This window comes from Melospiza melodia, chromosome 8, assembly GCF_035770615.1.
Source record: "Melospiza melodia melodia isolate bMelMel2 chromosome 8, bMelMel2.pri, whole genome shotgun sequence".
Classification (NCBI taxonomy): domain Eukaryota; kingdom Metazoa; phylum Chordata; class Aves; order Passeriformes; family Passerellidae; genus Melospiza; species Melospiza melodia.
The window spans coordinates 37,137,288-37,207,582 of record NC_086201.1 but is presented as its reverse complement, the minus strand read 5'-3'; the positions used below and the strand labels follow the sequence as shown (position 1 = coordinate 37,207,582).

At 50.2% G+C, this 70,295-nt stretch overlaps 1 protein-coding gene across 7 annotated transcripts; it reads left to right on the top strand.

Moving 5' to 3' along the window:
- The first annotated feature begins 31,169 nt into the window (after positions 1-31,169).
- SPP2 (secreted phosphoprotein 2) lies at positions 31,170-43,724 on the top strand. 7 transcript variants are annotated; one of them, XM_063162727.1, is made up of 8 exons: positions 31,170-31,325; positions 31,420-31,544; positions 32,771-32,893; positions 33,944-34,054; positions 36,127-36,181; positions 37,391-37,501; positions 40,168-40,203; positions 43,453-43,724. In XM_063162727.1, exons 1-6 carry the CDS (start codon positions 31,217-31,219, stop codon positions 37,489-37,491), a joined length of 624 nt encoding a protein of 207 aa, XP_063018797.1. In that variant the 5' UTR covers positions 31,170-31,216; the 3' UTR covers positions 37,492-37,501; positions 40,168-40,203; positions 43,453-43,724. The 7 variants fall into 7 exon arrangements, with proteins under 7 accessions (XP_063018797.1, XP_063018799.1, XP_063018795.1 ...); XM_063162729.1 differs by having other exon boundaries at positions 43,450-43,724; XM_063162725.1 differs by lacking the exon at positions 43,453-43,724 and adding an exon at positions 40,939-41,048.
- The last annotated feature ends 26,571 nt before the right edge of the window (positions 43,725-70,295 follow it).

The window sequence follows — 70,295 nt, the reverse complement described above, 5'->3', positions numbered from 1 at the left end:
GTTGGTACTTCAAAGACCCAAAGGGACTCAGATGGGCATTTGGAATAGCTGCTGTAGAGACAGAGGGCATCCAGCAATTGAACACCTTGCCTGGGTTGTCTGAGAATCCATGTGCAGTAGGATGCCTGACGGGAGAAGAGCAACGAGTGCCAATTGCCACTTCCATAGTGCATCGACGACAGTATAGAACCACTCGAGATGCTGTGATCCCCATCCATAAGATGATCCGAGAGCTGGAGAGCCAAGGGGTGGTCAGCAAGACCCACTCACCCTTCAACAGCCCCATTTGGCCTATGCGAAAATCTGAAGGAGAATGGAGATTGACTGTGGACTACCGTGCATTGAATGAAGCGACTCCACCACTGAGTGCTGCCGTGCCAGACATATTAGAGCTCCAGTATGAGCTTGAGTCCAAGGCAGCAAAGTGGCACGCCACTATAGACATTGCCAATGCATTTTTCTCCATTCCTCTGGCAGCAGAATGCAGGCCTCAGTTTGCTTTCACATGGAGGGGAGTGCAGTGTACCTGGAACCCACTGCCCAGGGGTGGAAGCACAGCCCCACCATCTGCCATGGACTGATCCAGACTGCACTAGAAAGGGGAGAGGCTCCAGAACATCTGCAGTATATTGATGGCATCATTGTGTGGGGGAACACAGCTGCGGAAGTGTTCGAGAAAGGGAAGGAAATCATCCAGATCCTTCTGGGAGCTGGTTTCACCATTAAAAAGAGCAAAGTAAAGGGACCAGCTCGTGAGATTCAATTCCTGGGAGTGAAGTGGCAAGATGGACGGCGTCAGATTCCTACAGATGTCATCAACAAGATCACAGCAATGTCTCCACCCACCAATAAGAAAGAGACACAAGCTTTCCTGGGTGCAATAGGTTTTTGGAGGATGCATATTCCTGAGTACAGTCAGATCGTGAGCCCGCTCTACCTGGTCACCCGCAAGAAGGACAATTTCCAGTGGGGCCCTAAGCAGCAACAAGCCTTTGTCCAGATCAAGCAGGAGATTGCTCATGCAGTAGCCCTTGGCCCGGTCAGGACGGACCAGAGGTAAAGAACATGCTCTACTCTGCAGCCGGGAACCATGGCTTGTCCTGGAGCCTTTGGCAGAAGGTGCCTGAGGAGACTCGGGGCCGACCACTGGGATTTTGGAGTTGAAGCTACAGAGAGTCTGAAGCCAACTATACTCCAACAGAGAAAGAAATCCTTGCTGCCTATGGAGGAGTCCAGGCTGCCTCAGAGGTAATAGGCACTGAAGCACAACTCCTCCTGGCACCCCGACTACCGGTGCTGGGGTGGATGTTCAAAGGCAAGGTTCCTTCCACTCACCATGCCACCAGTGCTACATGGAGCAAGTGGATTGCTCTCATCGCTCAGCGCGCCCGTATAGGTAAACTGAATCGCCCTGGGATTTTGGAGGTCATTACAAATTGGCCCGAAGGTGAGAATTTTGGTGTCACAGATGAAGAGGAACAAGAACCAGTGACACGTGCTGAAGAGGCTCCTCCCTATAACCAACTGCCCCCAGAGGAAACACGCTACGCTCTTTTCACTGACGGTTCCTGTCCCATCGTAGGGATGAACTGAAGTGGAAAGCAGCCGTATGGAGCCCCACACGACAGGTTGCACAAGCTACCGAAGGAGAAGGTGGATCAAGTCAACTTGCTGAACTCAAAGCTGTTCAGCTGGCCCTGGACATTGCTGAGAGAGAGAAGTGGCCAAAGCTCTACCTCTACACTGATTGATGGATGGTAGCCAGTGCTCTGTGGGGATGGCTGGAGAGGTGGAAAAAGGCTAACTGGCAATGTAGAGTAAAACCAATTTGGGCTGCTGATGAGTGGAAAGACATTGCTACCAGGGTAGGCAGGCTACCTGTGAAAGTCCGCCATGTAGATGCCCATGTACCCAAGAGTAGGGCCAGTGAGGAGCACCAAAACAATGAGCAGGTAGACCAGGCTGCAAAGATAGGGGTGTCCAAAATAGACCTAGATTGGGAACATAAGGGAGAGTTATTCCTAGCTCGATGGGCCCATGATGCCTCAGGCCACCAGGGCAGAGATGCCACCTATAAGTGGGCACGAGATCGAGGGGTGGATCTAACCATGGACAGTATTTCTCAGGTTATCCATGACTGTGAGACGTGTGCTGCCATCAAGCAGGCCAAGCGAGTGAAGCCCCTCTGGTACAGTGGGCGGTGATCCAAGTACAAGTATGGGGAGGCCTGGCAGATTGACTACATCACACTGCCCCAGACACGCCAGGGCAAACGCTACGTGCTGACCATGGTGGAAGGCACCACTGGATGGGTGGAAACCTACCCTGTGTCTCATGCTACAGCCCGGAACACCATCCTGGGCCTTGAAAAGCAAGTTCTGTGGAGACATGGCACCCCTGAGAGGATCGAGTCAGACAACGGGACTCATTTCAAGAACAGCCTTATCAACACCTGGAGCATGGCATTGAGTGGGTGTACCATATCCCCTACCATGCACAAGCTGCAGGGGAAGTGGAGAGGTACAATGGACTACTAAAAACTCAGTTGAGAGCTTTGGGTGGGGGATCTTTCAAAAATTGGGAGCAGCATTTAGCAAAGGCCACCTGGTTTGTTAACATCCGAGGTTCCACCAACCGAGCAGGTCCTGCCCAGTCTGAGTCCCTGAATGTAATAGAAGGAGACAAAGTCCCAGTGGTACATATCGGAGGTTTGTTAGGGAAGACTGTGTGGATCAATTCTGCCTCGAGTACAGACAAACCCATTCGTGGCATTGTCTTTGCTCAGGGACCAGGTTGCACGTGGTGGATAATGCAAAGAGATGGAACAACACGATGTGTACCTCAGGGAGATCTGATTGTGAGGTAAGAATGATGTGCAATATCACTGTTCATTGGATGTTACTGCCATTGTCTGTACATTGAACCATACAGACATGAGACAGAAGGAAACGTGTAAGTGTTGAAGGTCTGGGCAAGTGATAGATGGAGCTTTAAGTGAGTAAAGTGAAAGGGGGGAATCCTGCGGCTCTGTAATATAGGGCCTGGATTCAGTGGTCCAGTGTGCGGATGTGATGAAGGCATGATGGGTATTGCTGGTAAATTTTGGGGGAACAGACGGAAATTTTGTATGAATAATGCATGATGTGTTGTAGTATGTTGATGATATGGGGATAAGGGGTGGAATGTCCTGGGGTGACGTTATGATGCTTGTATCCCCATTCATGTGTTCTGTGTCTTTAAGAGTGTCTCTGACGAGTGGAAGTTTTGTTTGGGTTTCTCTTATCAGGGACACAGAGACGGGCAGTACATAGGGCTGTTTTCGCTTTTTCCTTTAGCTTTTGGCTTTTCTGCTTTGCTTGCTGTCTCTCTGCTCTCGCTTTTGCTTTTGCTTCTGCTTATTAGCTAGTTTAGCTAAACAGTCCAAATTTCTTCCTGGACTGTTTCTCCTCTCGTGTTTCTGTGACCATCTCGAACCTGCTCCAGACTGGGACCTGGGAACACCGAGGGTTTGCACCGTTTGGCTGCAGCAGCTGCCCCAGCACCGGAGGGACTGAGAACAGAGCAACCACCCCCGAAAGAGACTTTCTGATTTTGTCATCTTTCTCAGAGCGGTGTCATCCGGTATTGTTCATTTTGTGTGCTGGGGGGTGCTGTGCCTGTGAAATAAACAGGTTCTTTCCCCTTCTCTCCAAGGAATTTTTTCCCGAACCGGTTGTGGGGAGGGGCCGTGTGGGTTTTCTTTCGGGAGGGGCCCTCCTTTGGAGGTTCTCTACCAAATTTGCCCTAAACCAGGACAAAACCTTCAGACAAATTGGTGAAAATTTCTAAAACAACCGTGATATGCACCCCCGAATTGAGAAGGGCCTTTGAAGAGCTGAAGTGCAAACTCATGAGGGCCCCTGCTGTGGGGCTGCCTGACAAGAGCAAGCCGTTATGGTTATTCCCAGTGTGAGAGAGAGAATAACTTTAGAGGTTCTGGCACAACACCTGGGTCCTAACAAAAGGGCAGTGGCCTGATTTCTGAACAACTCGATACTGTGAGAAAGGGCTGGCTTTCCTGCCTCAGGGCAGTAGCAGCAGTGATCATGAACACTGAAGAAGCAAGGAAGTTTATATAGGACAAAAGATGAGTGTCTCAGTGTCACACACAGTGTCGGCTGTTTCAGATCAGAAAGGAAAACATTGGCTGTCTTCCTCGAGGTTCCTGAACTACCAAGCAGTCTTGGCCAAATCCGATGATACTGGAATCAAGTGACCAATATTGTTAACCCTGCCTCTTTTCTGCAAGGAAAGTCCAAAGCTGAACCTGCAGTACACAACTGCCCAGAGACCACGGAAGCTGTGCGCTCCAGCCGCCAAACTCCAGAGGAACAGCCGCTCCCAGATGCCATGAACTGGTTCAGCCATGAACTGCTGCTGTGATGGCAGCAGTTTTGGGAGACAGGGAGTGCGAATGGCGGGCTACACTGTGAGCACAGTCTCAGAGGTAATCGAGTCAAAGCCATTTCCAGCAGGAAGCTCAGCACAAGAGGCTGAGCTGATAGCCCTCCCTCTGGCATTAGAAGTGGCAAAAGGAAGGGAAGTTAATGTTTGCACTGATTCCAAACATGCCTATGGAATTGTTCATGCCCACGGAGCCATATGGAGAGAAAGAGAACTCCTGACTGCACAAGAGAAGATGGCCAAATATTCAGCTGAAATCCTCAGGCTCCCCGAGGCGGTGGAGCTCCCATTGCACGTGGCAACTGTGCATTGCTGAGGGCACTCTAAAGGTAACACCCTCCTGGAAGCAGGTGACAGATTTGCAGATTATGAAGCTCAAATCGCTGCTCAAAGAAATGAACCACTTGTTGCAGCTCTAATACCTACTGCAGTATCAACTAAGCAGCCATAAGATACCAACCTTCTCATTGTAAATGGATTAATGAAAGTAAAGGAAAACGTTCAGAAAATGGTTGGGGACAATTAGAAACAGGTCAACTCATAATACCAGGAAAGTAAATGAGACAGTATGTGAAATCTGAACATGATAAGACTGGCTGGGGAGCAGAAACCAATACCTAAAGGTAAGTATTGCAGGCCCAGACATGCAGAACACTATTAAAGAAGGATCATCACAATGTGTGACTTGTTTGAAGAATAATGCAAATCCAACAGTCAGGCTAGAACAAGGGGTTTTGAGCAGAGGAGCTTTTCCTGGAGACTTGTGGCAAATAGACTTTGCTGGAGTCCCAAGAAAGGGAGGTTTCCAATATTTGCTGGTACTTCCTGATACTTTCTCTGGGTGGCCAGAAGCGTTCCCTTGTAGGACAAAGAAAGCTAGTGAATTAATAAAAGTATTGTCGAATGAAGTCATACCTAGGTTTGGTGCACCTAGAGAAATATCCTCTGACAGAGGATCTCATTCCTGTGCCATCTCAAATGGTGCAAGCTGTCAGCAATGCATTAGGAATCCAATGGCAGCTTCACATGCCCTACAGAACACAAGCTAGCAGTCAAGTAGAAAGGCTGAATCATATGATCAAAGAATGGATAGCTAAAATTTGGCAAGAAGTGCATTTATTTTGGTATCAAGCTCTACCTGTTGCCTTTATCAGACTCAATAAAACATACCTCCAAAGTAAAAGCCCATTTGAAATGCTTCATGGCAGACCTTAAGGATTAAATGTCACTCATGATGAAAATTTGGCTCAAGATGGTAGTCAATATATCTATGACTATTTACTGGCTACAAGCAAAGAATTCCACCAGAAGTTTAGTACGGTGTTTGAGAATCAATTTAAGCAGCCAGATCATGAATTGCATGCAATTGATCCGGGTGGCTGGGTGTGTGTTAAGAATTTTACAGGTGATCCTCTGCAGGAAAAGTGGGATGGACTGTTCCAAGTGCTCCTGACTACCTTTATCCATCTGAGTAAAGGAAAGACCTGCCTGGAATCACTACACCCCTTCAATCTTCTTGATTCAAGAAATCACCAACTAAACCCTGGACGAACAAACCTGTTGGGGATCATGGACTAAAACGGAAATTCACTCCTAAGCCATGTAATTCACATTGTATTTCACTGTCTTTTTCATTGGTTACACTGTCAGTGCCTGTGTTGTTAACACCTGTGTAACACTAATAGGAAGCATAGCTCATTTTACAGGACTCAGGGACTGCAGGCTTTGCGGAGAGGTGCAACAATGGAAGCTTCCCTTACCAGGGCTACCATCCAGCAATTGGTCAGATTTGAACCCCCACAGCTTCCACAATGCCAGTGCTCAGTGTAGACAGGCAGGATCTTCTTGGGAAAGCCCCTTTTCCAGTTACAGCCTCTCAACGAGCCAGTCACAGATACACAGGGCTGAACAAGTCTGGAACAAATCTCAGCAGCTTTAGCAGTAACACAGCTGGGTGAGTCACAGGCACTCAGCCAGTGAGTGATCATGGAAAAACTGTCTCTTTGATAGACATACGGGAAACAAGTCAGTGACAATTAACACCAACTGCCTTCTTCCTGATGCATCTGGGTGCCTTTGTGGGAATGGAATAGCTTTAAAACAAGTAGCAGGTAACTGGACTGGCCAATGTACATGGGATGCCTTATCCCTTGGTTACAGGTATTAATCAAACTCATAAAATCACAGGTATTATTGAAGGACTGTGGAAGAACAGGCTCACTAAGAGAACACCCAGTAACCCAGTGGTGTGATACAGCAACAGTATTCAAAGTTTTGTGAGGGCTTAGCTCCCACGTTTAGGAATTGCACAACTAGAAAACGCAATTTCAAACATCTCAGCCAAAACAGAACTAATTGATTGCCAATTCAACAGCAGATGCCTTAGGAAGACTACAAACAGAGAGACTCACTAAAAGAAGTAGACTTTCAAAACCTCAGGGTGTTAGAAATGGTAACAGCCAAATGGGAGGAGTTTGTATTCTAATTAATGCCAGTTGTTGCACTGATACAGATCAATCAGGGCAAATAGCAATGGATATCCATGCCATTTGGCAACAGGCAAAAGTACTCCCTGCTGTAACCCAAGGCATTGCATCTTGGAGCAAACATTTGAGGGAAACTCTGATATCTTGGCTACCTAATCTGAGCTGGCCTGCACAACTTTTTGTAGGAATTTTAGGAACTGGAATACCATTCTTAGGAACCTACATGATGAGCCAATGTTGTATATTGTATTGTAAACAAACTGCCACAACCTATCACAAATGGAAGTAACAAAAAATGAGATACAGGATCGAAACAGGTAAATGTTTTGAGACTACAACAAGACTATAGTTGCCAAAGAATTTGCAAAGGATAAAAGAAATGGGGGGCTTGATGCCTAGGCAAGGAGAGAATGCTTGAGCAGCACAAAAAGCTGTAGCTGTGCAGAAGGAAGTAGCTACTTTGTAACAGGGTATGTGAATGAAGCACCTTTTGGAAATCAGCAAATTTAGCAGAACAAGCTACCTGCAAAAGCTGACCACTGGCTATTTGAGCAGACAATCCTATAGAGCATGCACAAGAAGCAGGCGTGGAGAGCTCCAGCCCGAGGAAGGCTTATGAGCCTTCATCCACAACGACCACCAGAGGCTGATGACCAGCTTGTGCAGAAACCGTGCATGTGCTACAAGGGCTTGCATCATGGTGGGATTAGAAAATATGTCGCAATGTGAAGTGAGGAAAGTATAATGTGCACATGAACTAAAACACGTATAAAAGCCTGAACTGTTCAAAGAATGGATGAGTGAGTTTGTGGTGCAGCAATGCCCCTCACTCCCGGCACTGAATAAGCAAATACCAGCTGCATAGGCCTTATACCATGGAGGGCTGTTTTCTTGCCTAGTTTTTGGGCATCAGCGCCATAATCAGAGACACAGAACAGCTTCTCCTGCCACAGTTATGCCTATCCACTGCACATCCCCAGGTGTCTGCCTTGATGTTCACTGGGGAACCTCCCTCTTTGTGGCCATCCATCGCCACACTCAGCAGGGCCACAGTTTTGTTTGGAAATGAGCTGCCACAGGAAGACAGGCAGCGACCGGAGCCTAGAATATCAGAGGCTGTGAAGATTCTATTTTTGCCAGAATGAAGGAAAGAGAGTGAGAAAAGCACAACGTTCCACTGAAATTTGATTGTCCTGAGAAACTCAGAGGCTGATGGTGTTGTGATGCTACTGCCAATGCCTTCCATGAGAAAAATTCCTTTCAGGAAGGAGCAGATCAACTGACAGAGACCAAGTATTTCCAGCAGTTGCTCCAGGTGCTCCGGCCATCAGCCCCTGCAGGAAGGAGCACAGCCCCCAAGGCACGTGGGCTTTGGCTCCCTGTGGCACAGAAGCCCCCCGGGGGCACAGGTCTCTGGGGCAGGAGACGGGCACCAGCGCTGCCAGGGCTCGGGGGGTGGCAGCTCTGCTTGGGCAGGGACTCTGCCCCAGCTGCTGATGGCAGCGCTGCCCGGGCCCCAGGGCTCAGAGCAGCATTGGTGCCCGGGCCCACACGTTCCTTGTGCGAGCCACACCCGCGGGTTTAGGATGGCCACGGGCCGGGACGAGTCCCAAGGAGGCCGTGCCAGCGTCCCTGGAAGGGCCCGTGCCCTTCCCAGCGCGGCTGCGTCGGCAGCCCTGGGGGCTCCTTCTGCTGCCCTGAGCCCGCAGAGCAGGGCAGCGTTTGCTGATGCTCTGAGCCCTTCCTAAAGATCCTGTGGGGCTGCCTTGGACACCTGGGGCCAGGCATTCCTTCCAGCCTGGGCCACTTTGGCTGGGCTGGGGGCGGCCCCAGGGCAGGCGGCAGCGTGTGCAAGGGCCCTTGGTGACACGGTGCCGCACGGTCACTGTGACATGGAACGGGTGTCCAAGGGCCCTTTGTGACACGTGGTGACAAAGGAGCTGGCGGTGACAGGAGCAGGCCACAGTGCTCGGAGCAGGCGACGGGACAGGACGGGACAGAGCGGTGCCGTGAGGAGCCCCCGCACAGCGCGCTCGTTCGTGTCCTACCCGGAGCTTTTCCGAGGCGTTACTTCCACAGGTGACCTCGTGGAAAGACTGCGGGCCTTGCTGACCCGCGGCCTTCCCGAGGCTTCTCTTTTCCAGGTGTCCACAAGGCCAGGCTTGGTGACTCAGAACTTGTCTGAGGCATCTCCCATCCTTCTGGCCTGTGCACTCAAGGAGTGATCCTGGGACTTAGTGGCCAAAACCATTTACGAGGTGTCTCCTGTCCTTGCGGCAGGAGCCCTTGAGACCAAAGTGCAGGACTTGCTGTCCTGCAGTCTTCCTGAGGCTTCTCTGTCTCAGATGCCTTCCAGGCACAACTAAAGAACTTTCTGACTCAGAACTTTCACAAGGCATATCTCTCAAAGGGGCCCTCAAGGACAGACTCTAGCATGGCAGGCAGATTTCTCAGCCTGTTTAATGTCTCCCAGAGGAGAAAAGGCCCTGGAGCTGCCCCAGGAAAACAGCCTGAAGAGCCCAAGCAGCCACTGCAGGAGGGTGAGTAGCAGAGCCGGGCCACAGAGCTGATGGTGGCAGCCAAGTGGGCCCCATGCCATGCCATGCCATGCCATGCCATGCCATGCCATGCCATGCCATGCCATGCCATGCCATGCCCTGGGGACATGCCCAAGGACAGGACGGAAGAGGGGCCGGGTAGACACCCCGCAGTGGCCCTGCTCCATCCCCTGGGCCATCCCGGGGCTCTCCCTGCCTGGGCAGCGCAGGGCTGGGCTGTGTTCTCTGGCCTCTCCCGCAGCCCCTCAGCTCTGGCTGCGCTCCTTCTTTGCCAGATGCAGCCCTGGAGCGCAGACAAGAGCAGCAATCCAGCCGTGGCCGCTTGCGCAAAACCCTGAAGGTACCTGCAGCCATCCCCACCTGCTGTCCCTGCTCAGCCCAGCACCACGCTTGGAGCATCCCTGCCTTCCCTGTCCTTTATTCTCCTGCAGAGGTTCCGGAAATTCCTGCGCATTCCACGTAGGAAGAGCAGCACTGCAGCAGCTGAGGGCACAGCCCAGGCTGACTCGGGGCTGACCGAGCTCCAGGCAGAGCCTGATGTCAGCCCAGATTTGGCTGAGCGCTCACAGGACTCTGACACCTCAGTGACTGAATTCTGGGAGAAGACTGTTCTCACATCAATGACCGAGGATGTGGCCATCACAAACACCGACCATGGAGAGACTCAGTGCATCACAAATACTGACACCAAACCAGGTTCACCTGAGTACTCAGAAGACCCTGATGCTGCAATGAATTCCAGTGATCACAGGGCAAAGGATGACATGGCAGTGACTGAGGATGTCATCACAGCCACCAACACTGGAGAAACTCGGGGAATCACAAATACTGACACAATGCTTGTTCCCACTAAGGATTTTTTCAAAGAGAGTTCTGTTCCTTCTCAGCAGCAGGTAAGCAGCCTGGGGCCAGGCCCGGAGGCCTGCCAGGATCGTGTGTCCCCTCAAGCCACGGTCACTGGGCCCCCTCAGCCTTTGAGGCCAGCACAGTGTGGCAGGAAGGGAAGCACTTCTTGGGGGGAGCTGGAGAAGTTGCTCCCCCGGACAGCGCTCCAAGTCTTCCCCATGCCTCCTCCAGGTGCCAGCCATTGTAAGGAGCATTCACCAGAGGCTGGTGTCCCATGTCACTGTGGATGCCAGGCTGCAAAGTGACATTGTGAGGCTGGCTGAAGAGCACCCTGCTGACGTGGTGCTGACCCTCCTGCGCTGTGCCCCAATGTGTGACAGGTACGGGGCCCACGTGCCTGCACAGCTCAGGGCCCACCAGCCTTTGGGGCCCATGGCCCTGCACAGCCTGTGCTATGGGCTCTGCCAGACAGGCACAGAGGTCCAGGACCCTGGGGACCCTCTGTTCCCCAAGCCTGCTGCCAATGCTCCCTCCCTGCCCCTCAGGGCACCGGGGCTCTGTCACCTGGGCCCCCACAGCTGCACAGGGCAGGGTACTGGGACTGAGATGCCCCTGACACAGAGCTCTGATCCCACAGAGCTGCTGCAATGATGTGGAGAACCATAGGATCATCGGGACCAGCCGTGGAGAAAGTGCTGCCAACACTGCTCTGTGTGATGGAGGACTGGCCTCTGCACAGCACGTGCACCTCTGATGGGGATGACAGGGACGTTTTTGCCCTGGCTGTGAGTTTCTGGAACTGGCCTCTGCTTACCACCCAGTCGTCTCTCCAGCAGCTCTCCATCCACTCTGTGCCTCAGTCACTGAGCTGAACCCTGGGCTAGGGGCAGGCTCAGGGGGCACCAGGCCCGCTGCTCCTCCTGCATCTGCCCTTGGGCCCTGCCCCACGCACACCTTGGCACTGAGCGCTGTCTTGGGCTGCTTCTTTTGCAGGCAACTCTGGTGATCTGGGTGATTGTCCGGGTGCCTGAGTGCCACGAGGCCATGATGCTGTATTCTTCCCGCTTGTTTGTGGCTCTGCTCTTCCATGTTGTCATCACCACACAGCAGATGCCACCGCTGGCAGTTGATAACTTCTGGAGAGCATGCCGGCAGGAGCACTTCGTTCCCAGCAAGCCCAACAGGTCCCAGTCCTCCTGTCCTTCCCAAGCCCTTGTGGCCAGGGCCAGTGCTCCCAGTGTGACCTGGGCTTTGCTCTGCACACAGGTTTGCAGTGCAGGCCATGAAGGCTCTGCTCTGCCGACTGTGGTATGACAATGAGGTGATGGCTATGGAGCGCAAGCATGGCTGGGACACGATGCTGTGTGCTGACACCCAGCACTTTGCCGTGGCTCTGCTGGCCAGGTGAGACCCCCTTCTCCCCACTGCCCCTGGCATTTGTGCCCTGTGCCCCCCTCAGTCCCTGTGGTCATGGGCCAGAGAGCCTCGTCCCTGAGGGACAGCCAAGGAGACTGGAAAATGCTGGGAGAGGAGGGTGCCCAGAAGGGGCCATCTCCCAGAGCACCCACATCCCCTCCAGGGATGCTGGGGAAAGACCAGAGCTCTCTGAGTCAGTCCTGGGAGAGGTTTAGCCTCTCCACCTCGGGGTCTTGGTGCTTTTTTCCCACTGCCAGGGAGATGCGCCGTCGCTTGGTCCCTTTGTGTTCTCGCATTTCACTTCACTTGCTCCGGGTGCTCATCAGGGAAAACCCACTCTGGGATCTGCCCTTCCTGGCGTTTCTCGTGGAGGTGAGCCTCAAGGCCAGCGCTGCCTGGCTGAGCTGCCTCCCAGCTCTCTGCCCTCTCACAGCCACAGCTGCCAGGACAGAGCCCGTGTCCTGTGCTGCTGCCTGGGCCCAGCCCTGTGCGGCTCCGGGCTCCTGCTGGCCGGCTCCCTGTCACTGCCCTGTGCCTTGCAGGTCCTCGAGTGCCTGGACTTGAGGGAATGTGGTGGCACCGTCCTGAAGGTCTTGGCAAGGTACCTGCAGAGCAAGTGCAGGGAGAGGCATTGCCTGGCGCTCAGAGGGCTCGTGGTGGTCAGCAAGGATGCCTTGATGGTGAGAAGGGGGCAGCGGCTGAAGCTGCGCGGGGGAAAGCAGTCCCTTGGGCTGGCAGGGCTTTGGGAGCTGAGGCAGCTGCTCCCAGCTCTCCTGCCTCACCTGCCCCAGTGCTTTGGGGCAGGCCTTTGGCCTGTGGGCCCTGCAGCAGCAGGGTGGCCTTGCAGTGCCAAGGCGGTGTTGGCGGTGCAGCCGTCCATGGCTTCCCAGCACAGCCTTGTGTTCCACACAGGCCAGGAGAATGTGCATCCTGTCTCCAAGCCTTCTGGATCTGCTAGATGATGCAGATGGAGAGGTCATCAGCATGTCCCTCTCTGTGTTCACAAATGTGCTCCTGCACAAAGACATCCTGGTATCCAGCACCACTGCCCCAAAGCTGGCTGAGGCACTCCTGCTGCTCTTTAACCATGTAAGGTTCTGCATCCTGAGCCACAGGCATCAGGTCCTTCCCCAACACTTTGCGCCCTGTGGATTTTTAGGCCTTTGCCCAGGTGGGCCTGGAGTAGTTGATGTAGGTCTTTTTCTTTCCTCTAGGACAACAGCCATGTGCAGGTGCTCTCCATTCAACTCTTCAGCAAGGTGATGGAATTGGTAGTGGATGAGGGAAAAAAGCTCCTGAAGGCATTTGTGAACGAGAGCTTGTACCCACTTTCATTCAACTGTCATGATGTGAACTGGCATGTGGCAGAGGTGAGGTTTTGTGTGATGTTGGTGGATCTCTGGGAAGGAGCTCAGCTGCCTACTGCCCTGGCACCTTGCGGGCTGACACATCCTCCAGGCCTTGGCACTGGGGTATGGGTCTTGTGCCCTGGGCTGTGAGGCCATCTCTGGGTCTCTACTGCTCTCCAGGCCTCTCGGGAAACACTGCTTCGTGTAGCTGAGTTCCTGAAAAGGAAAGATCTCGAACAGCTGCTGAAGAAGCAGCCGCCATTGAAGGTCGATGAGGGCCTGGTAAGGAGAGCCGAGAATCCCCAGCCTCAGGCCGGAGAAGGCCCCTGAGGGCAGTGCTCAGTGTGCGGGCCGGGCAGCTGTGCCCCTGCCTGCTGCTGAAGCCAGAGGCCCCGCAGGCTCTGCTTCAGGCTTCCTTGGGCCCGAGCCGAGTGCCCATGGAGCCCCGGCCTGGTGGGGCTGCGGGCCGGCACCGCAGCTCCCCAGGCAGCAGCCGGCCCTCTGCCCCCTGCCCTCGGGAGCCCTTGGCCAGCGGCTGCTGGCCGTGCCTCAGGGCTGTGCGGGCAGGGGAGGCCGGGGCTGAGCGCAGGCAGCGCCCGGTCCAGGGGCTGAGCCCGCGCCAACCCTTCCCTCCTGCCGCTCTCTGCAGCTGGCACAGGACAGGAGACGAGCGGCCGAGCACCTGCGCCAGGCCCTGCCCTACCTGCGGAGCCCACAGGAGCCCCTGCGAGAGGCGGCCGTCAGGTTCATGGGTGAGCCACGAGCCCGGGCTGCCCTTCCTCTCCCCGGCGCGGCCCGCCACAGCTCGGCCCCAGCCCCGCCTGCTGCCCCGTCAGCGCCAGCCGGGCCCGGCGCCGTGGAGCCCCGCCTGGCCTGGGCATTGCTGCTGCCGCCCTCTGGCAGCCGTGCCCTGGGGCGGCAGCGTGCGGCAAGGGCCGGGCTGAGCCCTGCCGGGCCAGCAGCCCGTGCGGCCACAGCGCCGGCAGCGCCGCTGGCAGGGAGCTGTGCCGCTGGGGCCGTGACAGGCTCTGCGTTCACAGGCATCGCCGGGTTTCCATGATGAAGAGGCAGCAGGAAGAACTTCAGGATCGCAGTCAGGGTGAGTGAGGGCAGCGGCTGACCAGGCGAGCTGCAATGCCTGAACAGGTAGCTCCAATCCCTGTCCCGGCTGCAGTGGGCTTTGCACCCTGTGTTGACAAGAGGTGGTGTGGGCAGAGGACACAGAGATTTCAGGGACACGGGCGGAATTCCTGGCCCACAGCTTGCTGCTGATCCTGTTGGAAACACCTCTCTCTTGGCCATGGCAAGAGTTGGGTGGGGTGGCCCTGGCAGGACGGTCTGCTCAGATCACTGCAGATCCAAGCTCTGACCATGGCTCTCTTGCTCTCTCTTCCAGGCCTTGAATCCCCAAAGAACAATGCCAGCCAACCTGCTCTAACATTGAAAGTCATGCTAAATTAGCCCTAAGACCTGAAGAAATAGTGTCCTTTTCTGGATCCGATGAACCAGTGTCCCAAGAACAGCACCAGGAGACACTGAAGAGGACACCATCTCCCATTGCCACTGGAGCTCTAGACATAGTTGATGACTGGCACTGAGCCTGTGCGAAGCTCACATGGCTTCAGCCCTCTCCCTGCCTGTAGATAGCTCCCTCCCTCCAGCCCTCAGACTCTGCCTGTCTGCTTTTTTCCTGCCATTCTACCTCCCTTTTTACAGCTCCATCTCACCAGCCCTCAGAGCATGCCCCTTCCTGTGTTTTCCTTCCACTCTTCCTTTTGACAGTTCCATATCTCAAGCCCTTAGACCCTACCTGTTGGAGGAGATGAAATAGGAAAGCCTTATAAATATGATTGCCTAGCAAAATATTTTGAGAATATAGAAACTATAAGCGAGATTGAAATGAAAGCAAGCTTTTAAGATCCCTTACTTAGTAAACAACGAGAAAACAATAGTGTAGCCACTGAAAGTAATCCCCTTTTGATGAAACAACACCCTCTACTTGCAGACAAATCCAAGGGCCAGAGCAGACCCTACTAGCTTAGGAGAAGGAGTCCAAAGAGTAGTTTCTAAAGTTTTAAATGTAACACAGTATGGTAATATAGTAATTCTTATAGGCTGTATGTAAATGCTATCAGATCTGTATATTGTACTAGATTAGTTAGTGAGAATTAGAATATTCAACACAGGAGAAGATTTATTGTATTGTAACAAGAACCTCACTCTCTTGCCCCTTTTGCTCTCTTACCCTTTTATGCTCTTTCCCTCTCATCCTCTCTACCCCTCTCTTTCTTGGGCCTGCTGGGAGCTGTGGCTGGCAGCTCCCAACAGAGCCCTACTCCCACGCGCTTTGCAGTAACCACTAGTTCCACAACCTAGCTTCAGAGATATCTCCGTCCATCCCAACCCTCCTATCCCCCAACATTCCTACACCTACCCATTCCCTTTTTCCTTCCCATATCACTCCTTTGCTTTGCATTTCATTAATAAACAGTTTGGCTTCTTCACTTTGCCTGCATCTCTGTGGAGCTGAAGCAAATCCGGGGCCCTGGGACACACATGCCCCTGCTGCCATTCTCTCCCTTGCTGTGTTTTGTGCACAGACACAGAGGAACGAGGGCAGGTCAGGCTGGAAAAGTCCCTGTGCGGAAGGTGCAGTTCCACAGCACCGTGCAGTTCCAGATCTTGCTGAGCACACTGAAGGCCAGCAGTGGGACAAGGAGCCTGTGTGTGTCAGGGACCAAAGTCATGTCTAAGGCCATGCCATATTTGGTCCCCTGTTGTGCACATCAACAAGAGAATGAAGAGCAGAGAATGAAGGAAACCTTATGGTTTAACTGGTGGAAATTTGACCCTTAAGGGAAACAATGGATTGGTCAATCGATGGGAAGTGAACCTGTGAAAGAAGAACAATACACAATGGAGCTGTGGTTGGCATGGAGGCGGTATCACAAGTCATTGCAGCCTCGTCTCACGCGCTGGCCAAGCGTGAGATGACGTTGTAACGGGAAAAACTCCACTCCAGAGGAGGAGATGTCAGGCCTGGTTCTGGGCTGGAGGGACAGAAAGGACAAAATGCCTGTCCTTTTGATGCAGGGAATGCCCTGAATGTGGGAGGCCTCCTGCCCTTCCCACTAGAGCACCGTGCTGAGATAGCCTGAGAGCAGCCCAGTGCTCCGTGCTCCTCTCTGCTGGCACGTGAGCGTTTCTCTGCTTTCGGGATGGCCCTGGCTGTGTCAGGGCTGCTACGTGGGCACGAGACAGCCGATCCTGTCCCACTGGGTCCCAGCAGTGCCTCGCAGCAGCCCTGCAGCCACGTCAGGATGCTGGCCAAGAGAGGCCCTGGAAGCTGAGGCAGCTGATTTTAAGCTTTTGCAGATACACCCAGCGGATGGCCAGCGGTGTTCCCTCAGGATACAGCAGTCCTGAGGGGCCTCCCCAGAGCTGCCTGATGCCGCCCACTCCATGTGGCACCAGCTGCTTTCCTGTGGAATGTTCTACCTCCCCCAGGAGTGAAGAGGGAGCTGGAGAAAGAGCTTGCCAGGCTGCTCTGGATCCTTTCCCAGCAGCCCTGGTTGAGTGGAGCAGTCCGAGCTGAGCGCAGATGTGCCAATGGAACAGCCGTGCACGGGAAGGCTCGCTGGGAGGGATGATCCAGGAACCATAGGCCGGGCAGCCTGGCTTTGCTGCCAGGGAAGGCCTTGGAGCAGACCCTCCTGGCTGCCATGCCACGGCACGTGCAGGGAACCAGGGGCTCTGCTGGAGGCTGGGAAAGCTCTGCGGAGGGACGGGCACAGATGGGGCTCCTGGTGGGGTGTTGGGGGCTTCTGTGGGGGTGTTTGGGGGGTGGGTGTTGGGGGGCATGTTGGGGAAGGAGTTGTCTGGAAGGTGAGAGTGTGGGCTGGAATTTGAGTCCGTTTGAAGGCAGCATCTGTGCTTTCGCACAGCTTTGGTTATGGAGGGCGGAAAGAATATCTGTGACTTTTCCTCTTTGTAGTCCTGATTCTCCTGCACAGAACAAGAGGAGAGAGCTGTACTTTATTGGTCTCCTAGATATCTGCAGCAGGGGGAGGATAAGCCCTTTTGCCCTCTACTCACTTCTTTGGGCCACTTTTGTAACAGTGAGTGGACTTGCATTCCTTGAGAGCTTTTATTCCTTAAGAGAATAAGGATAGCATCATCCATTCATTGAAAACTGTTAGAAAATCAAAGAATGGACTTCTTTTTGCTTCTGTGTAGCATTATGTTTTGTAAAGTAACTCTCAGTTGATGACGTTAGAGCAAATGAGTTGCTGTGAGATGAGAAGCAAATTTCTAACTCTCATGTTCTCAGCCCATCCCAATTACTTTGGGAAGTTTGTAATTTTTGGAACTACTTGAGTTGAGCAATGGGAGGTAAAGCTTTCCTGAAGTGATGATTCTTTATTGCCAGATTCATCTCTGCCTTCTCGGAAAAGATGTTTTTGTGGTGCAGGCAATTACTTCAATGAGAAAATCATTCCAGCATGGGGTAAGAGCTCATGACAGACAGCAAGGGCTGCCAGCAGTTGCTCCCGGTGCTCCGGCCATCAGCCCCTGCAGGAAGGAGCACAGCCCCTAATGCATGTGGGCTTTGGCTCCCTGTGGCACAGAAGCCCCCCGGGGGCACAGGTCTCTGGGGCAGGAGACGGGCACCAGTGCTGCCAGGGCTCGGGGGGTGGCAGCTCTGCTTGGGCAGGGACTCTGCCCCAGCTGCTGATGGCAGCGCTGCCCGGGCCCCAGGGCTCAGAGCAGCATTGGTGCCCGGGCCCACACGTTCCTTGTGCGAGTCACACCCGCGGGTTTAGGATGGCCACGGGCCGGGACGTGTCCCAAGGAGGCCGTGCCAGCGTCCCAGGAAGGGCCCGTGCCCTTCCCAGCGCGGCTGCGTCGGCAGCCCTGGGGGCTCCTTCTGCTGCCCTGAGCCCGCAGAGCAGGGCAGCGTTTGCTGATGCTCTGAGCCCTTCCTAAAGATCCTGTGAGGCTGCCTTGGACACCTGGGGCCAGGCATTCCTTCCAGCCTGGGCCACTTTGGCTGGGCTGGGGGCGGCCCCAGGGCAGGCGGCAGTGTGTGCAAGGGCCCTTGGTGACACGGTGCACCACGGTCACTGTGACATGGAACGGGTGTCCAAGGGCCCTTTGTGACACGTGGTGACACAGGAGCTGGCGGTGACAGGAGCAGGCCACAGTGCTCGGAGCAGGCGACGGGACAGGACGGGACAGAGCGGTGCCGTGAGGAGCCCCCGCACAGCGCGCTCGTTCGTGTCCTACCTGGAGCTTTTCCAAGGCATTGTTCCTGCAGCTGAGCTCGCAGCCAGACCACAGGACTTTCTTACCCATGGCCTTCCCGAGGCTTCTCTTTTGCAGCTGCCCTTGAGGGCTGACCACAATCCTTGACACGAGTCTCCTGTCCTTGTGGCAGGAGCCCTTGAGAGCGAGTGCAGGACTTGCTGCACTTCCTGAGACTTCTTTCTTGAAAGTGCCATCGAGGCATAACTGCAGGACTTGGTGACTTGTAGATTTTCCAAGGCATCTCTCCTTCAAATAGCCAAAAATCCAGTAAGAGACATGGAGCAGCGACCCCCAATAGTTCCAAACTTGGCCTGGGTGGAGGCGGAGGAAGAAGGCCCTGGAGCTGCCCCAGCACTGGAGACCGAGGAGGTGGTGCCATTCCAGCCACCACAGGAGGGTGAGTGGCAGAGCTGGGCCGCAGGAATGGTGCCTGCAGACAGCTTGGCCCAATCCCATGCCATGCTATCCCATGTCATCCCATCCCATTCCCTGGGGACATACCTACGGACAGGACAGAAGAGGGGCCGGGCAGACACCCCGCAGTGGCCCTGCTCCATCCCCTGGGCCATCCCGGGGCTCTCCCTGCCTGGGCAGCGCAGGGCTGGGCTGTGTTCTCCGGCCTCTCCCGCAGCCCCTCAGCTCTGGCTGCGCTCGCTCTTTGCCAGATGCAGCCCTGGAGCGCACACAAGAGCAGCAATCCAGCCGTGGCCGCTTCCACAGCACAGCCCAGGTACCTGCAGCCACCCCCACCGGGGCTGGGCCTGCTGTCCCTGCCCAGCCCAGCACCGTGTGCGCAGCATTCCATGCAACATCCCTAGATTCCTGCCCTTCTCCTACAGTTCCTCTGGAAATTCATGAAAAGAATTCGGCAGGAAGAGACCCTGGCCATGGGCACTGGGCTCAGACCATACTCGCCCATCTTCCAAACCAAGACCAGCGCTGCCCTCCTGTCTATGCTTATAGAAGAAGGTTTTTACAGTCCAAAGCAAGTAAGCATCCTATGGGAAATGTTTGATCCTCCCAGGAATTGCTTGGTGTCCTAAGCCACGCATGCTGGTTCCTGTGAGCCTTTGAGGCCATGGCAGTGCAGTGGGAAGGGAAGCCCTTCTCTGGGGAAGCTGGGAACATTGCTCCCTCTGGCAGCTTTCCAAGTCTCCCTGTGCCTTCTCCAGGTGCCCGCCATGGTGAGGTTCATCCACCAGTGGCTCCTGGCCAATGATTGTGCTGAGCACAGGCTGGACAAGGCCCTGCTGGATCTCACCGAAGCACAGCCAGATGACGCAGTGATGACGCTCCTGCGTGTGGCCCCGTCCTGTGACAGGTATGGGGCCCACCTGCCCACAGGGCTCAGGCCTCCCCAGCCCATCACCCTGTACAGCCTGGCCCAGGTGTCTGACCAACAGACACTTCCAGGCCCCTCTGGCTGCTGCCTTTCCCAGCCCTGGCACGTCAGCCCCTGAGCCTGCTGCCATGCTCCCTCCCTGCCCCTCAGGCCTCTGTCCCCACAGGGCTGGGCTGCCTGGCTGCTGCTGGCCAGGGCCAGTGGGCAGAGGCAGAACTGGCAGCCAGCTCAGCTCCCCCCGGGGCTGTGTCTCAGACCGCCCTGAGACAGAGCTCTGACCCCACAGAGCTTCCATGGCCATGTGGAAGACCATCATGGGCTCAGCCAGGACTGCGGAGCTGGCACAGCTGATCCTCCTGGATGTGCTGGAGAGCTGGCCAGAGCACAGCACGTGCACCTCCGATGGGGATGAAACCGGTGTCTTTGCTCTGGCTGTGAGTTTCTGACACTGGCCTTTGCTGGCCCCAAGGCCGCCTCTCCAGCAGCTCTCCATCCTCCTTCCCCCACTGCATCTCCCTGGCCCAGGGGCAGCTTCAGGCCCACCAGGCCCCGTGCTCCCCCTGCCTCTCTCCGGGCTTCTCCCTGCCACGCTCAGGCCCTGCCACACGCACACCTCGGCACTGAGCGCTGGCTCGGGGGCCTTTGTCCTTTGCAGGCAACCGTGGTGATGTGGAAGATCCTCCAGGTGCCCTGTCTCCCATGTATATTGAAGGTGTATTTCCCCCGACTATTTGTGCATCTGCTATTCCAAGTGTTCCTCAGCACAGAAGAGATGCCAGAGGAGGTCGAAACCTTCTGGAAAGGATGCCAGGAAGAGCACAGCCTTGCCACCAGCCCCGACAGGTGCTCCATCCCACTCCTCCTGTCCCTGCCACGTGGCCTGCCAAGGAATCAGTGCTGCCAGTGTGACCTGGGCTTTGCTGTGCACACAGGTTTGCAGTGCAGACCCTGAAGTCCCTGCTCTGCCTTCTCCGCTGTGAGGATGTGGTGGTGGCAATGGAACGCAGGTGTGGCTGGGACACGCTGCTCTCTGTTGACACCCGCCACTATGCTGTGGGTCTGCTGGCCAGGTGAGACCCCCTTCTCCCCACTGCCTCTGACATTTGTGCTCTGTGCCCAGACTGACCCACACAGTCCCTGTGCTCATGGGCCAGAGGGCCTTGTCACTGACGGACAGCCAAGCACACTGGAAAAGGCAGGGAGAGGAGAGTGCCCATGAGCAACCAACTCCCAAATGGCCCAGATCCCCTTGCTGGAAAGGGTGGTGGGTAAAGACAAGTCACTCCTGGCAGAGATTTGCTCCACTGGCTCAGGGTCCCTTTTCCTTTTTCCTCTTGTCAGTGAAATTCGCCATTCATCCATACACTTCTGTGCTGGGATTGCATTCCACCTGTTCAGGCTGCTCTGTAAAGAGCTGCCATACTGGGATTTCCCTGCCCTGGCATTCCTTGTGGAGGTGAGCCTCAAGGACAGCACTGCCTCCCTGAGCTGTCTGCCAGCTCTCTGCCCTCTCACAGCCACAGCTGCCAGGACAGTGCCCGTGCCCTGTGCTGCTGCCTGGGCCCGGCCCTGTGTGGCTCCGGGCTTCTGCCGGCCGGATCCCTGTCACTGCCCTGTGCCTTGCAGGTCCTTGAGTGCCTGGACTTGAGGGAATGCAGTGACAGTGTTCTGGAGCTCATGGCACAGAACCTGCAGAGCGAGGACAGAGAGAGGCGTCACTTGGCACTCAGAGGCCTCGTAGTGCTGGGCAAGAATCCCTCGATGGTGAGAAGGGGGCAGTGGCTGAAGCTGTGCAGGCAGCGTGGGGCTGGGCAACGCAGTCGCTTGGCCTTGCCTGGGCTTTGGGCGCTGGGGCAGCTGCTCCCAGCTCTCCTGCCTCCCGCTTCAGCTGCCCCAGTGCTTCGGGACAGGCCTTTGGCCTCTGGGCCCTGTGACAGCAGGCTGGCTTTTCACAAACTTGCGTTCCACACAGGCGGAAAAAATGTGGAGCCTGACTGAAAGTCTTGTGGAGCTCCTGCAGGAAAATGAAAGCAACATGATCAGGATGACAATTCTTCTACTGAGATATTTGCTGCTGGATAATGGTACCGCAATACCCACCCCCATCGCCCTGCAGCTGGCTGAAGCGCTCCTGCCGCTCTTTGACCATGTAAGGCTCTGTGCCCACAGCCACGGCCACTGGCTGCTGCCCGGACACTTGGTGCCCTGTGGAGATGCAGGCCTGTGCTCTGGGGGCCTGAAGCAGCTCATGCTGAGGTCTTTTGCCTTTCCCTTCATACAGGATGATAGTCAGGTGCAGCTGAGCTCCATGTGTGTCTTTCAAGAGATGCTGGACTTGTTAACAGAAAATGGAAGAAGGGCCTTGAAGTCCCATGTGCGCCAGAGCCTGGTCCCACTGTCCTTCCACTGCCATGATGAGAATCAGATGGTGGCTGAGGTGAGGACTTGTGGCCGGCTATGGTCCCCCTGGGAGGGTGCTGGGCTGCCTCCTGCCCTGGCACCTTGTGGGCTGCAGCCTCCTCCTGGGTGTGGCACTGGGACGCTCCTGTGCCCTGGCCTGTGGGGCCAACTGTGCCTCTGTGGTGCTCTCCAGGCCTCTCGGGAAACGCTGCATTCTGCAGCCAGATTCCTGAAAAGGAGAGATTTCCAACAAATGCTCCAGGTGGATCAGACATGGAGGTTCGGTGAGGCCATGGTAAGAGCCGCCGCAAATCCCCAGCCTCAGCCTGGAGAAGGCCCCTGAGGGCGGTGCTCAGTGTGCAGGGCTGGCAGCTGTACCCCTGCCCGCTGCTGCAGCCAGAGGCTTCGCAGGCTCTTCTCCAGGCTCCCGTGGGCCGAGCCGGGTGCCCATGGAGCCCCGGCCCGGTGGGGCTGCGGGGTGGCACCGCAGCTCCCCGGGCAGCAGCCGGCCCTCTGCCCCCTGCCCTCGGGAGCCCTTGGCCAGTGGCTGCTGGCCGCGCCTCAGGGCTGTGCGGGCAGGGGAGGCCGGGGCTGGGCCCAGGCAGCGCCCGGCCCAGGGGCTGAGCCCGCGCCAACCCTTCCCTCCTGCCGCTCTCTGCAGCTGGCACAGGACAGGAGCAGAGCGGCCGAGCACCTGCGCCAAGCCCTGCCCTACCTGCAGAGCCCACAGGAGCCCCTGCGAGAGGCGGCCGTCAGGTTCATGGGTGAGCCACGAGCCCGGGCTGCCCTTCCCCTCCCCGGCCCGGCCCGCCCCAGCTCGGTCCCAGCCCCGCCTGCTGCCCCGGCAGCGCCAGCCGGGCCCGGTGCCGTGGAGCCCCGCCTGGCCTGGGCATTGCTGCTGCCGCCCTCTGGCAGCCGTGCCCTGGGGCGGCATCGTGCGGCAAGGGCCGGGCTGAGCCCTGCCGGGCCAGCAGCCTGTGTGGCCACAGCGCCGGCAGCACCGCTGGCAGGGAACTGTGCCGCTGGGGCCGTGACAGGCTCTGTGTTCACAGGCATGGCCGGGCGGCACCTGAGGGGCAATGTCGAAGAGCTCCAGGTCATCTGTGAGGGTGAGTGAGGGCAGCATGCTCAAAATGGTTGCTGCAAGCCCTGCACCGGCTGCCGAGGGCTCTGCTCCCATGGGCAGGGCACACTGACATTTCAGGGTCACCTGGGCCATTCGTGGCCAGTAGCTTCGGGCTGATCCCCTTGCCCTCTGCTCCCTCCTGGCCATGGCAAGAGCTGGCTGGGATGGCTCTGGCAGGGGCCTCTCCTCAGCTCCCCAGAGCTCTATCTTCTGACCATGACTCTGTTCCTCTCTCTTGCAGCCCTTGAAGAAATGGCGTATGACAGCAGTCCTGCTGTCAGAAAGCTGGCTACTGAAACTGGCTTCGTTCTCCGGGCTGTACAGAGGGCTCCCTACTCCACGTGGCGTAAGCTGCGAGATCAGTTCTGCAGCGCATGGAAGAAACGGCCTCGTCTCTGCCACAGAGCCTTGCTGTGCTGCTGGAGCTCTGTGGAGTGATGATCTGGAAGTCTCTGTGTGCTGGGGCCACTTGAGCCAGCAGGGATTTTCTTCTTATTCAAGATTTTTGTTGTCATATTTTTATTTTTCTTTAGTATGTAAATAAATCTTTGTGTAGTAGACAGACTCCCAGGATCTTTTCCTTGCCAGTATCGGCAGGGCTTTGGGGAGGAGGATAAAAAGGGTGCTTGTGCTCAGCCAACTGCCCAGGCGTGCAATGCTGCAGGGGAAATGGCCAGAAGGCCCTTGCCCTTTGGTGGTTCTGCTGAAGCCTTTGTGCTGCCCACAGAGCAGCTGGGCAGGGGCCGGAGCTGCGGGGATCCCTGTGAGAGCGGTGCCTGGAGATGGCCACAAGCCCTGTGCCAGGCAGGAAGCGCCATCCGTGTCCTCCTGCCTGTGTGCTGCTGGCTGCCTTGCTGAGGGCTCCCAGGTGCCTCTGGATGGGGCTGCTCTGGAGCTGCTGTGGGGCTGCGGCGCTGCTGCCGGGCAGCTTGGTCGGGCTGGGGCAGACACTGAGGAGACAGGGCCACAAAGGGATGCGGTGCTGCGGAAGCCCTGACAGGATGAGGCAGTGGGAAGGAACAGGGGGGATGTGTTTGGGAGTGGGTGACAGGAAGCTCCAAGGGGGCAGGAGGCCCCTGAGGAGCCAGGGTGCTGGGAATGCCTGAGGAATTGGGTGTCAGAAGGCACAAGCAGCCCCCAGGCAGCCGCCTTGTCCCTGGCACCCGGCTGCTCTGGTGCTTCCCCAGAGCGTCTCCCAGGCCTGCGGCAGGAGCCCTCGAGGCCGGGCCTCAGCAGGAGGGTGGGGGCACCCCTGAGGTGCCCAGGCTGGGCTGGCTGGGCACAGGGACGGCAGGGGGCTGCTGCCAGGGCACGGCCACTGGGTGCTGCCAATAAGGGGCCGGGGCCAGAGGCAGGGCTGGCGGCCATCCCGGGCCCTGGCGGCTGCCCAGGCCACAGTGCCGTGACCGAGGCCCCCCTGACCCAGAGCTCTGGGCCCGCAGAGCTGCTGCCACCATGAGGAGGGCGGCCGCGTCTCCTCCAGCAGGGCTGCGCAGTGGCTGCTGCCCCGGCGGCTCTGGGCCCCACAGAAACAGCACCAGAGCGGGCTCAGCAACAGCAGCACCCCGAACGGCGGCACCTGCTTGCCAGGCGTCCGCACCCGACAGGATGCCAGACGGGGGGAGTCCGGGGGCACAATGGCCCCTGCTTTGGCAAAAGGCTCAGCAGATTTGGCCACAATGGCTCTCTCTTGAGTTGCCATCCTCACAGCAACGCTTGGCTGCTTCAGCTGCTGCCTGTGCCCCTGAATGACTTCCATGGCAGAGCTTGAGGGCAGACTCGCCTCCCACCAAGGCAGCGCCATTGGTGCCATGGGCAGAGAGACACTCTAATGGGGCACCAGCCCTGCACTGCACCTGCCCTCCCTCTTCTCCATGCGGGCCCCCTAAAGACACATGTGTCAGCTCTGAAATGAAATCCTGGACTTGCCTGGAACAAAGGAGGCACTGGAGAAAACCTGGGACTTCCGTGGGTCAGTTTTCCTCTCCACTTGGGGAATCACAGAATGCCAGAACACTCTGTGGTGCAAACGATCATAAAGATCATCCAGTTCCCACCACCCTGCCGTGGGCACAGGTGCTGTGCATGCACAGCTGTCACTAGAACTGGAAGAACACTTTTCCATGTTTACCATTTCCTCCCCTGGATTTCAAGCTAACATGAAAAATTCAGCTGGTTACAGCTGAATTATGTAGCTCATAGGACTTTGAATAGGAGTCTCCAGTGGGCCATGCTATGTCCATTCAGCCTTTGTTAGACCATCCAGATGGAGCTCAGCCCTGTGCAGCCCAGGCACAGGCAGCAGGCTGGTCCATTTCAGCATCCCAAAGCCTTTGGGGCTTCCTGTGCACCCTGAGGCTCCTGAATCCATTCTTGAATTCCCAGTTAGGGCTGTGCAGCACACGAGAAGACAGGAATCACCTCTTTGGCTCATTCTTGGGTTTGCTGCTCCTGCCTAAAGTAATCATTAGGAGTATATGCCAATGTAAAGGTACAGCTCAACACCAGGGTTTTTTTTTCTGTAGTGTTTCAAACTAAACCCTTGTGTGACTGTTCAGAGACTCTGAAATGGATGAAAATTCTAGCTTTGGTATTTTAGAATCCCAGAAATATTCACATAGCTCTGTGACTTTTGAGGCACGACTCTTTGGGTCTTTAGGAAATATTTGCCTTTCATCAGTTACAACGTTGTGGCAATGACCCTGTAAGGTCTTTTCTTTCTGACAGGCACAGGAAGGCCTCTGGAACGTCAAATATTTGAAGTTTCAAAGGCTGAAAGCAATGAATTGAGGCCTCTGAGATTCTGCTGCAGGCTGTGATGTTTCAGAATATCCATCTGGGATGTGTTGATGTGGTTTTGTTTGCTTTATCCTGTTTTTTTTGTTGCTTCACTCTGAAAGTCCATCTCCTGCAACACCAGTAGGAGTTGTGGAGGTTGAGCTTGTGTCCATTGGACCTGAACGGCCAATAGGATCAGACACTTCATAGAATGACAGAATCATTTTAGTTCTTCTTGGAAAAGGTCTCCAAGACCTTTGAGTCCAACCTGTGCCTTATGCCCACCTTGTCCCCAGCCCAGGGCACTGAGTGCTACGTCCAAGTGTTCCTTGGACATCTCCTGGGATGAGGACTCCCCACCATCCTGGGCAGCCCCTTCAATTCCTTGGAAAGGGGAGCACCCTTTCCATGCAGAAATTCCTGCTGTGCCCACCCTGAGCCTGCCCTGGCCCTGCCTGAGGCCGTTCCCTCTGCTCCTGTCCCTGTTCCCTGGAGCACAGCCCGACCTTCTGGCTGTCCCCTCCTGGCAGGAGCTGTGCAGAGCCACAAGGGCCCCCTGAGCCTCCTTTGCTCCAGGGTGAGCCCCTGCCCAGCTCCCTCAGCCCCTCCTCATATGACTTAAATGTGTGGCAGAGGACAGTGTGTTGCTTAGTACAGTGTGTGAGCAGTTAGAGAAGTTGGAATCTCAAAGGCTTCTTCTCCCTCCCAGGAGGTCAAGGGCTGGAGAATATTCAGCAGCCCACAGGCAGTGCCTGCATGGGCTGTATGCATTTCTGCCAGGGACACACAGATGACATAGGAATAGAATCAAAGCTGAGACTCTTGTGTCTGTGAATTATGAATCGAGTCTCAAATCCTCTGTTAGTCTGAGCAAAGTTTAGAAGGCTTTCTCCTACCTCTACCAGCTGATGTCAACATTAAGTCTTCTGCAGGTATGGTGAAGTTACTCAGAGAATCATAGAACGCTTTGGGTTGAAAGGCATCTGAAGGCCCATCTCCTTCTGATCTCCCCTGCCATGGGCAGGGACATCTTCCACTCTCCTAGGTTGCTCCAAGCCCCATCCAACCTGCCCTGGAACACTTCCCAGGATGGAGCAGCCACAGCTTCTCTGGGCACCCTGTGCCAGGGCCTCACCACCCTCACAGGGACGAATTTCTTCCCAATATCCCATCTAATCCTGGTCTCTGGCAGTGGGAAGCCATTCCCCCTTGTTCTGTTGGGCCATGCCCATGGTGAAGAACTTCTCAGAGATCTTTTGGTTTCGCTAATGGCACATCATAAAAGCTAAGGAAGAACAGAGGAATGTACTGCTGTGAATTTACTTGGTTTTTCTTTTATCAGAAGGGACACCATTATATTTCATCTGTCATCTGAATGTCCAGGAAACAAGAGATCAGGAATAGCTCCTCAGTGCCTGGAATGCTGTTTAGACTGTTTTCAGCATACAGGCATGTGATGATGCTGGATGATTTACATTTAAAAGAAAAATACGTCTTGTAATTACCAAAATTTCACTCATAAAAAGAAATTGTTGTTCCAGTTGTCTGGGAACAGAACTGACTTGATTGCTGGGAGTGAAAGGAGTCTGAAAATAGTCATCCAAGAGAGGCACTTTAATTTCCTCATTTCTTACTTAACCAACGCCTGTTTGGTGTGTAGATTAAATCGGATACAACTCCCTCCCTCTGCCCCAAGCTGCCTTGACTTCTGGAAATTGCTGGTGGCAGAGTCCAAGTTTGCTCCTGAAACTGCCAATTCTCCATCTCACCTTTCATCACTTCTCTGTGTGCCACGGCACCACTCTCTACCTGGTGTTTCCCAGCAGAGTCCTTTTCAGCAGGTGCTGGAAGCTGGGCACAAAGAGAACGTGGAGAAAGGCTCAGACCTCCCCAGAAACCCAGAACTTGAGTGCAAAAATGTAAAATTTGTTCCACTGCTTAAAAATACTGAAATCAGAGATTCAGGGAGCTGGAATAGCAAACATCTCTTGTCCAGGTGCTGTAAAGCCAGGGCCCTGCAGAGGAACTTGGATTTCATCAAACAATTTCCAAGTCCCACTCAGCATTACTACCATCCTGCTGGCAGCATTTTATAAGATTTGCTCTAAGAGGACAGTCTTTAAACTCTGCAGTGGGCTCAATATTTAAATTTACTCTTGCGCTGGCTACAACGCTGTGCCTCAGTGGTTGGGAAGGAATTTTACATATTCACCTTCTAGTGATGTATTAACTGGTCCCAGCATACAAAAGGCAAGTGGTTGCCTTTTTAGGGATGAAGAGGAAATCTAAATGTTATCCAGATCACTGCAGCAAGGTGAAAAACAAGGATCTTGGGCCTCAGAATGCCAAGGCCTTTCTGTTTGAGTGGTCTCATTCCACTGGGCAGAATTCCTTCCTCAGTTTCTGGAACAGCAGGGCACAAAGAAGTGCAAACATCCATCCCAGAACTGAGATGGGAGGCAGAACACATAATGCTACAACCACCCAGATGCCTCTTTGCCAAGGAATGTGGGGAGAAAGGAAAACGCTGAAAGGAAAACACTCCCTCATCTGTCACAATCTCAGCACATGCTTATTTCTGACAAAAGTTGTGTTGAGTTTGGATCTTTCTGTCTCTAATTCCCAGCCTTTCATAAGGAAGGAACCTGAGATATTGCTTTAAATGAGAAGGATGAGTTTAAAAAATCAAAACACATTTCTTTGATTAACATTCAGGAATCAAAATACTTTAATCAACTCTATGACCCATCTTCAATAGCAAAACAAAGCCACTCCTTCTTCCAAATGACATTTGAGCCACAGAAAACATTGCAACACAGAAAAATAATATAAAAATATTAGAACACTGGATCAGCTCAAATGCAGACACTGGTGAATGAAAATTATTACCATTTATCAACATTTTTTTATCCTTTATAACAGAATGAACTTTATTCAGCATTGCCTCTGACTGATTGTAGAGAAACCACCGCAGAAGCGGGTCAAAGAGCTCACCTGGAGGCTTTCCCTTGACCTGAGGCAGCCTGGTCTTGCCTCTGGCAGCAGGAAAGCTGGGCAGGGCACAAAAGGCTGTTCCTGAGAGTCTCCAGCTCACTTTAAACCCTTAGTATTGTGGTGCTCTGACGTGGCCACAGACACAGCAGAACATTCCTGGCTACAGGCGAGGGTGTCCAGTGTTGGACAATTCCCTTTTCTGACTCAGAGATGGGGCAACTGAGAGGTGTTTTAAAGACTTTTATTCCATTTTCAGTCTCATGTGAAGGGTGAGGCAATTAAAAGAATAGAAAGAATAATAAAGTACTGGAATGCTCTTCCCAAGGAGGTGGTGGAATCACCATCTCTGGATGTGTTAAAATAAAAAGACTGGGCATAGCACTTGGTGCTATAGTCTAGGTGAGGTGTTAGGGCGTAGGTTGGAATCGATGATCTTAGAGGTCTCTTCCAACCTCATTATTCTGTGATTCTGTAAAGTTATAATGATGTTACAATTCATGCCATCACAATCAAAAGCCAATTATTTCCTAATTACAATACATTATAAGCATTTCTTGGCCTACCAGCTTTTGCATACACCATGCTGTAAATGCCTTAAAACCAATCATCAAAAATTACCCCTTGTGGGTCCCACTACATTGCATTTTTCACAGTTCTATTTCTCCAGTTTTATTTGCAAAGGCATCCTTTGAAACTTGTTTCTAGCTCCATTTCTTTCTCAACCATATCTGTCCTATTCCATGGCATTTCTAAGTCAGTATTTTAATCAAAGTTTGCATATGGATGCATACTGTAGAGAACTCTCTACAAATCCATTTCCCACAGTCCAAGAGCTAGGAGAGAACATCATCAGCTGCAGGGAACAAGGAGAATGGATGTAGAGAGAGGCTCTGGCTTTTGGCTGGGAAAAGTTTCAATCAGCGTATTTGACCCCATTCCCAATGCTGAAATCCAAGCTGGCTGGCAAGCAGTGCCCACCCCTTTTCCTTTTTTGCTTACAAGCAGGAGGAACTTTAGGCTTTTTCTTATCAAATTTGAGCCTCCTGCAAGTTCTTCTGTTTGGGGAGTTCCTAAAATGGCCCCATGCCACAGAATTCAAGAGCTGTAATTTGATGGTTAATGGAGGAATTTCGCTCATATGGAAGAATATTTTCATATTTTCATTATTTTATAAACATATTTTTAAATTTATCTTTATTTAAAAAATATTTATATTTTAAAATTTAAAATATACATTTTAAATTTTATTTAAATTTATATTTTTATTTTTATCAATTTTAATTAAAACATTCCATATTTTCCCATATTTTCCCATATTTTCCTATATTTTCCCATACTTTCCCACATTTTTTCATTTTCATATTTTTGCTATTTTCATTATTTTATAAATATATTTTAAAATGTATATATATTTAAAATTATTTATATTTTAAAATTTAAAATTTACATTTCAAATTTTAAAAATATTTTATATATTTATATTTATATTTATATTGTTTTATATTTATATTTTAATTAAATATTTCATATTTTCACTATTTTCACATATTTTCACTCATTTTCCCTTCAGAATGGACATGGTTACGCCCACCTCTGCCTTGTGAACAGGCAGCAACAGGTGAGTTTGCTTGAAAGCTGCAGTTTCCAATATCATTTTCCAAAAGTCCCGTTAACTTTTGGGCAGAAACTGCGTGTCCCAGTGATCTGCCATGTGCCTGGTGTCTAGAAAGATTCTCATGGGTGCTTTGGTCTGCAGGGTGATGGTGGCAGTTCCTCGTGGCTGAATTCCCCTCTGGTGCTGGGAAATCCTCAGGGAATGCCAACTTGGAAGTGCTCCCAGGTGCTGCCAAGACATGAATGTCCTGGGTCCAGTGCTAAGGACAGAATTGGCTCACCCCATGGAAAACTGGTGGCTAAAAGAGGACAAAATAACTGGATTCTAGTAGCCTTTTGGCTACAAACATATCAGGAATTCAGTGCTTTCCAGAGGGGAATTCAGTCGTGGGAAAAAGGCACCGCAGCCCATCGATTATCAGAGAATTACTGCTAAATGGAGAAAAGCTGACAACAAATATTTACTCTTGGATCAATTCTGTTTAAAGGGCAATGTTTGGAGCACAGCTTGGACTCTGTGGGAAGGTCAGGCTGCATTTATATAAAGACAGAGGGATATGCACTGGGAATCCTTGCTTGGAAAGGAAAAAGCCTGGAGGATTTTTGGAAGACACACAATGAGGATCATAATTTTCCTCCTCACTTTGAGCGTTTTCTCATGTTCAGGTAAGTTGGAGCCTTGTCCTCCTTTTTAGGGTGGTTTGGGGGGAAAAGTATAATCCTCCAATGGACTTCTGATGGAACTGTGCCTCCCTCTCAGGGTTCCCAGTGTATGACTATGACCTCCCTGTCACAGAGGAGGCTCTCAATGCTTCCATTGCCCGGATCAATTCCCAGTCATGGAGCAGAAACCTGTATGGTGTTGTCAGGAGCCGAGTCATGGGTGTAAGTACACAGACAACAGAGATCCTTTACCTGAAATGAGCTGTCCTGGGATGGAAAACTCCTTTTCACCCAGTCCTGGAAACCCAGGTTTGGTTGGAGTTGGCTGATGCTGCTTGAAAGAGCAGCAGTTTGGGCCATTATTTGAACTTACAGCTTCAGGAACCTAAATATCTTTTGTATGTAAGTTTGTAATTAAGATAAATTAGGAATTCCGATTTTTCATGCCTAGAGTGGTTTTTCATGCCTAATTTTTCATGCCTAGTCCTTGAGGGCTGTCTTGTAGGATTTTGTTGAAAAGTGATGTTTTTAAATACCTCCAGCGAACTGCTTTGCTTTGGGCATCAAGCACCTTGGCTCATCCGGAGCTCTTCGCTGGTTAAATGCCCCCACAATTCAGGATTCTTTCTCTGATCTTTATTTATACCATCTGTCTCTATGCACCAATTCTGGTTTAAATCTGCTAGAGACTAAGTGCAAGCAAGAAACCCCTATCTGTTTTAATTTGTGGTGCTCAGAATTGTACTGGATAGTCCCCAAGTTAAGGAGTACAAACTTCTTAATTCAAAGTTATGATGTCCATGCTCCTGAACTTTCCTTTCTGTTAAAACTTATTAATTCAAAGTTATGATGTCCATGCTCCTGAAGACCCTCAGAACCTTTCTGTTCCTATAGGTGGCCTGTATCAAGTCTCTGCAAGAATGAATGTCAAGATGACATATGGGTTTATACAATTTGGATTAAAACCCCCAAGTATTTGAAAGTAGTGGGAATTTGTTGTTTGTTGAGGGGTTTTTTGGGGCATTGCTTTTTATAATTTTCTTTTTAAGTCTCCCATCTTGAGCTAAAGTGTCACTGTAAGACACAAAATAACATGATGTGGACACGCTGCTGTTCTCAAGGTAAAAAGGAGAAGTTTATTTTCTGACTCCAACATTTATAGATTTCCAAAAGTGACAGTGGATTGGAGGGTGACAGTGCCACCTCTCCAATGACACTGGACAAACCAACTGTCCATTAAATTTCTCCTCCACCATAAAAGAATGCAAAACAATAAGTTATTTACAGAAAGTGCGTGAGAAAGTTCGTTACAAAAATGTAAACATCAGAAGGCTTAGAAAATCTTAAAAAATCAGGGTGGCACTGAAGCATTGATTGGACTATGAGAAAAAACAAAGGAATAATCAAAAAGGACTAATTCTGTGTTGTGTTGACCCTGCTCTCACCAGGTGGACACGTGGGACAGCGATACTTACGGGTTAGATCTGCGCTTCAGCATCCGCGAGACCGTGTGCACCAAAGCTTCGGGGAGAGACCCCTCCACCTGTGACTTCAAAAGTGGCCCTTTCGTGGTAGGTGCTCCTGCTGGCACTGGGAACCCTCCCCTCCATGCAGGGGAAGGGCTGCAGTGCTGCTGGTGCTGAGAGGTGAGGAATGGCTGGCTGCTTTTTATACAACCTGCAGCATGGAGTGGGCGTTGGGTGGGAAGGGTCAGTGGTGGGAAGCTCTTCTGCCTGCTCAGTGGGGAGGGCAGGGAGCTGAAAAGAGGATTTGTGTTTGGGAGCAGCGTGTGGTAAAGGTATGTGTGCTTTTGGGGCAAAATCCTTGAAGGAATGGCTTATTCTCTAAGTTAAGAGCTGATGTTTCACTTGCTTTCCCCTATCTGGGCACCACATGAAGGGTTACCTTACATGTCATGCAGATCCCCCCTGTGTGCTCACAGTGCTGATCTCTTTTGGATTTTTCACTCAGCCTGAAATAAAAAGGATCTTGACACAGCTCTTGCTCTCTTCTGAGTCTTAAATCACCAGCTTTGGTGGAAATACATTGTCTTTGACTTCTCTGTGCACAGTTCCTTGGGCCTAATCTCCTCTCTGCTCTGGAGCTAAGCAGCTCATGTGTGTGTAGATGGCACCACACAGTGTTCTTGGTTATTGCTTTGCTTTTTTTCTTTAGGAACTCAAAAGTTGGCTGCTGCAGTGTTATCCCTGTATCCTAAACTGACACAATCCTCCTCTTCTTCTTAGGGCAATATGGTAGTGTGAGGATACGTTTTCCAAACTTGAGTGCGGGTTTAGCTGCAGTTTTTGTCTAATTGCAGAGACAACATCTTTGAGGGTAGTTTAACTTCCAGAGCTGGGGCTGCTGTTGGCATAGCCCTGCACTGCCCTTCTCTTTGTGCTGAGCTGTGAAAAGGATGTGGAGAGGTTTTCTCCTATCCCAAGCAGGCTCAGAGGTTTGTACAACACATAGCTGGGGGGCCATAACATGTTGTACAATTGTTCTCTGATTTCTTTCTCTTTGAATTTGTTTCTGAAATCCTTCTGCAGGTTCCTACCACCACTGAGGGTTGGTATTGGATGTTTGCTCTGTGAGATTGGCTCTGTTTTGTTCTGTTGCAGCCCACTGCTTCCTGCAGGAGCGTTGTGGAGGTCTCCGGGGGGCTGATTGCCAACCTCACTGTGCGGTGCCATCGCAGTGCGTTCAGCTCTGAATCCATGAGCAGCGAGGAGGTGAGGAAGGGGAAAACCCATTTTTGCTCCCTGGAGGAGTGAAAATTCTGCTTAGCCTCTTTTAAAGAGAACTCCAGGTGTCTGTGTGTGCTCCTGTTGCACGCGGAGGTTTGGATCAGGAAAGTGGCTGTAGTTTGAAATCCAGCTGTCAGCTGTGGCTCTTCCCTTTCCATCAGCTGAGGGCTCTGCCCTTGTCTGGGAGAGGGTGACACTCTGTGGCAGCCTGGCACATCTATCACCTCCAGCACTTCCTTCCTTGAGTGTGGGCCTGGAGAACAGTGACTGGCACTTCTTGGACACACACACAAATCCCTGTGGCTCTGGCTGTGTTACCAAACCCAGCTCCCAGCACAGCCCAAGGACATTTGGTCTGCTGAGATCTTTGTTCCCTTTTTGAGCTCTTTTTTGGCTTTGAGGGTGTTATTCAATGCTGACCTAACCTGGAAATCCCTACTGATTGTTTCCAAACTGTGCCAGGGTCCGCTTTATCCATGAACTGACTCTTGAACTTGTGTGTTTGCACTTAGAACACAGCTCTCTACAGTGGGTGTTGTGCTTGAGGGAACACAATTTAACAAGCAAGGATATGGAGAGCTTTTATTTTTGGAAAATTCAGGGAGCTAAATGAAGAAGTTGAACTGTAGAATCACAGAATGGTTTGGGTTGGAAGGAACTTTTAAGTCCATCCAGTTCCACCCCCTACCATGGGACACTTTCCACTAGCCCAGGCTGCTCCAAGCCCTGCTCAGCCTGCCCTGGAACACTTCCAGGGATCCAGGGGCAGCCCCAGCTTCTCTGGGCACCCTGTGCCAGGGCGTCCCCACCCTCACAGGGATGGATTTCTCCCCAGTATCCCATCTCACCCTGCTCTCCTTCAGTTTAAGGCCAGTCTCCCTTGTCCAGTCACTACAAGCCCTTGTGAAAGTCCCTCTCCAGCCACCTTGTAAGCAAATAGGATCATTTGTTACTTTTCCTTGGCTTGAATTGCCAAATTAGCTCTTCATTCATTCTTTTTTTTTCCTCAAAATCTCCATTCACCTCAGGAAGCCTGGCTCTGCAGAGCAGAAAGACTGCATGTGGAGCTCTGGAATGTGTAACACAGGCTGGGATGTTCAGCCAGTCCTCTGTGGGGTGACATTACCATTGTTTAACAGGGCACTCAGCACAAACACTTGCTTTTACAAGCAGACATCTTCCCCCTTAAGTCTTTCTTAACCATCACTTAAAATTCAGTGCTGTTGCCATATTCCTGCTGGGGAATATATTTCCTGCAATGTTAATAAGGAATAAATGCCAAAGGGAATTACTGCACTTGAAAAGTAAAGTGTTTCCCTCTGCAGAGGGCTGCAGCAAGTGTATTGCAGCTCTTGCTGTGGAGCTGTGACTCTGCTCAGGGGATCTCAGCTTGGCTCAGGTGGTGTTGGTGCACCTGTGGTGCTGTTTGGATAGGGGAAGGAATTCTGATTTGTGACGGTGTTCACAGGAGTTTTCAGATGAGGGAAGAGATGAGGACCTGACTCCATGTTTCAGAAGGCTTGATTTATTATTTTATGATATATATTACATTAAAAACTATACTAAAAGAATAGAAGAAAGTATTTCATCAGAAGGCTAGCTAAGCTAAGAATAGAAAGGAATGATAACAAAGGTTTGGGGGTCAGACAGAGAGTCTAAGCCAGCTGGGCTGTGACTGGCCATTAATTCCAAACATCCACATGAGACCCATCACAGATCCACCTGTTGCATTCCACAGCAGCAGATAACCATTGTTTACATTTTGTCCCTGAGGCCTCACAGCTTCTCAGGAGGAAAAATCCTAAGGAAAGGATTTTCCACAAAAGATGTCTGCGGCAGTGATTGACTGAGGCTGGCATCACAGAATAAACACCCTGAGTTTGATGGGATCATGGAGTGCAAGCCCTGGATTGCAGGAGCACCAGCAGTAATCTTGTTAGCAGCAAAATTAAGAATGAGGTTTGGAATTACTTTAGTGATCACCTCGTGCCTGAGGGGATGGAGAGGTGGGACTTCTTGCCAGGTGAGGTTTTTAAAGAAATGTCTTAAATTTCCAGATGATGCACGTGCCCATAAGGACCCCTGACAGGCGGGGCAGCGCTCCCAGGGAAGGTAAGGCAGCTCTGCCATGCTGGAACGCCCTGACCTGTGCTCTCCTCTTGGAACATCTCAAGGTCATCTGTCTGAGGGAGAGGTCAATGTGAAAGATCAGCTGTTTGCTCCTGCTCATGGTGTCTTGGTTTGGAAAGACAGGAGTCTGCTAAGGAAGGCAGGAGCCTCTCCTGAAATGGAGAATGCAAACCCTCCCCACCCCTCCCAGTTGCTATAAATTTGAAATTAAGGGGCTCTCAGGCAAAAATATGGGAGCAGGAAATAACAGTTCTTTAATAGGGAAAGGAAAAAACATTAAAGGATAAAATAAACAATGCAGTACACCAGAACAACAGTGACAGAGTCAGAACCCAGCCTGACTCCCTGTGGGTCAGGCTGTTGGTGGCAGTCCCATTGGAAATGTGGCTGCAGCCCTCCTGCAGTCTCAGGGGTGGTTCTGTCGGAGCAGGGGGATCTGTAGAGAAGGATATATGCTTCCTCTGAAGATCCAGTGGAAGGAGAGACAGCTGCTGTTCCTCTGGGGAATCCCGTGGAGAAAGCCGTGCTGGTGTCTCAAACACCTCTGGATAATATCTGGGTAGCAATGCTTGGCTCCTCCCTCTGGGCTCACATCTCCCAATGGGATGTTCTAGTTCTTATCAGCCATGCAGTGACATTCAATAGTCTGTTATCAGCAATGTCCCCTCCCAGGGAGGTGTGAATGTGGTCACTCAAAGAGAGAGATAAGGCAAACTGCCCACTTGACAAAGGTAATCTGTCATACAGATGGGAATGGAAAACATCTTGCATTGCAGTTTTGAACACATGGGCAGCTGTTTTTTCCCTTGCAGAGGAGTGTCTAGTTTAGGGTACAGGGCACTGCAGAGGCCACTGTCCTGCCAAGCCAGGCCATGCTGAGGTTTATCCATTTTTTGGATTGCCAGATTTGTGCTCTCATAATCACTACGTGAGTGCAGAATGCAGTGCTGAATATTGTCTATTCTAGAATCACAGAGTGGTATGGGTTGGGAGGGATCTGAAAGATCATCCTGTTCCACCCCCTGATGTGGGCAGGGACAGCTTCCACTATCCCAGGGTGCTCCAAGCCCCATCCAACCTGGCCCTGGACTCTTGCAGGGATCCAGGGGCAGCCACAGCTTCTCTGGGCAACAATCCACACAAGTCTGAAAGCATCTTATGCTTACAGATTTCTCCATGTTCTTTTTTTAGATGATGCCTTTGCTCCTGAAGCCTTCCCTTCAAGGGGAAGAGGCAGCAGCCGTGGAGACTGGAACAAACCCAGCTACTCCAACCCTGACAGGATGGAATAACCTGGCCTGGGTGAGTGTGGCCTAGGGCTAGGGCTGAGAGAGTCAGAGCCTACAGCTCCAGGAACACTGCAGCTGCAAAAGGCCATTCCTACTTTGCTGCTCCTACAGCTTTCTGATCTGCACCACCCATGGTGATGAGGCTCAGGTCAGGGTAGACTTTAGGTTAGGCTTAGCTTTTATATAGCCTGGGTCTGCAGGTTTTGTGGCAGGGTGGGAAGTGACTGCTCAGCATGAAGGACTTTTATCTCCTTGGAAGACACCCCACCTCCAGAGCTCGTGGCTGTGCCTCACTTTTGAATTGTCCATTCTGTATCCTCCAATATACACCCGTGTCTGCGGGTACAGGCAGTGTGCAAAGCATGCAGGAAAATCCTTCTGTAAACTCAGAGTCTGAGTTTGGTGTAGGCTTCTGGCCTTTTCACCCCCATTTTCCTTGTGACAAGTTTGAAAAACACCAATCACTTATCTTTTTAATTTAAGAAGTTTAATAGTAATAAAATGGTTATAAAAATAGTAATATAATCAGAGTAATAAAAATTTGGACAATTAGGATTTAGGACAATATAAGACAGTAAGAACTAAGAGTTATGGACAGTCTGGGTACCTTTTCTGGGCAAAATAAGCCTGAAAAAGGACACACGTTAACAGAGGATTAACCCTTAAAAGCAACAGCCTGTTGCATATTCATACAGCTCATACATGATGCATAAATTCCATTCAAACACAGGATTCTGTCTGGGCAGCGTCAGCTTCTTCCTCTGAATCTTGACAGCATCTTCATGGCTGAGCAAGGTGGGAAGAAGTTCGTTTATTCTGATAATGGAGCAATAAATTCTGTTTCTCTGAAAGATTCGGGTGTCCTGTGGCTGCTATCTTGGCGCAAGCACCTCACTCCTCTCTTAAAAAAAATATCTTACATAGCAGTAAGTTTCTATAGTAATAGTTTCTATTGTAACATTTTGTTATAACCTAAAACTATATTTAACACACTACTTAAGCAAATGAATACAGCATCACTTTCTAACATAACACATATAATATTCATTTTATTATTTGCAAAAAGCCAATCATAAAATGCCCATTTTTCACACAAGGACAGTGAGGGGCTGGAGCATATCCAGAGAGGGGATGTGGAGGAATGGTCCTGTCTTTGTGCCAAATCAAACGCCCCAAGGCCACACAGCTCCTCAAACAAAAACTGAAGGCATCTGGGAGAACCACGGTGGGGAGAAGCACTTGGAAAATCCGTGAAGGAGATGTTTGGAAGCCAATTAACGGGAATGCTAATGAAAGGCAGCCGTGATTTATTGGAGCCGGCAGAGCCTATCCTACAGAAATCACCTTTGCTGACCTGCCTCTGCGGCTCTGTGTGGGAGCAGCTCTAATTGCTGCTGATGCTTTACCTGCCCTCTCAGTGCCTTAATCTAAAGGGAAGCGGTTCGAAAGAGTTTTAGCAGCACGGAATGAGCTCATTCTTTGGCGTGCTAAGCAGGTTTGAAGTGGTTGGGGAGAGGAAATTACTTAGTGCTCTGTCTTTGTGATTAAAAAGGCTTCTTCGGGTACATATCATTAGCAGGTCTGTGTGCCTGTGCCTTGCCAGAACTGAGTGCTCCCTGCGTGTGGAGCTCAGCTCCAGCCTGCTGCGCTGGAAACTGAGACAGTTTTAGATGGAATTTAGCACCGGTGACTCACCAAAAGCTAACACATGTTACTCATAAGCATATCCGTGGTAAACCTCGATGTGCTGGAGGAGACAGGGCTCCTGCTCTCCTGGAAACGAGATATCAAAGGGAAAACCCAGGCTCTCTGCTGTGTTTGTAAGAATCATTTCATTAAATCCATATGCTATTTTGGTTTATCCCCGAGCCACTAAAGCCAATAGGCCCTTTTTAATCACTGCCTGTCTTCTTACAGGAATCTCTGACTTTTCTTTGCCTTTTGGGCAGTGCTAGGTATGTTCAGTTCTCTGGCTCTGGAGGAGAGCTATCCCCTTTCAGCAGCACTCAGAAATGCTTTGTGTTCTTGTGCCTAACTTCCAACAAATCTCCAACCCGAAAGCAAGATGTAAAACCTTCCTGAGAACAGAGCGTGAAGCAAGCAGGGAGAAATTTATGGTTCTTGAAACCCAGAGCAGTTTGAAATTTAATACTTTCTGCTTGCTTTTAGAAATTGGTTGCAAGTGTCATTTATGGAGCTGTATTTCATGCATGTGTCAGCTGTGGAGCTGTTTTTTCCAAGGAGTTTCCTGGGTTTTGGACGTGTCAGAGGCAGATACATCAGGAGATTTAAAGAGAATATCAACGCTGCCCCCCAAAGCTCCTTGTTCCTCTTACTTTTATCAATTTGACTTATTAGTTGCAAGGCCTGGAAAGGAATCTTCCTCATTTTGCTGGTATCCAGAATTAGAGGATTTCATTTGAAGCCAAAAATTAAACAGATTTCATGTGTCTGAGGCCAGGAAAAGTTGTTCCCTGCTGTTTCTCCTGGGTTTTGGCATATGTGTGATCCTGGCTGGCATTATTACGAGCCATGCAGGGCTTGGTGGGGGCATGAGAAATGAGTGCTGAGTTTTGAAATGGCAGTAGGCTCTACTGGCTTGGCTTAACTGAGACAGTTTTGGGGGAGGCTGGGGAAATAGCAATTCAATAATAGGAGACTTTCATCTCTTTCTGAAAGAACCTGGTGCTGACAGGCGAAGCTAGACAAGTCCAGGTAAGGAATGAAATGTGATTTTTTTTTTCTTTTACACTCCAGAATGGGTAACTGACTGCTGCAAAAATTGCTCAGGCAAGTGGCTGACAGCTTTTCATGCTGGATTTTACATTTCTGAGCTAGGCCTTCTTATCTTTTTGGCTTCAGGAATTATTTCAGGAAAATTCCGTGCCTGACTTTGTGCAAGAAGCCAGTCTAAATGAACTCACTGGTGCTTTGTAGCTCTTTTTATTTATTAGAATGTACTAAATATTCAGGAGGGGGAAAAAATAAAATCAGTGCCATTGTTACATAAAGAACATTTTCAAGTCTGCAGTCTTCAGACCCACCAGTCTGCTGGTGCCTGCAGGAATTAGAAATTGAATATGAAAAACCCCATCAATGATTAATGAGCTTACTTCAGTGACAAGTCCTAATCAGATTTTCTGGATTTATTTCCCCGTCCATCTCCAAACTGGGGAGATTGTGAAATTCCCGTGGCATGCTCTGGGGCCAGCCTTTCCCATAAATAGTTCAGGCACACAGGGAGTGACGGGAGGGGGGGAAAAGCTGCTGTACAAGAGCTGATCACCTGTTAACAACCTGAGCTGGAATATGCTTGATGCTGCTCTGAATTGCAAAGAGGAGCCTAAAAATGCCTCAAACTTGCCACCACCTTAATCCCCAGGGAGCAAAAGGGCCCTGATGCTTTGCTGTCCCAAAATCACCTGCCTAAGGCAGCTTTTTCTTGTGCAGACCCGTGAATTACATCTGGAGTCTCCCCAGCAATACTTCATGTCCTTGAATGGAAAAATCAAGAAGCAAGTTCCTGCCTTTGCAAAATACAAGTAGATGGTGAATGCTGATTGTGTCTTGCTCGTTAATCACACCAGAAAAGTGATTTAACAGGAAATCAGCTTTCTTCAGTGCTGAGCCAAGGGGCTGTGATTTCCTCCTCGAGTTTTCTGTATTTTCCGTACAATTGCTCCCTGAGTGAGGACTCTGTCACCTGGCACAGCTCGATGCTGGCAGTCCTGAGGAGCTGATTAGCAGCACTGCATGTGCAGAAGTGGCATCCTTAAATATCAGAGCTGGTTTTTTTTAATGGAAGAGTATCAGGCAGCATTGGGCCTCTTCTTACACCTAAGAAATCCAGGATCTGACCTTCAGACTGAAATGGGTGCTTGTTTATCTGTCTCCTGTAAATACAATAGCAGAGCAGGGTTCTCAGCTCTCCTAGGGTGTGGAAAACTGAGCTTTAATCACCAGTGCCCTCATTAAGGAGCTGCTTGATTTTAGTTGTGGTTTTATATCCTCATGTGTGATGATGTTCACAGGGGTTTTTAGATGAGGGAAGAGACGAGGGTGTTGACTTCATATTTCAGAAGGTTTGATTTATTATTTTATGATATATATATTACATTAAAACTATACTAAAAGAATACAAGAAAAATTTCTCATCAGAAGGCTAGGCTATGAATAGAAAGGAAAGAAAGAATGATAACAAAAGGCAGCTGTCTTTGTCCGAGACAGCTGGGCCTTGATTGGCCATTAATTATAAACATCCAAGATGGGCTAATCAAAAATTTACCTGATGCATTTCACAGCAGCAGACAGTCATTGTTTACATTTTGTCTTTGAGGCCTCTCAGCTTCTCAGGAAGAAAAAATCTTAAGGGAAAGATTTTACATGAAAAGATGTCTGCGACACTCATATCTTTGTTTTTGCCTCTCCCGCTCACCCACTTTCTACGGTCCTCATAAAGCTGCTTATTGCTTTCTGTGGGAGAAAAAAAAAAGTAAAAAAAAAGAAAAGTGAAGCAGCAGAGGGAAGGAGAATCCCTGCAGGGTGGGATCTGTGGCAGGGTGTGTGAGCTCCGTGTTGGATGGGCTTTGGGAGCAGTTTGGTGCTTGGGGAAATGTCAGGATGCTGTTTTATCACAGAACCTGGCCCTGCTGGCCGAGTCCTCAGTGCCACCTGGCAGCTGTGATGTGCTGTGGCAGGGGACAGCGTGCTGTCATCTGTTCGCAGGCAAACAGAGCCAGGCAGGACCTGTCCTGCTGCAGGGGTCAGAGCGTGGCAGACGTGTTGGAGCAGAGAGGGAATTGCTGTGACAGCCTCCCCATGCTGTGAGCAGCAGCAAGTTTGGTCTTGCCCTTTGTCCTCCCCCTCTTCTCGATGTGTTTTGAAGGATTAGACCCACAGCCACATGGAGGAAATTGTTCCTGCTTAGGGAGGGCCCAGAGCTTGCATGATCCCTTACACTTCACAGGCCCCTCTGTCTAATTCCAGGAGAAAACCAACAGGACTTCCTTCCCTGGAGGGACAGAAAGGGCTCTCAACCTATTGCTCAGTGCTGGGTTTTAGAAATGAGCTCATCAAAGGATGACACAGACAGGAGGGCCCTCCCAAAGCAGGGCTGTGTAGCTGAGGTTGGAATACCATGGGATAGAGATCCCTCATCCTCTGTGGGCTACACACACACAGGAGCACTCTTGGGGGAAGACTTTCTCCTTAAACTGAGCTGGAATTTCCCGTGATCCCTCTGGTTCCTGTTGCTGCTGTTGTCCCTTGGTCCCCAGCAATGATTGCAGTGGCTGGTGCTGGCATCCCCCATGCCCAGGGCTGCAGGCCTGGGCCTGGGCCTGAGCCTGGGCCTGGTTCCAGGCAGGATTCAGTGGCTCCTGCACAAGCTGTTCTTAGAGAGTCACTATATTTAAAACCTTCCACATGTGGGGACTCTCCTTTCTTGCCCGAATCTATAATCTCTAAAATTTTACTAACAAAATTGTCTCACAGAAAAATTTCTCAAGTTGCCATGGTGACCAACTTGCTGAAGACACAGTGTGGGCTCTGGGGTGCTGGGGAAGCTGTCACATGTTCCCTTGGAAAAGCACATCTCCCATTTCTTCTGAATGCTGTACTCTCCATTCAGATCCATTTCAGGGCAGACCATACATCAGCTTCTAGCCTCGACCATCTCTGCTTTTGAGACTTGACAATATGTGTAGATTTGTGTCCCTTTTTTCACTGTTGTTAATTTTTCTAACAGTCTGCTTCTTTTTATTCCTTTTTTTTTACCCTAATTAGCCACTGCCATGACATTTGTGCACATATGAAATGTTTTGCATGTGCAAGTTTCTTTTTGCAGATTCCATGGGGTGGGAAGCAAATTAATAAGCAACTTGTTGAAGCTGAATACACTTTTCCCAAGGATGGCTCTGAGACAATTTCTCAGACATTTCTCCTTCCTCTCTGTTTTTAAAGCAGATTGGAGAATGAGAAGAGTCAAGATTCAAAGATCCAGCATGGGGAGAAAGAACCTGATGCCTTGGCCTTTCCTTTTTTGGTGAAAAAAATTTTTCTTCCGTGGAGTGAGAGTCTTTCCCCAAACTCCCTTTCTGCTCATGAGATGCTAAATACACCCTCATGCATCAACAGCCCTTCTGATGTGTTAGGTATCCCTGGGAGAACTCCAATTCAGCTGTGTCCAGGACGTTTCCACCGTCCCATAATGATGCTATTAAAACATCATTATTCCATTTGTTTGTTCTGTGTTTCTTTCTGCTTTGCTTATAATTTTCTGTGAAGTTCCCGGCTAGTTATTGATTATTCAAACGAATACACCCACACTCAATTCCTGTCTCTCCCGGCTGCAGCAGCTGCGGACAGAGAAGCCTTTCTCCAAATCCAGAGGATGGAGTTGAAGCCCACCAGGAATTTGGCTTTAATGAGTTCTTGGTCACTAATGTGGAGAGCTGGGGGCTGCTAATGACGATGATTGTCAGGTACTAATGGCTTTTGGAAGAAAGACAGGTTAGAGCACACCTCTGATGTATTCCTCACCTGGGAAAGGTCTCAGCAGTCCTGATCCCAATCCTGATCCTGATCCTGATCCTAGTCCTGATCCTGATCCCGATCCTGATCCTGATCCCGACCCTGATTCTAATCCTGACCCTGATCCCAATCCTGATCCTAGTCCTGATCCAAATCCTGATCCTGATCCCGACACTGATCCCAATCCTGACCCTGATCCTGACCCTGATCCCAATCCTGATCCTGACCCTAATCCCGATCCTGATCCTGACCCCGATCCCGATCCTGATCCTGATCCCGATCTCGATCCTGATCCTGATCCTGATCCTGATCCTGATCCTGATCCAAATCCTAATCCTAATCCTGATCCTGATCCCAATCCTGACCCTGGTCCCAATCCTGATCCTGATCCTGATCCCGATCCTGATCCTGACCCTCATCCCAATCCTGATCATGATCCCGATCCCGATCCTGATCCCGATCCCAATCCTGATCCTGATCCCGACTCTGATCCTGATCCCGACTCTGATTCCAATCCTGATCCTGATCCTGATCCCAATCCCGATCCTGATCCCGACCCTGATCCCGATCCTGATCCCGATCCCGACCCTGATCCTGACCCTGATCCTGATCCCGACCCTGATCCTGATCCCGACTCTGATTCCAATCCTGATCCTGATCCTGATCCCAATCCCGATCCTGATTCTGACCCTCATCCCAATCCTGATCCCAATCCCGACCCTGATCCCAATCCTAGTCCTGATCCCGATCTCGATCCTGGTCCTGATCCTGATCTCGATCCTGATCCCCTTCTCTCCACCTCCTGCACAGAGCCCACCCTGCAGCTCTTTGGGAAATGGAAGGTTGTTATGCAGCTTGGGGGATTCTTATTGGGTTTTTTTAAGGCTTTATTAGTCAAAATCAACTAATTTTTCTCTCTAAAGCCATTCTCCCACCCAGTTTGACTCTCACCTATTTTCCCCTCCTGACTGCAGTGAGGTAACCTGATTTGTAGGAATTTCCACCTCAAAATCTTGAGAAGATGCAGTCAGAGCCCTCAATGACCACCGTGGTAGCAGGGAGCAGAGGGTGCTGACAAAGGTCTAACAGAGACAGTGATGTTTTCCTCTTCCATGGTTGATTTGCTTTGCTTGGATGACCTTCATCCATGACCTTGCTTGGACTGGGAACGTTCAAGGCCAGGCTGGATGGGGCTTGGAGCAGCCTGGGATGGTGGAAGGTGTCCCTGCCCGTGGCAGGGGGGTGGGATGAGATGAGCTTTAAGGTCCCTTCCAGCCCAAACCAGCCTGGTATTCTATGATTCCTTTGCTCTGAACACCCAGTGCCAGAGTCGTCCATGATCTGTCTCTCCCGAATTTTTGCTGAGCATCTTCTTTCCCAATAGGGCTAATTTCAGCTATCTGTGCTGATTTTAGGTAGAACCATGACTCTTCATTGGACAGGAACAGCCTAGGTGCTTTCTGAAACTCCTGAGCTCAAGAGATTGTGGCTTAGGTCTTTTTATTACATGTCTTTCTGGCCCAGGTGAGCAGAAGACCTTGCTGACCTGTTTCTCCAAGACCTGGCTTTGTTTCCTGGAACGGATGAGGTGGATTGATAGAGGAAACAGCTTCAGCTGGGCTTGCACTCTTCCCTGTTTCAGTCTTGCTTTTCTTTTCCCAGTTCCCCAACAGGCAGTTCTTAGGGCCAGGAGCTGGATTCAACAATCCTTGTGGGCCCCTCTGACTCAGGATATTTTATGACTCTGTATTTTGCTAATATGTGATAATTAAACGTGCACTTCTCTACACACTCACACACACCAAAAAAAAAAAAAAAAAAAAAAAAAAGAGGGAAAAAACCCCCACCTTTTTTGGGTTTTTTTTTTTTTTTTTTTTTTTTCATTTTTCTTCCCCCCTAGCCAAAAAGATTGCAGTGTACTTTAAGCTCCTGGCTGCACGCATGCAAATGCCTTCACACCTAGGAGGAGCCGATGTGGCATCTGCTGTGCAGATGCTTATCTGGCAGCAGGGAGCAATATTTCCTTTGTCCACATCACTTTCCTGAGCCTTTCCTGGTCCCAAATTGCTGACTCAAGCACTCGGTGCTCCAACACACCAATGACCCTTGCTAGGGATGCTCCTTTCCAGCTCCCCTGGCTGAGAGTTTGGGCTGTGTAAGCAGACCTTGAGTTTTGTTGTTGGATTTTGCTTGGGGAGTGGAGATTTATGCAGCAGCAGGGACAGGGAGGGAGCTTTCCCCTCACCCTTAGAGGCACTACTTGCCCTGGAAGGAATGTGCAGAGTAGAAATTCTCTCCTCTTGCAGACTTTGAGGCTGTTCAGAAACTCTGGGACAGCAAAAAATGGAAGGGAGACAGCAAAGCCACAGGGGGTGAGGCTGAGGTCTTGTCATTGGTGCATACAGAGACTTTGCTTGAGCTTTGTTGCCCTACCAGAAGGTGAAATGTTGTCACCCTTCCGATGCAAAGCAGTTGTAGGGTGAGGAAAGAAGTGAGAGTTTGGATCTGTGTAGTGATTTGGGGAATGAACAGGAGCAACTGCAGCTGCTGTCCCCACATGGGACAGGACACCCTGCCCAGACCTCCAGCACTGCAGTCTGTCCCCAGGGAAGGGTGGAAAGTGCTGACTTCTAAAACCTGCATCCACGGCAGAATCACTCCTTTCACATTCATTTTCTCTGCTTGGTTTTTTGTTCACCGCGACACTTTTTATGCTGACAGTGTCTGGGCAGGAATTCCCGTGGTGTGGGATGGATGAAGGGCAACACCAGGCAGTGATACCGCAGGAAAAACTGGGCTCAGTTCCCTTCTCTCCCTTCAGTCAGCACTTGTGGAATTTGGGCTCCAGGGTGCCACAGCATCTCATTTGCCAGATCCTCTGTTTGGCATCATGGCACAGATGCTCCGTGATGGACACCCCACCCCTGGAAGTGTTCAAGGCCAGGTTGGACAGCGCTTGGAGTAACCTGGTCTAGTGGAAGGTGCCCTGAGATGGTCTTTAAGGTCCCTTCCAGGCCAGTCTGTGACTCTGTGGTCACTGCCAGGCACTGGTGTGGTTTGTGCCACCACTGGCACCGGTGTGTTGGCAGCCGTCCATCAAATTCTGCTTACATGGCTAACTGGGAATGGGTGGAGCTACCAGCAATAAAGAGGGGCTCAGTGCTACACGGAACTAGCCAAAAAAAGCTCCCAAAGAGCAGAGCTGATCAGCTGGATGGAGCCCAGCCCATGTCAGGGAGAAGGCTGCTGCTCATCCTGGAGGAATGCAGAGATTTCCGGGCATACGCTCGGCTGTCAGCAGCCTCAGCTCAGGCTGCTCGTCCAGCCTGACCCCTGGATGATCTCTCTGAAAGGAAGAAGAGGCATCAATTGCCAGATGCATGTCCTGATTCTGAGTGGGGAGCTGTTGGGAGCAGGACCTGAGTGCTTTCACACCAGGAGCGTGGGGATGGAGCAGGTCTGCAAGTGCGAGTCCAGCACGGACACTTGGGAGGATCACGAGGAGCCAGAGCTGTGCTGAGGATGGGGAACATCCTCTGAGGCACAAAGAACCCGTGGCACATCCCGGGGCTGTCGGTGAGCCTGTCTGGCCACTCCTGCTCCTGCTTCCCGCTGGTGCTGATGCCCACTAGATGTCAGGATTGAACAAATGCAAGGGTAGGCAGCAGCTCCCTTCTCAAATTATTCCCCTTCCTCCCCCTTCTTCTGATTTCTGGCCAGCGGTGTGATAAAATGACCTTTGTGCAAGGAGGGTCGGTGTGTTTAAGTGGTGAAGAGAGCAGGGGATGCAGAGGAGAAATGACTGAGACAAAAAATCCTGGCCAGGTTGGAGTGCTTGTTTTGCCTGTGGCAGCCCAGAGCTTAAATTCTGCTCCAGGCACGAAGATGGTTTTGCTTTTTACTCCATGGACAGTGGAATTTTCTTTCTCCTGCATGACAGACTTATCCTTTTTGATAAAACGGCATTAAATCAGATTTCCCAGCCTTGGGTGTGCAGTGTCTTTGGTAAGAGGAAATCTAGAGAAATAAATGCTGCTTGTCTCAGAGAGGGTTTGATTTCAGAGCTGAAGCCTTCTACCTGTTCCCAGCTCCCATCTCAGCCCTTAGTCAGGAGCTCAGCTCATTCACTGCAGCTGCTTAACTTTGGCAAGAGCATCCTAATGCCTCTTCAAGATTAGGTGTGCTAATTAATGCTTCCACAACCAGGAAGAAATCTGCTGCTGTCTGACATTCACAGCTGCCACGGTGTTTGCTCCTTTCAAACCTCCTGCTGCCTTAAAAATCCTGAGTTTTGCCCCCTCCCTGTTTGGGTTTGTTTTTATTTTTCTCCCAGGACAAATTGTTGCCTGTGTCTCATGGCACAGTGGGAATTCTCTGAAGGAAATGGAGTGCCTGCACTTGGTGGAGGCTTCTGAGAGGGTGGTGATGACTGTTTGTCCCCTGTGACAAACAAGGAGTCTGGGCTGGAAAACCAGCCCAGATGCTGGTTTTCTAAGCTTGGATGCTTAGACCTGAAAAGGGGAGCTTAAAACATGGGTCTTAGCTTTCCCAAGGAAGTAAAGCTCCTGGAAGTTATCTAGATATTCGTCGGAGATTAAATAAGGGGGAGATTAAGCTGGGAGAAACGCAGCCCAAGAAGGAAACTGGGATTTCGTGTTGGCCTCCAGAGACCAAACTGGTTTAGGGAATTATTTATCTGTGAGACTTGAAGGAGGAGACCACCAGGAAAACCACAAAGCCTGGCAGGATCGCAGGGATTACAGGCCTTGATTAATGACAGTTTAAAAAGAATCTTATGTGCTTGTGGAGAAGGAATATTTTTTTCTGAGCAGAGGGAAGGTGATGCTGCTGGCTGAGCCTCCTGATCTGGAATGAATAATGGAGAGGAAAAAGACCCCAGCATCCCAAATGGGAGGCTGTGGATTGAAAGAGTGAAGGAAACCCCATAATCACATCAAGAAGAGGTCCTGTGCAGAAGAATGGGGGCCAGAAACGTTTCAGCCTAGGGCTACATGCCACATGTGGGTTACTGGGATAGACTTGTTGAAATTTTTAGGTTGGAAAAGACCTTTAAAATCATCGAGTCCAACTGTCAACCTAAAGATGGGACAGCAAAACTCCAACAACTTTTTCTGTGTGTGATTCAAAGGTCTTTAATTTCCTTTTGTGTTTGAATACTGCAGGCACTCTTGTTCAAGGGTGAGCAATCCCCATTAGCTAGGCTTGCCAGGGGCTTTGGGAGCAGATAGATTGGATAAAAAAGACACAAGAGAAAACCCTGGGGTGGTCTCTGATGCAGGGGCTGCTAAGGAATGTTTTTATACCTTTCCTGCTTAGTGGAATGGTCTTCCAGGGTATTTTGAAGGGAGGAAGCTCTGACTACAGGTAACGCTAGAACTGATTGCAAAAGCCTTTGAGTTGTTTGGTTTTCTAAGCTGGTGTTTTATTAATTGCCAGCTTTTTATCCTCTTGGAGAGAACAGAAAAAAAAAAAAAAACCACAAACCACTTGTCCATGCAATCTTTTCCAGCTTCTTGAGCTCTTTTAAAGCATTCACAGGTCCTGCTGGTGAATTTTCTGGAACAGGACCCACATCACCTTTCCTAGCAGAGGGAAAGGGACTCAAATACATGAGGCTTATGCAACAAGAAAGACACATACCCCCTTTTAAAGGGTTGGAGCAGCGGATCTGTGTTCAGTGAACCAAAACACAGCTTTTTGTCCTGAAAGCTTACATGCCAAAGTTTGAAAATACACCCACTGAAGTGGAGGTGTCTGAGGAAAGACCAGGAGGGAGGGGTTGGGTGCTCTTAGGAGAGAGTCAGAGATTTCAGTTCACTGAGAGAAGATGGAACCAAAGCCTGGAGCCAAAATAACAGGCCCTGGTATTCTGCCACGATTGCATGACTGTATCTCTCTTTAAAATGACTGTTGATTGTGGCTATTTCATCATGAAATGACTCTGTAGTTCCTCTCTGCTGTTGGGCAACAGGCCATGTCCCGACACTTCTGCATTTCTCTCTGGCTGAAACAACTCTGCATGAAGCTGCCAGCAATCCAGTTCCCCTAAAAACTCCTATTTTTGAAGAGAATTTGCTGTTTATTGGAAGCACTGCCTGGTGCCACGGTGAGCAGGAGCAGAGATTCTCAGTGTGGTGCTCGTGTCCACTGACATTTGCAGCGTTGGCTCTGTGTCGCAGGCATCTTTTCATGAAAATCCTTTCCTTAGGATTTTTTCCTCTTGAGAAGCTGTGAGGCCTCAGGAACAAAATGTAAACAATGGTTATCTGCTGCTGTGGAATGCAACAGGTGCATCTGTGATTGGTCTCATGTGGATGTTTGGAATTAATGGCCAGTCACAGTCAGCTGGCTCAGACTCTCTGTCCGAGACACAAACCTTTGTTATTCATTCATTCCTTCCTATTCTTAGCTTACCTAGCCTTCTGAGAAACCTTTTCTTCTATTCTTTTAGTATAGTTTTAATGTAATATATATCATAAAATAACAAATCAAGCATTCTGAAATATGGAGTCAACATTCTCGTCTCTTCCCTCATTTGAAAACCCCTGTGAACACGGTCACAGCTCTGCTGGAGAAGAGCAGCTCAGCTGGGAGCAGAGGGCTGGAATTCCACAGGGATGTGCTGGGAGGCTGGAGCCTGCCAGGGTTTGAATGCGAATGCTGCTGGTGCAGGAGGCTGCCCCTGTTTTGCATTCACAGCCACGCTCTGATCCTGTAGGGCTCTCGGCCTGGCAGGGGATTCCAGAACCTGGGAACCCAGTTTGTAGGAGCTGGGTGGGATCTTTGGAATCCGCCCCTCTGAGCAACCAGAGAAACTGCAAGGCTCAAGTCTGGGGCTTAAAACTCTCTCTTTTTCTTTACTGTTCATTCTGTGGGACCTGGTGTGGGTGGTTTTCTTCCATCCCCAGAAGCATTCCCAGGCCTGCCACCCTTGGCACAGCCCCAGTGGAAGGAGCTGGGCTGGTTTCACCTGGAAGCTGCCAGAGCCAAGGGCCAGTTTGCCAAAAGTTTCTCCTGCTTGTCCCTCCTAGAGAGAAGGAGGAACAGAAGAGATTTGTGTTTACATGGAAGAGATGCTTTTCACCTCTCAGCTAAGGGCAGGCATTTCTGCCCATATGTGAGATTTGCCAGGAGTGGGAAATTCACTTCTTAGCAGCCCATGACATATGGCAGAGCTCAGGAAAGGCTCAGCTGAAGGTCTTGTGAGCACTTTGCCTTGTCCTTCCTTGGATGTCTGATCTCTTCCCCTCTGGAAGAGCAGAGTGATGCGACTGCCGTGCCAAACCCACACCTCCCCAGCCCCTAAAGCGTTAAAAATTTGTGGCAACAGCTTTGTTCCAGAGCTGGCAAATGATGTTCTGAATGGCTGAGCCCAGCCTGGGCTCCCTTGCACTAATCCCAATTAATGTCACCACAGGACATGCTGCTGCATGGGGGCACAGAGCACAAACCTTCTGCCCTGATCACAGACCTGTAGGCACTTGCTAGCATGGACCGCTGCCCACTTTGAGGTTATTTCTTCTTTTGAGTCTACTTTTCGAGGAGAATTAAACAAGCCAGCCACCATCTGGCTCCAAGGCACTGATTTTAGCACACAACAATCCCAAAAAGTCTGTCTTCCCCTCATTTTCTCCCCCCTCATCCTGATCAGGGACAGCCAGTTCAAGTGTGCGAGGGGAACACGAGCTGGGAACATGAAAGGCAGGGAGACAAGGCAGCTCTGAAACTAGGTTAGAGATGAAACGAGCCTGAAATTTGGCAGCTGCAGGCAAGGCTGGGTGGCCCAAGGGAAATGGCTGGAAATGATTGATGAGATAAATGATTAATGGAATAGTGAGATTATCCCAGCGCGGGGCTGCGTTTCTGTTTGGAGCAAGCCAAAGACACGAGCCAAGAGGAGCTGGATGGGTGTGAGGGATGCAGAGGAACAAGTGCAAGGGCAGCATCTCCCAGAAGGCAAGGAGATCACTCAAGTCAGCCTCACACTGGCTTCATTGCACCCCCTGGGGTCTAAAATATGCCCCCCTGTTTGGAGGGTTGACTCATCATTTGGTTCAGCATTTGCCATCTGCACAGATCTCACTCTCTCTGTTCAGGCAGCTCAAATAGAAAGAATTTCATTTGAATCTCATTTTACACATTGGTTTTTCTCTTACCTTCCCTGCCATCCACTGAACACCTGGGGTTTTTTTTGTGTATCAGGGATTTTGTGTCTCCTGGGCTTCCAGGGGCTGTTTATGTGGGGATAGTAGTAACTTTGGGGTGTGAGGTGTGTGTTCAGGCCCCATTCTGCTTTTTCCTGGCAGATAGTTCTTTCAGGCAAGCAGGATGTTCCAATAACAGCTAATCTGTCACACTGATAGCTGTGTCAGTGCAGTCTAAATAAGAGACTGATGTGTGTTTCCCCCCTTGCCCCCCACCAACTCCTTGGAAGATTTTGGAATCAGGGGAGTGCTTGTGGGAACTGGTTGCATCTGCTGTTAGATTAATAGAGTCAGCCCTTGCAATGACATAACCATGCCCTGGAGGGTTTGGGGTTCTTTGCCAGCTCAGAAGACAAATGCATCATTGTGTGATTCCTCTGTGTGATCCCTGTTGCTCATACCCAAATACTTACAGCCACAAACCTGTCCATTAGGAAGTGGCTTGAAGAACCTTCCTCTCTGGACCCATCAGATGAACCTTTTTCTTTCAGAATGCAGACACAGGTGTTGGCTTTCCATGGCTGGTGTGGCCTAGCAAGTGGCTATGCCCTCCAAAATAAAACACCAAAATTAGTGTGGGAAATAGTAAAGGTAAGAAGATTTTCAGAAAGCTGGAAAAGCAGGCTTTAGAAATAGAAAGAGCAGAGAAACTTAGAACTGCAAAGTCTGAAAGCAGAAAAAGTTGCAATGGCACAGCAAACAAAGACATTAAACAATAGCTTGAGTTTCAGGCTTAGCTAAGACAGACCTTAAAACTGCAGGAAAATGTACTTAGCAAGACAGTAGAAGATTTTAAGCTTAATAATGGAGTATTGTGTATTAATAGCAAGAAGACAAGCGAGCATTGTGTGAAGCAAGTGTATGTATACTTTTAGTAATTAGCTAGAACAATTGTCTGTAAATTTAGCAATTGGCTCGAAAGTTTTAAAGTGACTTTTAACAAAGAAATCTTTGGCTGCTGCTGGCTGTACGTGAGCTTTGCCATCTTCCCACTGTCTCAGCCATGTGATGAGGCTGATGCTGCAAATAAAGCTCAAAGAACGTACCCCAGCAGCCCCGTCCTGTTCGTGAGGAAAAAATAATCATGCCAACACAATTAGAGCAAGAGCTGCACCCAGGAGATTCTGTTTGTCCCAAAATTTACAGCATCTCCTGGTTATTCAATGCCAGCTGGCTGGGCTGGCTGGAGACTAAGTATGGATGTGCACGTATCCATGCACATTATATTTATAGATATATTTATAGATATAAAAGTTTCTTCAATATCTACAGGATTTTCTTCTCCCCCTGCACTCTGCAGTTCTTCAGCTGTTGTTGATTAGGAGGATATTGATGTATGGAATATATACAGCACAAAAATGCCATATTTCTTCACCTCTCCCTTTCCCCGAGTGACTGCTTCGAGAATCCTGGAAGCTGAGCTGATATTCTGAGTAACACCAGTCTGGGCTCTGTTCCTGCTTTTCCTGCTGCTAAATAGAGTCAGGGAGCTGCACAGGGAAAACCAGCTCTGTGTCAAGGTCGTTCATTTCCCCAAGGGCAATAAAATGCCATGAAACTGATTGTCAGAGGACTAAAAAGCTGGATTTTTAAGCAGTTCTGTAACTATGTTGGTTACTCACCAGGCTGGATGCAAGCTCTGGAATGACTTGGAGAAAGGTTAAGGGGGGAAAAAATCCAACGTATTTCTATGTTTTGGTCATTCTTTGCTCCTTCTTAGCAACATTAAAACTGTGTTTTGAGGAGTGTGTGCTCTCTCAAGGCTGGGGTGGAGCCCTTGGGCTGGGTGCCACCACCCTGTAAATGCTGAGGTGGCTTTCAGGTGCTTGGCAGCTCCGTGAGCACAAGGTCATCAGCCAGGGGGTTTGGCTGACCTTCTGCAAAGCCTTGACTTCAGGAGATGAGGAGCTCTCAGGAAACCACAGGGGCCATCGTTTGCCTCACTCCTGCTGACAGCAAGGCTGTTGGGTGGCTCCTCCTGGGAACCATCACCCATCACAATTTGGCTTTGCCACGTGCTTGGGCTCTGTGATGGTTGAATGCCAGCGTGGCACAGCGGCTGTGCCTCTTTTTGGCTGAACATCAAGAGGCAGGCATCCAAATGTCGGGTTTTTGGGGTGGTTTTTTTCCTTCCTTTCTGTGCCATCTAAATCTTTTTTAAATTAAGGGATTAAAACAAGAGGCGCATAAATGGGATCTCTGTGTGACCGCTGTGGGCTCTCCTTGAAGCAGTGGAGTTGTGTGAGCCCAGAAAAACCAGGCCTTGCAGACTTTCCTTGGCTGCAAAGGTGGCTCCTGCTGAAATAAACAAAGGTTTTGTCTCCAGCTGAAGCCTCCAGGGCATGGAACACCACCAAGGGTCATGCTGGCAAATGCAGCCCCTAACATGGGATTGCTGCTGAGCTGGATGGGAAGCCTTTGAGAATAAAGATCTCAAAGATGTGTCATCCTAATGAGATGGAGAAAAAAGAGCTAGACAAGAGCCAGGTGCTCTGGTTTCTTCTGGGATGGGACTGGTTGAGATTTTGTGCTGCAAGGAGTTAATTTTTCTTGTTTTCATAGAAACATAAAATGGCTTGTGTTGAAAAGGACCTTGAAGAGCATCCAGTTCAGGGATGCTTCCACTGTCCCAGGCTGCTCCAAGCCCCATCCAACCTGGCCTGGGACACTGCCAGAGGTCCAGGGGCAGCCACAGATTCTCTGGGCACCCTGTGCCAGGGCCTGCCCACCCTCACAGGGAGAAACTACTTCCCAATATCGAATCTAAACCTTCTTTGTGTAAGCGTAGAATGCTGGGAATACAGAGGGTAGCTCTCAGCTCTTGCCATGCTCTTTTCCCACCTGTCCTCCTTCCCTTCTGCTGGATGTGACAACACACAATTCTCAGGGTGTTGGGAATCCTGACAGTTGCTGAAGTCTGTTTCAGAAGCCAGGCTGTACTTGTGATGATTTGAGGTTCCTTTGAGCGAAGTGGAGGTGAAGAAACAAATCATTTTTTAAAAAAAGGATGGGCCAAAAGAAGAAAAAGATGCAGAACAAGATGGAAGGCTGAAAGAGATTGACAGGGTGGTTTCATCAGCTGCTTGCTCTCACAGTAACCATATACTTTTTTATTAAAAAAAACCCCAAAAAACCAAAGATGAAAACACAAGCAAACAACAACAACAAAAAACAAACCCAACCCCCCCCCCCAAAAAAAAACCCAAATCAAAACAAACAAATAAAAAAACCCAAACAAAAAACCAAACCAACCCCAAAAATCCCACAAAAATCTCCACTTTTCTAAGTATCTTCATGCTGTACTTTTTCTGCTCTTGGTGTGAGTGGAAGGCAGTGCTTGATGCTCCTCTGCAAGTGGCAGCCAGTTTGCTGCAGGCACATTCCCAGGTAAAGGCATTGTGCAAATGTCAGAGGAGTGTCTCCAGACTTGAAAAATCAGCTTTCATTTCTTTCACCTTAATGTGAAATGAGATCCAAGGGGTGGGGAGAGGATAGGACAGCCAAAAACTGAACTCCAAGCCAAATTAGGTCTGCCTCTGAAAGCAGTTTTCTGTTCCAGAGGTCTCTCTCTCTCTCCACATGGGGTGGGCTGTGGGCTGGCCTTGGGCAGCTGCCAGATGCCCTCCTGGATGCTCTCTCCCTGCTCCTCCTTGGCAGGACAGAGGGAGAAAATGAAGTGGAAAATCTCCTGGATCAAGACAAAGGCAGGGATATCATCCATCAGTTACTGTCATGAGCAAAACAGACTTGCCTGGGGAGAAATTAATTTAATTTATTGCTAAAATTTGTGCATCCCGGAGAGGAGGAGGCTGGAGGGAGGCCTGAGAGCAGAATTCAGCTTCCTCCCGAGGGACAGCTCCAATCCCTGCCCTCTGTGACAGGGACAGCACCTGGGGGAATGGCTGGAGCTGTGTCAGGGCAGGGTCAGGTGGGAGATCAGGAAAAGGTTCTTTCCCCAGAGGGTGCTGGCACTGCCCAGGCTCCCCAGGGAATGGGCACAGCCCCCAGGCTGCCAGAGCCCAAGGAACATCTGAACAATGCTTTCAGGGTAGGCTTGTTGGGCTGTCTGTGCAGGGCCAGGGCTTGGGCTCCATGATCCCTGTGGGTCCCTTCCAACCCACATGATTCCATGATTAAAATAGATTTGAATGGTGAAAAACAAAGACAAAAATTAAACCAACACTTTCTCTCCAAGCCTCTTTGCCCAAGCTGGGCTTTGCTCCTTCGTTCCCAGCTTTTCTGTCCCTGTCCCCTGAGGGATTGGGGATGGTTGCAGTCAGCCCATAACATCTCTCCTGTGCCATTCCTGCCTCTTCCCACTTTTCCTCAGGAAGTACTGGGCAGAGGCAACAGGGCAGCTACAGGAGTGGAAGACATGGGCAAGACATCCAAAATCTGGGCTGTGGGCACAAATGGATTTATCCTTGGGGCTTTCCTTCTAAGTCCAGTGCAGGAAATAGCACTGACCTTGTCTTGTGAAATATTTGGGGTTCAGCTGGGGCCTGGGCTACTTGAGGGTGTAATGAGATTGCCAAGTTATTTCAAATTCCCATTTCCCTGTTTGTCCTGGCCTTGCAAGTGCAGTGTTTAATAAATCCTTTACAATGCTGAGCATTAAAGGCTGCATAATAGCTTGTCACTTCAGGTTTGTGTTATTTCAGCATTTGCATAAGTGCATTCATGATTTTGGCACTTCACTGTGGTATTTGCTGGATCCCTGGGATGAAGGAGATATTGAGAATCTGACTCCATGTTCTTAGAAGGCTAATTTATTATTTTATGCGCTAATATTATATTAAAGAATGCTATACTAAAACTACACTAAAGAATAGAGAAGGGATACAGACAGAAGGTTACAAAGAATGATAATGAAAACTCGTGGCTGCTTCCAGAGTCCTGACACAGCTGGACCCTGATTAAGTCACATGAAACCAATCAAACATTCACCTGTTGGTAAACAACGTCCAAGCCACATTCCAAAGCAGCAAACACAGGAGAAGCAATCAGATAATTCTTGTTTTCATTTCTCTCCGAGGCTTCTCAGCTTCCCAGGAGAAGAAATCCTGGTGAAGGAATTTTTCAGGAAATATGACAGTGACACTTCAAGCCACCACAGACATTTGAGCTCCTTGGCTCTCCCAGCAAGAGGAAGCAGGGCTGGGGGAAGATCACAAGGGTTGGCTTTCCTCTGGGGGGGGTGGGGGTGGGCATGAATGTTCTGGCAAAAATAGGCAGCTTCCAGTTGAGCCAGCCTAGAGCATCTGAAGTCTGTGGTCCTCCCACTTCTCTTTTTCTCTGGCAGCCACTCCAGCAGCAGCAGCTGCTTCCTCAGCCCAGGCAGCTGAGCTCTTCCTCCAGAGCAGAGAAGCCTGGGCCCAACTCATCATCTCTGTTAAATGCCCCCACGTCACGTCATGGTGAGCTGAGCTGGATGCCTCATTGAGCAAAACGCCCAGATCCCGGGAAGCTGCCAGGACTTCAGCTGGATATCTGGAGGAAAGAACCTTTCTACCCTTCTCCTGGTTTGGTTTTCCCCTGTGAGCCATCACTTTTTTCTCGGGAAAAAGTGTTTTGAGTGCCCAGCCTGCGATGTGTTGGATGTGAAAAATCCCTTCACGAGGATTTCTTCTCCTGGATGTGGACCCAGCTTTTTGTTTAGAAGGAGATTTTTTTTGTGGCTACACCAGTCAGAAGTGGCTGGGGTTCCTTTTCCAAGAGATTTGTAAATAAGCAGGGTAACCAGGGCTGTGTAGCTGGGCTCCAGAAGAAGTTGAACTCCAAATGATGAGGCAGGAGCAGCTCACAGGGCTCCAGATGCTTCTACCTGCTGAAAGACGATGAAATAAATGGGTGTTGAGCTCCTGGTTATATAGATTTTGTCACCTGTAACTGCCCTGAAATGGGCTCTGTAATCCAGCTTCTGAATCTTAGAGGAGAACTTCTTCCCCAAGCCCCTGAGTAACTGGCCATGATCTTTGCAATTGTAAATAATGCTCTGTTTCCCCTTGTTCCCTGTAATCTCTTCCTTCCATTACTGCTGGTGATGTATCAGGCCTCATCTGGATTGTTCTAAAATCCTCATTAAACATTTTTATTTGGTCCATCAGTGTTAATATATAGGCATTATTCTTCTGTAAGGGAGATACCTTCAACTCCTCCAGTTCCTGGCTTATTTCTAGGAAGCGGCCAATTCATTGATAGAGCTCATTTGCAGTCTCTGTGATAATTCCCCCACCTTTGTAAAACCCTTCTGAGAGCTCTTTTATTAAAACTGCTGCTTTATTTCTGGAGACCCTCTGCTTGAATATTGGACCTCAGAATATCTGACCATTGAGCCAATACCAGATCCAATACTCCACAAATTTCAGGTGGAGGATTTGCTTTTTGTCACGCGGGAAATTGACACTTCCACTTGGCAGGAGCTGCGAGGAAGGAGATTTCTGTAGGAAAATGCTCCCTGATAATGCCTGAGGAGGATGGGAACAGCTGCTGTGAGCTGGCAGTGCCCCTGGAGGCTCCTGGAGTTCAGAGAGCAAGGGCAGAGCGAGGCAAGGGAAGGTGAAGCCTGCAGCTGTGGAGAATGAGAACAAGCTCAGAACACCCTTCAGTCACAGCCTGTAGTGGTGCCAAGTGTAAATGTGAGCACTCCATATCACTGGCATCCAGATAAAAAGCAGAAAGGAGGGAGCTGATGAGATGCTGGAGTTAATGGGGTGTGCAGGAATGCCACGGTGGATCCTGGGCACTTCACAGGGCAGGGCTGGGAATTGAAGTGAGCTCCTGGGATTTCAGGAGCTCCTCCTCCCCAAGCTTTAGAGCGTGGTCACAAAGCCACTGCTGCATTCGAGGGCCTTGGGGTGTGTGTCCTACCCTGCCTGTGCCTGTTTGCTGCTGCTTGTGTTCCCTGATTATAAATTATTCAGGCAGAACAGGATGGCAGCTTGTTGAACAAGGAACCTGTTAGAGAGCGGGATCTGTGCGTGGAAGAGGCTGCTGGAGCTGTGGGGGCTCCTTAAATTAGCTTTGTTCCTAACCTTGATACAAAGATGGGGTGGAAAAGTGGAAGTCCAAGGGTGTCCACATCCTTGGCCCAGCCTTTTCCCATTTGGAACAGCCCTGCTGCAGTGCTGGCACTCCTGAACTTCCAGGAAGGGCTCCCCTTTCCTTACCCTGAGAATGACTTCAGCAGACACTAAAATTCACCCCATGGCTCAGAAAGTTGAGAAGTGAATGAGCTTAAAGGTGTGTATTTTAACCTGCTTGTCAGGGTGAAAAGCTGAACGTTCTCTGCTTGGAAGTGGGAAATTTGTTGACTGCCAGAGTCAGGAGTGGAGAAGAAGAACCTCTCTCCCCCTCATCCTTCTGTAGCTGTCGATGACAGACTGCAAGTGTCACCGTGTGAGTGTTGGCATCTTCTACCAGGGCTGCTGGGGAGCCACATTTTCCAACATTTAGCTCTTGTGTGACATGTGAGAGGAGAAAGGCTTTGCTGTGCTGGCAGCAGGAGCTGGGCCCTGCTCAGGGAGGGGGTCTCCACCCTTCAGCAGCAGCGGCTGACCTTGGTGGCACACGAGGGGGTGGGATGTGGCTCTGGAAAAGTGCCACCTGGTGAGGGTGGCAGATGGCACAGAGTGTCAGGTGCTGCTCTCCAGCCTCACAGTGACAGCTTTTCCTATTCCTGGCCCTCTCACAGCAAATGTGGGCAGCGATGGGTGAGCTTGGGGCTGACCTACTGCACCCCCAAGAAGATTCCTGCAGTAGCTGATCCTTCGCAGCGTTCACAGTCTGTTTAAAGGGTGTTTTCTCTCTCAGATTTTTGGGGGTGGATGGTGGTGCTGCTGGAGATCACGGAATCATTCAGCTTGGAGAAGACCTTTGGAGTCCAACCACAAATGGTGTGACTTCAGCAAAGAGCTGGGACAGAGCAGGGCTGGATGCCAGAATTCCACTGGAGCTATCAAGGAGTCAGGTTGTCTGCCTTCAGCAACCTTCAGGATTATTTTTTGGCCCCAAGATTAATTTTTATCTTGTAGTATGAATCAGCTGTGTCCTTAAAAAAGCAGGCAAACCACAAAATCTGACTCATTGCTCTTTGCCTTCAGGCAAATCCTGGTGAGGTCAATACAAGTTTGGGGCAAAATGTCACTTGGATCTACCAGTCCCTCTATGCACTCCAGCTGGGAAGAAGGGCACACTGCCCCTACCCAGGGCTTCCTGCCTTCCTGGCAGGAGCATTTCTGTGAAGCACTGAGATAATTTAGAACGTGACCATGCATACATAAGCTTCTGGCAATTCCTGTTTCACCCTTTAATGAGCTTGGTTCCCAGAAGTATTTCTGCCACCCAGTCATGCGCCAGTTAAAACTGACTGCTGCAAACCCCAGACTTGGTTCCCTGTATGGCACAGAATCACAGGATAATTTAGGTTGGAGAAGACCTCCAAGATGATCAAGTCCAACCTTGGTACCATGCAAGAAGTACTACGACTTTTAAATGTTAATCAGTGATGCTGTGGTGGTGGTAGAGATCAAGTCCCAGACCTGTTTGGGTTGGAAGGAACATTAAAGATCCTCTGGTTCCAGCCCCCTGCCATGGGCAGGGAATGTTTGAAGTTAAATCCCATGGGCAGACCCCACACCATCCCCTGCAGGCATTCCTGGTTCCTGTCTGTGAGGAATGAGTCAGGCCAAGCTCCAGGACCTGTCATTACTCGTGCCACTGAGGAGTGACTGTCAAATGTCCTGTCACACCTACAGTCCCCATCCCACTTCAGCTTTTGGAAAGCAAACAGCTTTGTGTCACATGTAAACTCTCTATTTTGGGTTACGTGACTCCTGCTGGTTTTCCAGTAACTTGCAAAAAAAAAAAAAAAAAGAAAAAAAAGTGGAAAAAAACTTCCCTAAGTTTCACACGTTAAACTTCCCTGAAGTTTTGCACATTAAACTTGACCTGGAGTTCCAAATCCAGGACCAGCTTTGCTGCCTGTCACTGCTCAGCCAAGATTATAAAAATGCCTTTGGAGGAGGGTTTTGAAAGCTCTCTTTGCAGCAGTAATTGTGGGAACTTGGATTCTGCAGATGCTGAGCAGCCTGAAATGAGTCTTGAAATCACCTTTGGTATGGTTTGCAGCAGGTTTCTGAGAGACACCGTGAAGGAAGGAGCAAAACTCAGCATCCCTGGCACTCTGGGTGTCCCTTTAAATTATTTACCACCAAAATCATATTGTTTCATGGGCACCCCAAGGCCAGGTTGGATGGGTCTTGGAGCAACCTGGTCTAGTTGAAGGTGTCCCTGACCATGGCAAGGGTGGAACAAGAGGATTTTTGAGCTACTTTCCAACCCAATCCATTCTGGGATTCTGGATTCCATGACTTGGGATGAGACTAATGTGTCCACCCTCTGTGTGCACCTGGAGAGTGATCCCCCACAAACCAGGGAGCTGGAGGTGCTTTTCCACTTGCCAAATCCCTCTTTAATGCCCTGCCTCGCCACTCGAATTAGAGCTTTATATTAAGCACACCACTTATTAATTAGCAACAATAACCATTGCCTTGTAAGATAATTATTTTGCCTAATGACAAAACACTTGCCAGGAAGGCTCTGCTTTTCCAGCAGCTCCAGCTTGCCCCTGGCTTTCCTGCTGCTTCCTTTCAAAGCTGACAGCTCTCAGTGTCTTTGGAGAGGCTTTTCCTAGGCAGGGTTGTTGTCACACTGCTCCAGTGATTGCTTTTCTGAGCGATCACAACTCAAACTGCTCCCCAAAGGCTTTGCTCAGACCTCTTCACGCAGCTTACACCCTGTAGCTGTGGGGTATTTCAAATATGCATAAGCTATTGCTGTATTTCTGGGCTATTTATTTCCTACTCAACTGTCTGGTTTGTGATGGATTTTGTTTTTCTTTGTTTTCTCTCTCTCTTTTTAAAATTTATTTGGAGGGTTTTTATTTTATTTGGAGATAAATTTTCATTGGGAAGTGCAAGTGGAGAGCAGAGCTGAATTTCAATTCTGGCTTGATACGTGGGCTCAGATTTTCTAACCTGGCTGGGCTTGAGGCTGTGTCAACAGATTGAAAAGCACTAATTGAGACCTCTGTACTTAGAAAAATGTATCCTGGGACATTTTCCAGGATGTTTTAACAGCCATGCACCTTGTAGGAATAACTGCAAGGCGTCCTAGGTTGAAAATAAGAGGTAAAACCTTTGTTATCTTACCTAAGCAGCGGCTGGGAGTGTTGCTGAGGGTTGGCAGCTCAGCTCTGGCCCTGTCTGTGCTGCCTCCCACCTGCTGGTACCTCTGCTGAGGTTCCCTCCAAAGGCCAGAAGATGCCAAGTGGGCATTTTTAGCTTCTTCATTGAACCCCTAGGAAGAGGATTTTTTAAATTTTTGTATTTTAATTTGCACCTTTTCCGTGTCTCCCAGCACCAGAGCTCACACTGGGGGGAATTGAAATGCAATCCCAGAGCTCTGTGCAAGGGCTGGAGCTGCCTGGGACATCTGTTAGTGCCACGGGCAGGCTCTGGAGCAGACAGGGCTGCTGACAGCAGACAGGAGAAGATCTGTCTGGACAGTGCTAATCACAGTCTCTGCCAGGCTGGCTCTGGGAGCCAGGCACAGATGGCTGCACTGCCTCCCTCCAAGTCCTTGTAGCTCGCTGGTATTTTGTGAATCCATCTCGTTTTAGCACATTTTATGGCTTGTGCTCTCACCAGGCAGGGGCTGCTGGAGTTTTCCTCTGCAGTGACACCAAGCTGGCTGCTCAGACTGGGGTCCTGCCACGCTGGGGCAGCATTTGTTTCTTGGTGTTACCAAAAATTTGGTAAAACCAGCGGCCAGCATCTCCTCCTGTTTAAATGGCTTTAACCTAAAGGGGTTAATGGGAGAAATAGATCACTCTAGAATTGAGTAGTATTTCTGTATCTCCTTTCATCCCAATCAAAAGATCACTGGGAACTTGATTAGGAGGAAATGTAATGCAGATCATTGATGAAAATACCCTCTAACAGCTTTGCATCTGGAAACGATCTGAGAAATACCATTGTTCACCGACTGCTGATTAACAGAAACTCTTCGCGTAGTCATTAACATACCTGGCTGAGGCCTCTCTAATTACCAGCTGAATTAATGGTTTCACCAGGGTGACAAAGGGGACAAGTCAGACCTCATTTCCAGTGGCTCTGGTAACAGAAATGGAGCCCTGAAGGTCACCCCGCAGTTTTGGGGATGTGGCTCTCACCTCAGCTGGGCACTTCGAGCTTCCCTGCAGCCAAGACCCAACGTGGACTGTGAAGATCTCAGTCCCTGCACAACTCCCACATCTTTGTTCCCCAGGTTTATTTTCATTGCTGGGGGAACATCTCATGTCCTTCATTACTTCCCTGATGGAGGCAGTGTGTTTTATTGGGAGAACATCTCATGTCCTTCATTACTTCCCTGATGGAAGGGAAATAATTGTGTGTTTTAGCCCAACAGCTGCTCTTTGAACATGCAGAAATGTGGAATCCCAGGCTGGTTTGGTTTAGGAGGGGCCTTGAAGTGCACCTAGCTCCAACAAACACAGGCAAATCAGTTGCTGATCCCTGTGTGCTGAGTGATGGAAACTGGGGACAGTGTGTCCATGCAGGGACTCTCCTGGAGGTCCCAAGGAAGGTCCCAGCTGCTCCCAATGGACTCTCCAGGAGGCACAGCTGGGCCCATCAACCACAGGTGGGGCAGCTCTGCAAAAATGGTGTTTAAGGAATGGCCAAGACTGCAGGGAGTAGTAGGGGGAGAGTTGCTGTTAGTGAAAGAGTACAGTTTGTTGGGCTGGAAGGCACAGTTCAAACCAGGAGCAGGTGTGTTTGGGAGTGCTGTTTTGCACATTCACAAAGGTGCTGTTCTGTGCTGCTCTTCCTCACCTCCAAACCACTGCTCTGCCTTTGCCAAGATAGGCCTGTGTGTGTGCATGTAAAATGAAATTAAGTGGAGAGGCTCTGCTTGCTGATTAAAATCAGTGTCTCTAAATAATTGCAATGTTAAGTGCTGCCTGTGCCCTGCAGAGCTGCCCTGTGATGTTTTCTCTTGGTTCAGCACTTAATGGGATCCTTGGGAGTGAGTGTTTGAGTGGGGCTGACTCACTCGCTGAGGCCTGGGGCTGTGGGGTGGTTGTTGCTTTTACTCCTCGTTTCACAGCCCAGATGAAGAGCAGAAAATATCCTTCAAGCACGGGAATGTTCAGTGACAAATTTCTTAAGCACCCTGCCAGGACCCCAGCAGTGCAAGCAGGAGAGCTCCTTCCTGTGCTCCACATTCATGTTTCACCCCATTATGCCCTTCAGCACTTTTTCCTGGCAATGGATGCCCTGCTGAGATGCTTGGAGAACCTCAAGGATCCTCCCAGCGTTGTAATTGTTCTGGAACAAGTAAGGGATAGCTCCTGGAAAAGGAAGGATGTGGGTTATTTCATAGCTTGGCTGTTTCTCCTTTGAAAGCACTGCTTTTGCAGGCACTTACACTGTGCTAGCAGAATAAATTTCAGTGAACAGTTGATAAAATTCATAATTAATGAGCTTTGGCTACCACAATGCTGATTCTGTTCAAAATAAGCTCACATTCCATGCTTGCCTTTTTCCCAGATACAAACGAATCTGCCTTTCAGTGGAATCAAATGTCACTTAGACATATGTAGCCTGGGGACAAAGTGCATTCTTCAGCTGTTTAGTACCTGTCCCAGTCTGTTTGCAGGGATGTGTTGATTTTGGCCTTCTGGGCACAAAGTAGGAAGAAGAGAAACTTTCTCCTCTATTCTCTCTAAAATGCTGTCTGTAGGGCAAGATGAATTTTTATGGGATGAGTGCTGAAAGCATGAAATGGATGGAGATGCCTGAGTGAGCTGGCTGTGTTCTTTGCTTTCCCTGTTTCCCTCTCATTGGAGGGAACATCCAAAGGACTTTTTCTTTAGCTGGCCTGGGGACATCTCTTAGCCAGACAGCAGTGCGAGTGATGAGCTTGGAGGATGAGGAAGGAGTTACTGGTGGTGGTTGTGCTGCAAAGTTCCTGGCAGATATTACAGATATTTGTTTAGCTGTTGATGTGCCTGTGTTGCCTCCTTCTCCCCACAACAACATTTTTTTTTGTCCCCACAAATGGAGAAAACTGGGCTGGGAAAGAGGGAGCTGTAATGACATGGAGTTCGAGGTCCCTTCCAGCCCAGCTTGTTCTGTGATTGTTCAGGCTGGCATCAGTGGATTAATTACCTGCAGAACATTATAAATCAGCCCTGGCTACTCAGGTAAGCAGGAGAATTAAAGCTGAGGAAAGGTGGTCTGGGGAAGCTTAATTGGTGAGAAATGAAGGAAAGCTCAGCAGCCTGCTGAAGTAGGCTAAGAATGGAGGTGTGATTAGATGCTCACACCTGACAAGCCAGAGCAGGGGTTGTAGTCATCAAACCAGCCTTAGATTAGCTCTAGTTTATAATTATGCTGTAGTTTATAATTTTTCTTCTAATTGCATGAGATGTGGTGAGAAAGTATCCCCCAGGGATGTGTCCTGTCAGGGAGGCCACAGTGTTTTCCCTCCTTCCAGATCTTGGACACTGTGTCTCATAGGAAATTTAATATATGTCTAAGGAGGTTTAATTTTTCTAATAAATTAGAATTTTTTTTTCTCAATTTTTTCCCTATTGTGTCTACTGCAAACATTTGCCCTGCTGTTGGTTTGTTAAGAGAAGCTGGCTGTGAGTTTTGAGTGGTTGCCACTAAATTCAGGGTGGGTGGGTGGGTGCAAGTGGATGCTGTGGAGACATCCATGGTCACTTAATTGCTGTACCTGAGCCCAGGTGGGGTCAGGCCAGGAGGCCCTGGAGGCATCACATGTGGATCAGTGAAGGGGTGATAGGCTACAAACCCTGTTGAAAGTCAGAAACACTGCTTTGGATGGCAGCAAAAGTGGAAAAGTAATGCTGATTTGGAGTTTTTAAAGACTTTTTAAACTTCTGGGTCTTGGAACTAGATTATCTTTAAGGTCCCTTGCAACCCAAACCATTCCAGAACATCCTGCTTTGGGATGTCAAACAAACCCAAATACTCTGAGACCCAGGAAACCTGCTTTAATTTTGCCTTTCAAATTTTCCTTTTCACCTGCTTTTCTTTTTATATTTTTAATCTTTATGAGCTTTAAACAATCTCTCAGGTGGAGTGCAGTGTGCAGTGTGGGCAGTGTTATGAGCATTTGGTACCTCCTACAGATTTTGGCATGTGGGCAAAGGGTTTAATATTCCTTTAGTATCCCAGTCCCTTTATAGCAGTTTGCAGGGCATGAAAGAAAATCCAACTCTGCAGCAGAATTCAAAGGGGAAATAACGAATTGTGGTCTGTTTCAAATAATTAAAGCACGCAGCTATTTAGTGATCTATCAAGGGGAATGAGGGAGTAATAAGACACTCTGTCCAATTTGTTTTAGAGCTGGAGTTGGAGTGCTCTGGTATAAAATTATAACCTCTGTATTAATCACAAGAATGTTCACTGTATCTAGGTCAAATCCACACGTGAACCTCCACAAAACTTTTGCTTCATTCAGCTTTTTCATGATTACATTCTGGTGCCTTAGGGGAGGTAAAATACCTTTGATTTTAAAGAGGGGGGGGGAGAAAGGGGGGCATTTTTTATCCAGTTTCTCTTTAGCTTCTCCTTCCTGCTTCATTTTTTTAAAGCAGCAAGGCTTTTCTTTTTAAAAAAGGAGGGAAGAAAAGGTTTGTTTTATGTATGTTTTTCACTGAAGGTTGCTCAAATTCAACCAGTTCTATTGTGCCTCTGAAGGAGCCATAAAATTTCATTACAGCTTTTCCACAGAAACCAATTTGACTGTCCAAGGCTTGGTCTTGTGGTTTAAAGATCTCTCCCTAGAATCAGTGTGTGCCTCTCTCCCATCCCTGCGTGGCTGCCAGGTTCAGTTCATGTCTACTGAAGTATTTCTTTGGGGACTGAAACCAATTAAAACTGTGATGAATTAGAGGCTCTGCCTTTGGGTTAGCTCTAAATCTTGGCTTTGTGTGCATGAGCATCCCACTCTGCAGGTGACTGTGAGGGTTGGCTGTGCTCTTTTTCAGTCTGATTTATACAGAGAATGTTGAAGAAGTAGCTCTGGGGCATCCAATAACCTGTTTTTAGCTAAAAATCTGAAGGGTAGTTGTTTTTTTAGGGTTTTGGTGTGGGTTTTTTTTCCCTCTTTTGTGCTAAAGAATCAAAGTGGTCATAAAAATAAGAAACAAATAACTCACTTTTAGCTCCTCTTTTCTCCTTTTATATTAATATCAAATTGCTCTGGAAATGTAACATCTCCTCAGGCTGGAGGCACCAGGAATAGCTCCTGCCTTGGATTTGGCAGCAATCCACCATGTGTGGTGTGATTTGCAGTGTAATGTACACATTGTTACCCAAAAATTACCAAAAATACCCAGGGAGGTTCACATGCTCCTGGGAGTGCTCACGGCTGGGTTTTACTGATCTTTACACAAATCCTAGAGCTGCATCTCCCATTTCTGCCAATCCAAAGTACTCAGAGCTCTAGGGCTGAGCTGGCATTGTTTGGGAGCATGGATCCTATCTACAAATTATTCCACTGGATGGTTTGGGAGGACAGTGCTGTGTCCAGTTCTGGCCCCTCAGTTTGGGAAGGATGTTGAGATGCTTGAGCACATCCAGAGCAGGGCAACGAGGCTGGTGAGGGGCTGGGAACACAAACCCTGAGGAATGTTTGAAGGAGCTGGGGCTGTTTAGCCCGGGGAAGAGGAGGCTCAGAGGTGACTCATTGCTCTCTACACCTTCCTGAAGGGAGGTTGCAGATAGGTGGGGTTGGTCTCTCCCACAGGGCAGCACTGACAGAACCAGAGGATACAGTCTGAAGCCATGTCAGGGAAGGGATAGGTTGGATATTAGGAAAAAAATTTTCACCAAAAGAATAATAAAGTACTGGAATGCTCTTCCCAGGGAGGTGGTGGAATCATCATCTCTGGATGTGTTTTAAAAAAGGCTGGACACAGCACTTGGTGCTATAGTCTAGGTGAGGTGTTAGGGCACAGGTTGGACTCGATGATCTTGGAGGTCTCTTCCAACCTCATTATTCTGTGATTCTGTGACCTTAAAGCCCATTTCTTCCCAAGGGCAAGGACATCTTCCACTATCCCATATTGCTCCAAGCCCCATCCAACCTGGCCTTGGGCACTGCCAGGGATCCAGGGACAGCCACAGCTGCTCTGGGCAATGCCAGGGCCTGTCCACCCTCCCAGGGAACAATTCCTAATTCCCAATATCCCATCCAGCCCTGCCCTCTGGCAGTGGGAGCCATTCCCTGTGTCTTTTCCCTCCATCCCCTGTCCCCAGTCCCTCTCCAGCTCTCCTGGAGCCCCTTCAGGCCCTGCAAGGGGCTCTGAGTTCTCCCTGGAGCCTTCTCCTCACCAGGTGAGCACCCTCAGCTCTCCCAGCCTGGCTCCAGAGCACAGGGCCTATGATCATGTTAAAACACTGCCCTAAACTCTCTTTGTTCTTTTAGAGAATGCAATTTGACTCAGGATAGAAATCCATCCCGATTTGCGTTCACCTCGATCCCTGCACTGTTGTGCTGCAGCTGCTGGGCCCCGCCATGAGGCCTGGTCCTTTCCCCCCAGTAAGCACCGTCCTGTCCTGTCCCCGAGGGGTGGCCCATGTCCTCAAGGGGTGGCTCACGTCCCTGAGGGACTGCTCATGTCCTCCAAGGGTGGCCTGTGTCTCTGAGGGAGTGCTTATGTTCCTGAGGGGTGGCCCGTGTCCCCAGGGTGTGGCTCATGTCCCCAAGGGGTGGATCATGTCTCTGAGGGAGTGCTCATGTACCCCAGGGATGGTTCGTGTCCCTGAGGGCTGGCCTGTGTCCCTGAGGGATGGCCAATGTCCCCGAGGGGTGGCCAATGTCCCTGAGGGGTGGCTCATGTCCCTGAGGGGTTCCCGTGTCCCCAGGGGCTCGCCTGTGTCCCTGAGGGACTGCTTTTGTCCCTGAGGAATGGCCTGTGTTCCTGAGGGGTGGGCCATGTCCCCGAGGGATGGCCCGTGTCCCTGAGGACTGCTCATGTCTTCCAGGGGTGGCCCATGTCTCTGAGGGAGTGCTCATATCCCTGAGGGGTGGCTCATGTGCCCGAGGGGTGGCCCTTGTCCCTGAGGGGTGGCTCATGTCCCCAAGGGACTGCTCATGTCTCTGAGGGATGGCTCATGACCCTGAGGTAGTGCTTATGTCCCGGAGGGAGTGCTCATGTCCCCGAGGGGTGGCTCGTGTCCCCGAGGGCTGGCCCGTGTCCCTGAGGTGGTGGTCCATGTCCCTGAGGGACTGCTCATGTCCCCAAGGAGTAGCCTGTGTCCCTGAAAGTCTGCCCATGTCCCCGAGGGGTGGCCCATGTCCCCGAGGGATCCCTCCTCTCTCTGGAGCAGTGGCACCATGGCAGGATGGTTCTGATTGCTCCATTTGTCCGCTGAAGGCTTGATCAAACTCGAGAGGACTCTGCTGAAATAGCTGCTTGTTCCCCCACATAATTACAAGGGAAAGCTGCCCGAGGAGAGCCTGGCACAGCCTTGCCCTGCTGGGTCACACAAGTGGTGCTGGAGGCTCATCCCTTGGGTATCCCCTGTGTCCCTGCTGGGCTGGTTCACCTGCTCCCAGCGAGGAATTCATTGCTTTTCTCACCTGCCAGTTGCAGGTAGGGCTGCTCACCTTTCCCCCTGGGCAGCAGAACAGCCTTGGATCAGAACAGACCCTTCTGACAGCCGTAGTCTGAATAAATAACTTTGCTTTGCTGCCTTTCCATTCTGATTTTGCTTTCCCTGGAGATTTGCACTCTCACCATCACCAAGAAAACACATTTATTTTTGAATGTGTAGCTAAGCTGGCAGCAATGTAACACCTTTTCAGCTCTCGCTTGGTGTAACTGCAAGAATAAATAGCTCCTTTCTCTTTCTAGTCTTGGGAATGTTTGAGCTTCCCGTGACTTTCCAGTAAAATTTGATTTAGGAGGAGTTGGAGCCACGTGTTGTTTGCATCTGACCTGAGGAGAAT

Coding starts and splice junctions, on each gene's coding strand:
- SPP2 (XM_063162724.1), top strand. CDS start 31,217: ATGCACTGGGAATCCTTGCTTGGAAAGGAAAAAGCCTGGAGGATTTTT. Junction 31,545..32,770: donor TCAGGAGCCGAGTCATGGGT/GTAAGTACACAG, acceptor TGCTCTCACCAG/GTGGACACGTGGGACAGCGA. Junction 32,894..33,943: donor TCAAAAGTGGCCCTTTCGTG/GTAGGTGCTCCT, acceptor GTTCTGTTGCAG/CCCACTGCTTCCTGCAGGAG.